Below are 59,092 nucleotides of genomic sequence, written 5' to 3' on the forward strand. Positions count from 1 at the left end.
TGAAACTTCACACTAACATCCGGGAGGAAGTGTTTCAAAGGGCTTTTAGGATTAATGATCTGTAGTCAGCTTAAATAAGGGAAGACGGCTGGTACGCTGTTAGGACACTAGCTTGCTCTCCTCTAACATTTCGCTGGGTTGCAGAATCAAGATCCATATTCCACCAGTGGAAAAACCGAGCCCTGGGAAGCGACTTCCCATTGTCTAAGTACCAGTTTTATTTTTATATATATAATAACTGAGTTATCAGTTATCTAAATCATATTTGAAATTTGGGCCATGGGATCCAGACTCCCCCACTGTTCCTTAGGCTGCTTGTTGCCTCGTGTGATGCAGGGTTGGGTTTAATTCAGGTACTTGCCCTTTGTGAAATTTCAGATGCAGACAACCCAGTGCCTGTCCTGGCTGCCAGAAGATCCCCGAGTGACCACTGTGCGCGTGGCTCAGGATTCTGCACCTACACGGGACTATTTTAACTTTTCTCCTTTACAAAACTTACGGAAACGTAGCGACAGTTCAGGAAGCGTCATTTAGATGGATGGATGAAAAGACAGGAACGTGTGTGCATTTCATGATGTATTTATAAACTCCTCCAGATACTGGAGGCCTGGTTCTGGACCTTCAGATACACGCAAAGCAAACTGTTTTCTCTGCTGCACAGCTCCATCAGCTCCCCAAGGCTTTCCCCTGGCCGCCAGGGGCACCCAGCAGGGCTCTGCTGGCAGGAGCCCCCCTGCACCCTGATCCTCCCTGCTCTGCTGCGCCTTCCAAACGAGCGAGGGGGGGTTTCTTGCAAGCAGACTGGGCAGTGGCCCTCGTAGCCCCCCACTGACTCCGTCACCGGATGACAGGTTCTTTTCCCTTTCTGGTGGCACTGTCTCCGTGCCTCCCTGAAGGATTAAAATTAGCAATTCATCCAACAGGCAGCAGGGGTTCATTTGCAGAGTCAGCCAAGTATTCGGTTCTGTAAACGTCCCTAGCAGATGCCAGGTGCCTCATTATCTGATCTTTCTACATTCCAACTGTTTTGCTGAACTTCATCCTGAAAGGAAATAAAATCGTGGAAGAACAGAAGAGACCCAGGTTTTAAAGATCATTTATGGAGCTGGGTCTGGACTCAGAGGAGCTATTTCTTCACAAGATTAATTTTTTTTTAATTACTACTTTTTGCAGATACCAAGCCTGCATGTACGAGACAGGCCAAACGCTGATTATTGAACAAGAAAACCAGGCATTGACAGGCAGGGTTCCTAAATTGTTGCTTACACCACCTAGTGTCGAACTCGGCTGACCCCGCTGGTGGTGCTCCTGCTCCTCTCCGAGCACGCAGCTTCGTGCGGCAACGTTTGCGTGGCAAACACCTCCCACACCACTCTGCCACAGACATGGCAGTCGCGCTGTAGAGAAACTTCTTGCAGCACCTCAATGATGTGTCATTTCTAAATACGTCTGGAATTACTGGGCCCGTGGTAGTGCCAGCAGGGCTGTAACAAATGAGGCAGCTCTGTTATACAAGTAACGCATTAAAACACGATGGAAAAATTACGAGGATACTTCATTTTAAAGAGAATTCCAGATAGGACTTTATTCAGAATTTTACAAACAACAAGCATTTTTCTATATAAAAAAAAGTAAGAATCAATTTAGTTACAGCTAGGAATATTTACATTCTTAGAAGAAATTTCCATGTGTTTCTATATACAAGGCTGTGGCCATCACTAGGAGGTTGAAGTACTCCCAAAGGCACGTGTAACCAATGCATTATGCTGCCTAGGCTGATTCTATGTTCTAAGAAAATGGTTTGCAAGTTAAGGCCCTATTCTACGAATAGTGAAATACAAGTTTATTCGCAGAGACAGTCCCAACAACTTCTGCAGGTGCCTACTGTGCTCAAGTGCACAGGCCTCTGGAGAGCACAACCAAGAACAGCCCCCATGGGTGAGACCAAGAAACGTGAGTAGCTGTAAACAGAGACGGGTGTCACTCACGTGCATCTCGGATTCCATGAGCTCAGCAATTCAGTATTGGTATCGCCGTATCTCAAAATGGAAGTCTCCCGGACAAAAACGATTTTTACAGTGTAGTTAGGTACACAGAGAAAGTTGTTTGTAAATATTGCTCCTCCTCACAGGCAGCAGGCTGAAGGCAGTTTTGTATAAAACCAAGAAAAGGTTGTGCAATTAAAATAACATGAATAAGCATTTAAACCCCAACCCTTGGCATGACTTACTGCAGTCCCATTCCCTGGTCTACGCACCACCTCCCTGTGCTTTCTTCTTTCAAACAGTAATTTGGAAGCACAGGAGCAGGTGTTCACACCTCTTAAAGTGCAGTGTCAGAAGTGACCCAAACCTGCCTGCTTCTGAATGATAAAATACCAGATAATTCTGTTGTGAGGATTGCATTCAAAGTCTGGAGAGTCGAATCAGAAAATTCTGTGAAATAAGACTGTTTTGCGTGAACAAGTGACTGAAGAAGTTATGGTACCTTTTGAGCTAACGGTATTTCCACTTGCATGCAAGGAAACCAAAGTCACAGGATTGTGCAACTTGCCCAAGGTGATGAAAAGAGTCAAAGAGCTGTAAATGAAGACACCCTCGTTCCCAGGTCAAGGCCTTAATACTGTTTTCCTTGGTGAAGATCCTGTAACGTGCACGGTTCTCTAGCAGCAGATAATTTTACCTAACCAGAAGTCTCTACTGTTGTAACGCAAGTTATGGGCATCATAACCATTTAGTCTGAAGTTATAAGAGCAGTGCATTTACAGAAGGGTCTCAGAAAACAGGTCCCAGTCCTGCTTCACATCCCTGTAACGCAAAGTGACACGCCAAGAACACGTCTATAGAGAAACACCGCCCCAGACAATACTGTTTGGAAGTAAGCCATGTCTGACAAGGTTGCGGTCAGCAAGCACCATCCAAAACTACGGTACTGTGCAGCACCAGTGCTTTATTCCACAGCTACCCACAGCCACCGTTAGCGTTGTAGATCTGACTCTTTGCCAGTACTGATGTCACTCTAACACCTGCTAATTACTGGTTTGGTTCATTTAATCTACGTCTTGCACAGATCACATCACCTGCCTGTTGATGCTATTAAAATAGTCCCTTAAGTTCTTTTGGAAATACTTAGTAGCTGGATTCTGACTACACACTAAAACAAGTTCCTTGTTTTAAAACAAGTTCCTTGTTTTAGAGATAAGCCTGAGGATCAGTGCAGGACAGCAAAGTAAACAGAAAACAACCCAGGATGCTATATTAATTATATTACATTGCTTCTGACTCACACTTTTTACTTTCAAGATTAGCAAGGAAGAAAGTGTATTTTGTGACACAGAGCTTGCCATTGTGTTTTGCAGTGTTAGTCATAACCAGAAAATTCCCCAATTAGGTTGCACCAAAAATAAACAAAAAAAAACCCAGCCCTCATTTAGTAAACATTAGAATACTTAAATATTCAAGAACAAAAGACTTGCTGTCAGGCACATACCTGGTTGAAACAGTGGATTAAAAATAACGGCTAAATCAGATGTTAGATGGACTTTAACAGGAATTTCTATAATAGATCATGTGTCAGGCAAGCACGTATCTTGTATCTTACATCTCAGGATATTTTCTGAAACAGTTTACAGGAAGAGGCTTATGGGACACAGTTGTTTACATTGGCAAACTCATCACAAGGAAGTTGCAGCTAACTGTGCTTTGCCTCAAATTCCTGTGGTGATCACATTTCTTCTACGACACAAAAAAGCAGCTGCTTCTGGATGCTCCAGTTCCTATCAGTTTAAAAGAGATAAGGTTTACAAAAATATATTTGCACTGAGTTTGTTGCATATGTAAGAATACGGTCTAAAATTTTCCAGAAAAGGTGCAAGGTGCGAAACCTGACAAATTCTATCATGACTTTTGGATGAGGGATGTTGACACCACCAGGAAGCCCCGCTGATTCATGCATTCTCCTGACATTTGTTTGCTCACTTCAAGGCCATTAAGTGATGTGCACTGAAGCTTGCAAAATTCAGACTCTCAACTTATGCACCATTTTCAAATTATGCACTCCATTTTAAACTCATCTGCCAAGTGCCTCTTCATCTGTCAAACAGGAATGAAACTGAACCTGCCGGAACTTTGGGATTTCTCTTCTCGAAAGAGCTGACACTATGACAAAAGTAAGCTTCTCTATATCATTCTGTGGCCTGGTGACATCGGCCAGCTTCCTGCTGCATCCAGAAGTTAAAACACCGAACAATTAGGGGAGAAGATGCAGGGAAAGCAGAGCAAGCCCTGTAGGCTTAAGACATTGGTAGGAAGAGTGTAACACACAAACCCAAAGACTGCAGTCTGTGCAGAGTTTCTGCCTTCTTGCTTCCCAAATGAGCAGTCTGGAGGGCACAGAACTGCACCAAGCCAGTTGCTGCAGCCCGGTTAGCAAGGACAGGATACAGAGTACTGGTAATTCAGCTGTTCAACTGCATGAACCGCTGCTGCACCTAGAAAGTAAGGCCCCTAACAGCTTTGACTATACAGGTTCAGGTTCTGTTTATTCAGTCATTATAAGACAGGACAAAACACAAACAAGTGCCACAAGATAAATGCTTTCACCATACACATCTGTCACAGTATAAAGTAATGCAAGTTCAGGATGGCACAAACGAGACTCCGTGTACGTGTATATTGTACGTATTTAAAGAAACACAGGTAGTGCCAAGGGTGCTTCTACGACCCAAGGAATAATTTCTTGGCAGATTTTCAACATGATTTTTTTTTTCTTTAAGAAACTCTCATACGCAATTAACACAAGTTAAGTGAAGTAACAGACCTCACAGAAATCAAACCGTTGGCACTTGAGAATCAAGAACCAGTGGTCTCAAACATATTGTAAATGTTGATCCTGGTAAATTTTACCATGAGGTCAATGGAGTGGCGTGGATTATTGATAGTATGTGTATGTGCGTGTACGTGGAAAGGACAGAACAAGGACAGGAGAATCACTTCCATCATCCAAAATTGCACAGAACATTTAAAAAACAAACAATTTGGACAGAAAATTTCCAACACTCATCAAAAAGGAAGAACTCCAAACTAACAACACCCTCTACACACACAGATGAAACCTTTTGCATCATTTAAAATAAATACAGCCTCGAATCAGGCCACATTCCAGTGTCAGATGTAAACAACTTCATCAGACATATGTAGTTAAAAACCGGCATTGGATTCCAGTGGATTTTGTGAGCAAAGCTTCAATGCTACAAGTATTTTGTGCAAGACTATCCTTTCACTATGCTGAGTTAAAACATTTCAAGTTAGAATTCCTTCTCAAAAATCTTTCTTTGCATCTTTCTGAATCTGTTAACAAATTCAGCACATGTAAAGTCACTTAAGATCACAAAGAGGCACGTTTTCATAACCTTTACTATAATAAATAAGTTTTCTGTCCAGAGACAGAAGTCAAGGAATCAAAACCAATTAGCAGCTTTTTCTAGCTATTTTAAATCCTTGATGGGCATCAGCTCTGGAGAAGGCTCACTGATGAATCCAGGTGCTCTGGTAGCCCTTGAACTCATTTTCAAGTATTGTTCAGCTGAACTACACACTTACTTACAAAGGGTTGACCAGATATTATTGTTCCATGGTACTAATGCATTAATGCGGCTGAAAATCTCATTGAAGGCTACACAGTATTTATGGCCATATAAAATGAGAATGTATGGAACACAGTGCTTAAATTTATAAATAAGGTTAAAATTGCAGGAGGAAGTGTTGCCACTAGCCTGTTCTAGAAGGAATATTAGAAGAAAAGTCCATTTAACTTTCAATCCACCAGGAAGCAGAGAGTTTCATTAAAAAGCTGTGCTCTTAAAAATCTCTGGATTTTCTTCTTCATCCTTTGAATTCCTTGTAGATGCAGGCCTGTATTCTAATCTGGAAAAAAATAAATTAATGAGAGAACAGAAAAAAAGTCTCTGATATCCTGAAACATACTTGACATTACCGACTCCTGATTTTAATATTCCGTTGACTTAGTTGGACAGGTCCCTTTCTAACAAAGGGTGTGTGCTTATGTATCATCTTTGACTGGAGCCGTGGCAGAAGGCCAAACTCCCAATGCTTTTTTTAGGTTAGCTGAACCAAATTGGAAGAATTCAGCCCTTCGCCAGTACTTAAATGACTTTAAGAACCTAGAAAAGTAAATTATTTTGTAACAGTTTGATATTGCAGAATTACTGAAAACATACAGACTAAAAATAAAGCTCATTTAACTAAAAAAAGGCAAGTCTATAAAGCAAAGCATTCCTCTTGTACTTTTATTCCGCCCTCATAGCAGAATAAAAGATTTGGAGCTTAACGGGGTACATTTTACAATACACACTTGGGAAGAGGGACTAGGCTTGTAGTCAAGCTTTTGCATCTTCAGCAGAACTATTAACTAAATTACCAAAGCCAACTGGGTACCTGACAAAACCTAGGCAAGTCCTTCTCTCTTCTCAGAACCACAGGCTGGTGGAGGCTGGAGGAAGCTCTGGGTCCTTCTGGTCCAACTGCAGCTCAAGCAGGGGCACCTGGTGCTGCTCGCCCAGGAGCATGCATCCAGGCAGCTTCTGAGTATCTCCAGGAACGGAGACTCTTTGGGCAACCTGTGGCAATGGTTTGCCACCCACACAGCACAGGTGTTTCCTGGTGTTCCTGTGTTCCAGTTTAGGACAAGAGGCACTGGGCGTATCACTGGGCACCACTGGAAACAGCCCGGCTCCATCCTCTTTCACCCTCCCTTCAGGTATTTATATACCTTGGTAAAACTCCCCTGAGCCTTCTCTTCTCCAGGCTGAACAGTCCCAGCTCTCTCAGCCTTTCCTCACAGGAGTGATGCTTCAGTCCATCTTGGTGGCCCTTCACTGCACTCTCCCCAGTCTGTCTCTCTCTTGTACAGGGGAGCCCCAGACTGGGCACAGAACTCCACGTGGGGCCTACAGAGGGGAAGGATCATCTAATTGCATCTTTGTATGGTTGGACGGTGTCTCTAGATTCCGCCCAGATTACTTGTCCCGGTTTCCACCATCTGTATACATGTTTTTTGTATTTGTTTTGCCAGGAGCTTTTTGTTCATGCATGCAGACTCTTGGCATTTTTACCTGTCTACCCTTGCATTGGGATGGACCAGTCTTGAGCTTGGAGGGGGTGATTCTTGAATATTAAACATCTTCCTTATGCTTCTCTCCAGGGCTTTATCCTCTGAGACTCTTCCAAGTAGATCCCTGAAGAGGCCCTGCTCTCCTGAAGCCCAGGGTTGCAATCTTGCTTTTTGCCCTGCTCCCTCCTCTCAGGATCCTGAGCTTTACCACTTCATGGCCATTGTATCCATGGCTGCCTTCGACCTTTGACTTTCACATCTCCAACGAGTACTTCCTTGTTTGTGAGTACAAGGTCTAACAGATCACCCTTCATTTTTCACTCTACCACTTGGGTCAGAGAGCTGTCATCAATGTCCTCCAGGAGCTTCCTAGATCGCTGACACCCTGCTGTGTCGGTCCTCCAGCAGATGTTGGCACGGCTGATGTCCCTCACGATAAGCAGGGTCTGTGAACATGAGGCTACTTCCAGCTGTCTGTAGAGAATCTCATCCACTTATTCCTTCTTGTTGGGTGGCCTACAGCAGATGCCCGATCCATCACCCATACTGCTCTGCTCTGTAACGCTTACCCTTAATCTTTATGGCTCATCCATCCTGAGGCAGAGCTCCGTTCCTTCCAGCTGCTCTCACACAGAGGGTGACTCGACCTCCATGTCGTCCCAGTCTGTCCTTCCTAAAGAGCCTGCATCCCTCCACTGCAACACTCCAGTCATGGGAGCCGTCTCACCATGTCTCCGTGACTCCAACAAGACTGTGGCCCTGCAACTGCACACACAACTCTAACTCTTCATGTTTATTCCCCATGCTGTGTGCACTAGTGTACAGGTACCTCAGAGAGGCAGCCCAGCAAGCTGTCTTTTTTTTCTCCCCCCCCTCCCTTCCCCATAACAATACCCTGTAGGCATTTCCTTGCTTACATGCAAATGCTGGGGGTTATCCCATTTAAAAGCCTTCTTTTGTTGATTTTTCATTCCCTTTCCTTCATATAATGTCAACTCTGTCCACAAGTCCCTCACAAGGCTGCTGGTAACTGTCTCTCCCATGCTGCTCCTAGTTTAAAGCCCTCTTATCAGGCCAGCCATCCTGCTGGCAAAGACACCTTTGCTCCTCTTAGTGTGGTGGATCCCATCTCTCCCCAGAACACTATTTTGTAGACAATTCTTTGCAACTCTTCAGTCACTGTTATAACTCTTAGAATTCTTTTAAATGCACAGCCAACTTTTAACCAGCAGCTTCTGTGGCATACAGGTACCCTGGTCCTCAATTACTTGTGCTGTGACTCCATTAGTCTCTACAGAACTAGTCTTTCCTACTGCTAGTATGCTTTTTATACAGCAAACCAAGTACATTAGCAAGGCTCTATACAAGGGAACATATGCATAGGCATGCACATAAATTTATAGATAAAACAGATGTATTAAAATCAGAAGGATTAAAATCAGAAGGCAACACTTACCCTTTCACCAACAGCATTTGCTCAATTGTGTCAGGAAGAGGCATACCGTAACTTTCTGGCAGAAACAGAGTAAGGATTCCTGATAGCACGGTCAGGCTCCCCATCAGGATGTAAGGCAGGAACCTATCATAGGCACCTAGCAGAACGCAAGAAAAGCAAGCATCAGTTCTAAGTCACTGATACCATTTGTACCTAGGTACAGCTTTCAGTAAACAAAACAAAAACCTCTTGGCCTAGCACTCAAAGCACGTTGTTTTAAACATGCTTGAGGAATTCAAAGACTGGGAAACAGTAGTTATGAGAGCTGTCCCAACAGAATCAATAAGATTGTGAGCATCTCTTCAACAGGCATAAAACACAGATTTCTCTATGTTATGACTGTGTGTTGTTCAGATACGTCCTGAGATCCCATTTTTTAGTTGCAGCTTCACAAGCCACACGGATCTGGAAACAAAGAGAAGTCAGAAAATCCCAGTGACCCACAGAGGTGGGAGGCTGAACTGAGTCAAAAGCACATCTAAAACTAGCACGTGGTTGCCAGCTTAAGAAGAACCCAGGAGATACAAATAAGACTTGGTAGTTGGCGTCCCATTACAATGACGTGGAGAACAAGGGTCCCGGACCTACGGTTTGGACACAAGCACTGGAGTGCTGGGCTGCTGGACAGACTTCTTTGACACACGTGGTGGTGCCTGTGAAGCTGGGGCTGTTCAAGAGTGAGTGCAAGTGAGCAAAACTGATTTGGTTTCAGTTTCTTTTTTAAACCCTCCTACTAGATCTTCCATTGAGATGCAATTCTGTCGTACGCCTTGCATGCAGCACTAGAACAATGATTTCCACCATCACCATCTCCCCAGCACAACCGCAGACTAGTTAACTTACCAAGGTAAACGAAGTAAGGTGAGAGGATGCTGCCAAGTCTGGAGGCCATGGAACTTGCTCCAACTCCCATGTTTCTCACCACCGTTGGGTAAAGCTCAGCCGTGTAAACATAAACCATTGAAAAGGCAGATGTGATCCCAAATTTCCCCAACATCACGAGGAGAATAGATATGGCACGAAACTCTGAAATCAAAATGCAGTAAGAGCTTCTATAAAACTCTGACAATTTATGATATCTATTAATTCTACTGTGTTTGCATAACTTCTGTCTAATGCCATTATCCAGTGTCATTTTTTCCTGTACATGTCTACAAGCAACTTTTTTTTTTTTTTTAAAAGCTAGGACAAACATGTTGATTTTCCTCTTGAGCATGGGGCTTTCTGCCAGGTTAAAAATAAGTACAACAGAACAAGAGCTGAAACGGTTCTTTCAGATTTCAGAGGCCAGATTGTTGCTATTGCAAACAATGCCATGTATTCCTTTTTAATACAATGAGCAAAGTTAATAATTTGAAACAAGTTATTTTTATTTTGCTGCTCTGGTTTCTCATTAACATTCCCAGCTACCAGTCAGTAATTTAATTCTACAATGCTGGGTTGACTTTAACTAGGACAGTTAGATTTGAAGATCAAAATAGATCTTATCAGTGTCCAATTAACTGAAAAGGATTAGGAAAAAAAAAGAATGCAATTCATGTATTGCCTGTATAAAATAAGCAAGGCAGTTCTTGTTCAATTTTTGTTTATTCTTTGATTTGTAAACAAGTGCTAAGCAACAAGCCCTCTCCCCAATTATATTTAACATCATTACCAGAAAGAGTCCAGAACCCTCAGTCTAACTGGCCTGAAAATGTACATTGTTTAGTATCCAATAAATGTTATTTTGCCCTCCTTGCAGTTGCCAGACATTATTTTACCTATCAACTCTAATTTAGTAAAAGCATCTTTGCTTATCAAAAATGCTTCCACAATGACTGTCTTGAACAATGACTGTTCAAACGAGCCCTAAAGAAAGAGTGATTGACAGTTGTTTAGGAAGCAAGTTCTGTAGCCTCCTGTTAACCTCCAGTTAGTCTAGCCCCGGTTTTACACTTGGACTTTACCAGAACACCTTGCCAGGGATGTATGGTAAGGCAAAACTGGACTATGGTGCTGATCTGAACAGATCACAAAGCAGAAGACCCACCTATAAAAATGTATCTGAATTGCTATGTTGTGTCAGCTCCCAGTGCAGCAGCACTGAGAACCAAGCAAGAAGGGCATAGATAGGAACTGAATGTCTATATTTAGTCCCCTCGGGATGCTTTCCCTCCACATCTGCCCAATGCACGGCACTGGACTTCACCTAGCATACATGTTTGAGATCAACCAATGGTTCCATACGTGAAGGCACCAGCTGAATGAAGAGAAGAACGCAGCCTCCCAAGAACAACGCAGCAGCCATTGAATACCGTCGGGGGAGATTTCGAAGCAGCAGCCAGGAAATAATGTAGGCTGGAACTTCAGTCACTGCTGAGAGGAAGCAGTTTAAATAGACGTCTCCATGCAAGTTGGGTGTGTCAAGAGAAAGTCCAAAATAACCAACAGAGATTATCATCCTGAAAGAAGCAGAAGAACATGATCAGACAGATTGGTCTTCCTCCTGAGGTTGCCGTGAACCTCTTCCCATCTGCCAATTGTAGAAATCATGCTGGTGGAGAGGGGGTGAGGTTCACGTATGCCTCCTTATTTCAGGTCACCCCTGAGAGATAAGTGATGTTAATTCGCGATCTAACAATATTATTTAGTTCGTATTACGGGTGGTTGTAGCTTTACCACGACAGTCTGAACTACTGAATTCTACAGCTTCTGAGGCCTCGAGTAGCTTCTCATTATGTTTAGAAGGAGACAGGAAGCTCTGGGAGGAGAGAATTGTTTCTGGATCATTACCCTCCCTGCTTTGTGTATTAAGTCAGAGAGGAGGAGTATGGCATTCTGGCAGACCTAAACAATCAGGGATTTTCTCTGCCATGCCCCACACTGGCTGGACAGCACCCAAGTCGTGTTCGCATGGCTCTGTGCCTGGGTTGGTCAGGATAACAGGACAGAGCTTGGCGGCTGGGCACGCAGCCATCTTAACTGTGTCTCTGCCAAGCTGCAGCTGGCTTCCCTGTGACCAGGGGAACGCACAACTGTCCTCACTGACAAGATCTCCGGTGCCGTGGGAGATGCTGGGAAGGTGGTTATGCTTCAACAACAAGCAACAAGGTAAACGAGGTCATTGGATCAGGATGAGTCCAGGTGCGGGTTAGGCACAGAACACTCAGCACTGCCTTTCCTTCAGCATTCATGTGATAGCAGAACACAGAGAAACCTGACTGCACAGCACGAAGTGGATCACTGACCAAAGATTAGGTCTTTTTCCTCCTCACTTCACAATGGAAGAACATTCACGGTCCAGTTACTTAAAATAAGTTGCCTAGTGTACCTGAGGGTAAACCCCTCATTGCTGTGTACAATATGCCAGCTAAAACTATTCTCTTCGAAAGTAGTTATTACATGGTATTTTTCATGATTCTGCACAACACTGGGCTGCTAAGAGTTATTTTTATATCAAATAAACTGCCTATGCTTGCTGGAACTCACTTCCAGTAGCAGTTTGACTTAGCTTATCACACCGGCAAACCTTGACAGAGTTATAACTTTTCTAGCAAACTTTTAGGGGGTATTTACATGTTCCAGGGTGATGAGAAGTTAAACTTTCTCCTCCCTGATGCAAAACCAGCAAAGGGATTAATTTAAAAGCTCTCTAATCCCTCAAAACTAACAAAACCCTCAGCCATTTGCTGTTATCTATTACCCTCTTTTATCAAACTTCTTTTATGAGATCTTACAATTCTTAAATCTGAATATACCACGCGTATACTGTGCATTATAAAACACTGTTGTGAGGCAGCATAGGATGCTTTATATTTAATGAAATTACTTAAAAATACGTTAGGTAACTGACATTCAAGGTAAAAAGAGTTTTAAAATGGTACAAACCAACTAAATAGTTTTCTACAAGATTTGCAAGAGCACGTAGGCTATGCAATTGACTTGGACAATATCTGACTCTTTTGTGCAATCATAAAACTTCGTTCAGTACCTGGTAAAACAGCCCTTCCTCATGTAAAACGAAGAACCTATGTAACCAGAATTTTGTTGCTTCTGCCAGCAGGTCATTGTTTCTTGAGCTAACGAGTTTTGCCCATTCCTCCTCAGAACACCTCAGTGTTCAAAGAGCAGTTTCTTACTGTTTTGCTGCCTTTGTGCTTACGTACTCCCAGACCACATTCTTGCTTACCACAGAATCACTGACATAATTGTGATAGTCAGAATATTTCGGGTTTTCATTAGATCCAAAATGGTGTATGTCTGTTGACTCTGGGAATCCACATCCTGCAGCTGGAAACAAACAAACAAAAGCATGGAACGTTAACATCACGCAAGCAGAATTATTGTGAGAACAGGTCCACTGCCTGACTTATACACCACTATTTGAGAGCATGTGGGTCCATTTCAGTAAGCTGCAGAGCTGAAACAGGTGCCTCACTTCTAACCAAATGGGTATATAGCCACAAGAGCCAAGTATCTGTGAAAGCAGTTGCTCCTTCCTAATTTAAAATCATTTAAAATTTAGGCTGAAATGAGTCATCATTTTCTCTGCCTGAGGCTCCATAAAGCAGCTGCTTGTTGTTACTTTAATACTTGAATTATAAAGCAACAACATTTATAATTTATATGCCACTGCTGGCATCACTCTTGCATCCAGTTTTGAGCTCAACACCTTCAGCATCATGCAAGTCAACTGCACCCAGACAAGAGGAGAGAAACAAGGATGAGACATTTGAAAAACATGATCAAGTCTGAAAGAACAGAGCTTATTTAGCCTAAGGGCCAGAAGACTGAGGGAGTCTTAAAAGAGCAAGAATGGTTTTCAAAGACCAGCAAAAAAGTGATAAACTGTCTACCCCTACCACAGAGGAGGCAAGAAATAAGATTAAACTGCAGCAGGATAAATTTAGTAAATGACTCCTCATGCTGGACCTAACAGTAATGTATTTAAAGTGAGACAAACTGCTGAGGAGCTGAAGAGTCCCATCATTATTTATCCTGGTTTTGAAATCTCCTTGTAAGAATACAAGCAAAAAGACAACGCATCACTTCTCCCTTCCCCATGAAATTTTTCAGCTCTTCAAGATAAAACCATTTCCATGTAAACAGTGCAAAGACATTCTTCCATGATGCACGCTAACAAGTTTTGTGCTTGATACAATTACACAAGAGGAAAGATTTTTTTTTTAATTTAGAACTTTAATTTAGACGTCTAAACAATGAGTAACAAGGGAGAGATATTTTAAAATATGTAAAAGGTGATATGAGAGCACAACTTGCATTGATTAAAACAACAAATTCTGATAAAGCAACACTATACGGCTGAAGAAAAACTGTTTTTTCTACATGTGATAATTTGTCATCACAAAAGATGGTATATTTTCAGGGTTTGTCAAAGTACTTGCTTAATTTTATTTTATTTTTTTTAAATGGTCTCACAGCAAGAATGTGAGCAAGATTTTGGTCTGACAATCTTCTAGATTCTTATGTTAGGTGATTTTATATCTATCTGAATCTGTAAGTCTACTAACTATTAGAAACCTACCCAAGAAAGAAACAAGCATCCACCTTAGCAGCTCAAAATTATAAAATGAAAAAAAAAAAACTATCGCTGAAATATTTTTAATTCTGACACTTGTTGAAATGCAAGCTGTCAAGACAGCTCACAACATTTAAGCAACAACTTCTCTCTTCACAACTAGAAGAATCACTCTTACCTGATAGACCGCTACTACGTGCAAGCACAAAACATTATATACAAAGATTACTTCCTCCTGTGATTTTCCAAGACTCGAGAAAGTCAAATTACACTTAAAAATGTTTAAAGACTGAATGTCTTTGGTTAGCACGGCATACTCCATAGTGTGTGCAAATGATTACAGATAAAAGGAAGTAAGATTGTAGCCTCAAAATAGTGCACTCGCTACTTCAAGCTTTTCTCAACTCTCTCTCTGCCTGGTCTAATTTAACACCCAGTACTCTGTATTAGTTCAGCTTGCAACATTTTTTCCCCTAAATCATCAGGCCTTCCAGTAGAAGAGCTGGATACATTCCAGGACACAACACACAATGAGGAGACAAAAGCAACCACTAGTTCAACTTAATTCCTCATCAGCATCTCCTCCATATTCAGGTAGGTGATCTTTCGGCAAGTTAATTGCTGGAGACTGATTTGGAGCCCTTAAGGTCTTGTCCCTCGACACAAAATATAAATTATTTCCTCCGTATCTTGTAAACCATCTTGTATCTGAGCTAATGCCAACAAGAAGTTTATGCAACTTCTGCATCAGGTCAAAATTATTTCCGAGCGCTATTCTGCTCTGAAGATCTGGAGGATAAAACAGTAGCCTGCTGCTCGTGCACTCCAAACGTCAGTGTATTTGCCTTTGGAAATCTTCGTTTTTTTATTCTATTAAAAGCACGAAGTTCTATTAAAGGCTTAACGTTTGACCGTTTCCCTTCTTCCTGAGCACAAGGCTCCCACCACAGAGGCTGCGGGCAGCTTTACAGCTCGGCCCTTTCTCATCCACCACATGACCCTCCTGAAGTGCTCTCCAGTTTTGCCACTCTTGGTTGCCAAGAAACCAACAAACAGGAAACAAAAAAAAGGGAGGAAAAAACAAACAAACCACAAAACAAAACCAGGAACACTGCAAAATTTAAACAGTCGATGAGAAACAGGGCCCAGCCTTTTAGCAGCTGTGTAAGCAGACAATACAATCCCCTAACGCAACAGCACAAGAAGCTACGGCAAGGGCAGGGAGAGCAAAGTGATGGGCTGTAAGTAAAACTATCACCCAAACATTTTCATTCCCCTCGTATTGGATAATGCAACCAACCGGGCTCTATTTATGCTCTGCAGACTGTTTGGGGATAGTCCCCTCCTGGACCCTAACTGTTTTGAAACCTCGGAGCCCGAACGCTGCGGGTGCTGCACCGGATTGAGGAACACTTCAGACAGGAGCCCCGGGCGCTGCTCCATCCAGACTGCTCATTCCAACTGTATGGGGCCTCACGGCGAGCCCAGATTTCTGAGAATCGTGCTGCAATGTAAACACGTTTCCTAAAAACTGAGGGGAAGATGCCAGCCTTCTGCTCTACAGCTCTTCAGCAAGCAAATGAGAGAACAGGGTAAACAGGCCACTGAGGAAGAAGGGCTTTGCACAGATTATTTTGTCACAGCATTACTTTTACTTTAAAAAAAAACGGACAGAAGTTCTGCAGTTAAACTATTACCTGTTAATCTAGCTCATTTGCCTTTTAAACAGCATTTGAACAGCATTTCTGAAAGTTGACGTGCTTTGGTTTAATCTCTTTGGCCATAAATAAGCACTGCGTAAATACGCAGTGCAGCCCTCCCTGCTGCGGCAGCCAGCAGCTCCCCCTTCTCCAGTGTTCCCCAGGATCACCATTTCCTGGTCTTGCCCCTGCCTTCTGCTGCTCCTTCATCCAGCCCCATTCAGAGATAGGGAACAGATTAATTTTTCTTCCTACGAATGGGAGATGGAGGCATTCCAGACGCAGTGACCTTAAGCCAGTGTTGGAGTCAGAGCTCGTTTTCTGTTCTCTTGCCACAGTGCTGGCAGGGGGTAAGTTTTTATCCCTACAGCATGAGAAAGAATGTGGGCGGGAGGAAAAAAAAAATCCAGTGAAAGAGCCATCATCAGAGGTCCACGCTTTCCTGGCATTCTCAGTCTGTTCCAGGGAGACCAGGATGGCTCTCCTACTATCTACAAATCAGTCTAGATAAACAGGTTTGCCTGTACCTCAGCCACCTTCCAGCCAAATTAAGCTTTTTCAATCTCAATAGCAAGACGTTTGAGTTTAATGGCTAACCATTTTGCTCAGCCTGGTTGAGAGGCCTTGTAAATCAAGTGAATATACAAAGGTAGTGACAATCAAATTTCCTATCAACAGCTACACGATGTCTAGTGTCAATGAGAACACAATTGAGCAACCATGCCCAGACAGACTCTAGAGATCTACACATTCCCCTGGATTATGCAAACGATTTGTCTGTCTGATGTGTGAATGAACGCGGAGCTGATTATACAGCTTAAGGTCACCAACTGCTCAGACAAAGGGGAGATACCTAGAGGAAACAAGAACACCTTTGCAGAAATGGAGTAGTTAGCAGTATATCTTTTCTTCCTCATCCACTCTAAAGAGGTTCAACTTTTGATCTCCCCAATATGGAGTGAAAATTGAACTAGAGGAACAGTAATTCCAGTACCACTGGCCAGGATCAGTTTTATATTAGACTCTAAGCAAGCATAAAATCTGTTCAGAGCATAACTACTATCTACAGCCAATCACTAGGAAACAGATATTTCTGTCCAAAGAGGTCTGTGTCTAGAGGAAAACAAAGGCTAAGAGACTAGGAGATTAAGTGTTCTCTGTTGGGTCCCAAGACATACTCCTCAACATGGCCAGGTCCCAGAGGCTTGAAAGATCAGAATCAAGTCATTTGTCAGCTGTGTGGGCTAAGAAAGCCCACCAAACTCCGAGTCACTGGGATAAACTAGACTCCCTGCTAATTTGCTGACTTCATATGGGATATAGTCAGATAACAAAACAATAGGTAAATCAAATGCATTACCTCCCCTCAAAACTATGGCTTAAATCGAAAAGACAGCTGTTAACTGGATCAAAAAAATGTTTGCATTAGAATGTTGCATGGGATTGGGACAGCAAGGGCTTTGCAAATCTTAAAGAAGCACGGAAAGGGTATTATGCTTTAAGGCGTTTCAAGAAAAGGATGAACTTCTACCCATTTGAGAAATACATAATACACTGCAGGCATAACTCAATTCATGTGTTTGGAAATTAACTGCTTTCCGTAATCATTAATAGGTCTAGCAAACAACTTGACTGCTAAATGAATCTTACCTCACTAGGATCAAGTATTACATCTGGGGGTGTAATACCATTAATTTTTGCAGCCTTTCGGAGTATGTCTTCTGCCTCTTGAAATCGTCCCTGAGAGATTAGCCACCGTGGAGATTCTGGAATGACCCTGTAAGAAATGTTCATAATAATGTGTCAGCATTTCCACAGAATGCACTGCTGCAGAGACCAACACATATTGTTCCAGGCACAAAGAGCTCAAAACTTTCCACACCTTGCAGAACTTAGAGCAAAGACAATAGAAATCAGATTTACAAGAGCAGACTAGCAGGCTGAACAAGAACAGATTAAAATGAGTTCATGGATTTTAAAAAAATACTAAGGAGCTGAAGCATGATTCAGAAAAGAAAGGAAGAGCAACTAAAACCTTCCAAGTATGGGGAAAATGGTTTAATTAAAGAAATTCAGAAATGCGAACACATAAGCAGCATTCTGTACATTAAGAGGTATATGCTTAGTGACTAACGCCTATAAAATCAGTTCTTGACTTGCCCGTTTGTGACACTGTTTACAGAAAGTGGAATCTGCATGAGTCATTCAGCTTCATAAGAGAAGCTAGATGGAATCAGACACACTGTGTAAGTGAAGAAACACCACCACCATGTGGACTACTTAAACCTTACATGTCACATCACAAAGGTAGTATTTCACCAACCGTGGATGAAAATATTGAAGTCTCACAGGTTTTACAGCTCGTCATATCTGTATCACCATACCATTGCCCAGCTTCCCAAAATAACTGTTTTTCTTGCTGCTCTTAGCCCAGGCCTACTCCTAAAGTTCACTGATTTTGGCTGATGCAGGAGGACGAGTTTTTGCCCTTTTTTCCCCTCCCTCCTTTCAGTATGGAATCACTTCATTTTCTAGAAGCCTACAGAAAATGAAGACTATTTTTTTCAGACATGAGTCAGAGATCAATGCTGCAGACTTGTGGCTAATAGACTGGGTACAGTAAAAGGCTACAGCCACTTTTCACCTGCCCACTCCTGAATTTCATTGGTAAAGGCTGGCTGGCATCAGGATCTTAAAAATCTGCTGGCAAAGCCTTCTACAGACTAATGTCTTGTAGCTTCTTTCTACTCACCACCAGAGTGGGATGCAGAGCAGCCCAGGTAAAGTAAGCGCCAGCAGCAGCATCCGCCAGTCTCTGATGAAGTAAGCAAACAGTGGCAGCAACATGTAGCCAAACGCGTAAAATATGCAAACACCTAGCGTGCAGAATAGCACACGGATTGATTTGCCAAGAATTTCTGTGCCTGTTCAAAACAAAAGAATGAAGATTAGTGTTTTAACTTAGTGGCAACAAGATATCTTACAAAAATACCTTAATAACTGGCTTTGAAATATACTACACTGGGTAGTTACAGCATATACAACGTTGCCTTCCAATATTTGAGGCACTCCAGATCTGTTTCATGTCATGATCCTGCATAAACCCAAGTAGTTACAAGTACAAAAGGAAGAGAATCAGGCTATAACTGTATTTCTTTATGTAGAAAGAAATACAGAAGTGTTAGCTACATGTTCTTAGAATCTCCCATTTTACCTGAGGAGCTAAAACCACCAGATATACTACAAAACAATTTTCTACATTTTTCCTAAATTAGGTTCTGACCTGTATTACCTTCTGAAATTCTCTTTTCTCTTGCAGCTGAAAAACTGAAATCTTTAGGAGTACACGTATGATACATAAAAAGGGCCAGGCTACTGGCAGTAGAACTAAATGCACAAACAGAGCGTCAATGCTTTCCTTTAGGAACACCTTGGGACCTGCAAATCAAGAGACTTCTAAAGAGATCATCTTTGCCATTTCTGCAGAAATCAAAGAAGATTACATGAACTGCAGCAGAGTGCACGCGTTGATGTTAGCTAAACACTGTTTTCACAGCTGTGCTGACCTTTTCTAGCCCAAAAGGAATTTCTTGCCAACATCTGGTACTCTGGACAGTGATTAGTATTACTTCCAGTGACTTCATTTTATTTTTTTTGAAATCTCAGATTCATAAGGTAATTCACATTCCCATCTGATCAAATATGACCTTAGTTAAACTGAAAGCAAATGAAGTATGAGTCATTATGCCTTTTAATTTTTACCACAGGATGTTTTAGGGAAACAGCGCTTTCTTTTACAAATTTGTACATCAAATACACATTTAGGTCCCATAAAGGACAACACAAATCCCTGAAAAATGACATCTTACACATCTTATCTCTCCAACTAGAAGACAGATTTTGTTTCAAATAACCAATTTCTGGTTTTTGCCTTTTTAGTAAGGTAAGCCACAGAATTAATTTAGATTGCACTTCTATCAACTGGAAACTTCCAAAGAGAGCATGAGTTATCCATGCGTGGTGAGAACACAATCTTAATAACAGTGTTGCCTGGCAAACCAAGCCAACACTAAGCCAGTATAAAAAGGAGCAGGGAAGTGCGTAGGACTAAAGACTGCATACTGTGCCCAGCAGGGCTTTCATACCGAGAACAAACGCTGCCACGTAGTTAGATATCTGTCCCATGCCGACCAGCAAAAAGAGCACTGAAAACATCTCCCAGCTGGTAGAGAAGACCTGTATGAAGCTGAAGCCAGTCTGCATTGCCATAGTTGCAAACAGCACATTCTTCCTGCCAAACCTTCCATGGATTTAAAGGAAAACAAAAAACAAAAACATCATTATACAACAGCATGAAATACACCTTCAGAAAGAGAAAGATACTATTACTCATTTGTATATCTGGGGAGATATAACATAAGCTTGGGAAATATAACACATGCATAACTATCCTAAATACATTAAGAAATCCACTGGCCAAGAAAAAAATAATATTCCTATGGCCACAAGAGAAGTCATCTTGAGGTATGTGCTGGAACGTTATTCCTTCCTTTGGGACAGGATGAGTAGGAAGACAAATCACCAGGAGCAAAATTATTTAAAATGCAAGAGCAGTAATAGATGCTCCTCCTCTGAGCAGCACAGATCAGCATGTTACAAAAAGAAAAAAGAAAATGTCTGAAAGAGGTAAAACTCAGGTTTGTTAGATGCTACTATCAGTAAGTGGTAAAAAAAAAAAAAAGCAACCTAATTTAAGGGATCTTAGCAGTTCTCTTGATGGACTGAGGCACTATGTACGAGGGAAAAGAAAACGGAAGGGATGCTACAAAACTGGGAGCATGGGGATTACGTTTCCAACAAACAGAAACTCTACAAGTAAATTGACAAATCAGAGGACCACGTATTGTTCCCTGGGAATCAGTACAACTGATGTACTGCACAGCAGATCTCAGGGTCGTAACCAGGAAAAAAAAAAAAACACACAAAAAACCCACCATCTGCACCACAGAAATTTACGGCAGCTCCCATTCTTTAAAGTTTGCTGGAGCACAGCCGAGCAGCAGTCGTGCTTTCCAGCTTCCACATACACAGCTCACTGGACTCAGACGTTGCGTCTGAAGAAGTGAAGCTCTAAGTGTTGATAAACAGAATTTTAAATTTGACCTCAGAACGAGGAAAACAAGCCTCAGAAATCTCCCTGAACACAGTCCAAAGTAATTAGAAGAGAACATTATGGATTTTTCCGTATGAAACTTTTCTCCTGCATCTGTTTTCTGGCATAAAAACAGTTTGCTGCAGAAGTGATGTCTCTGAAAAAAATAATCAGGTAAAGGTAACACCCGCTAACAATCCTTGTAGTGTTCTGGTCTAAGGTAAGACATTTACTCCACACACCGAGTGCACTCGGATGGGACAGTCACAGAATTAAGACGTGTTAGTAGTCGCAGAGAGACACTCAGAGCAAACTTCACATACAAGAACTGCTTGCAAAACAGTATCAAGGAGCCAGCGATTTTGGTGTATATACTTTACTTGTCTGAGAGTTGTCCCGATATGAAAGATCCGAGCAGGACACCCACAAAAAACAAGGAGGTACTCAGGGGTCCCTTCCAGTCGTTGTCACACACGAGATTCCACTGCAAGGAGAGAGAACATGAAAGTCTTCCAGTGAACAGGAATCCCCCCCTCTCCTTCCACGTACGGCTAAGCCCAGATGAAAACGCGCCCTTTGAAAAGAAAGCCTCCACAAAAGAAACGAGCAGCCAACCTACGGAACAGATCTAACTCTATAAAAACGTGAGTTTTGGGCATGATCACTCATACACATATATGCGACTAACAGTTTCCTCGTGCACTCGACTCAGCTTGCCTTCAAAGGCCCTGCAGCCCCTCAAGCAGCTTTTTGAGAACAGACTCGAAGCTTTAGTTTCCTGCTTACGGTAAAGCCTTCTGTTAAAAATTTATGTTTCTAATTTACGAGGAATTGAACTATACAAACAGAAGCATAGGAAAAAATGCCTCCTCCTTTATTATATTTTAATACGGTTTTGAGAAAGACTGGAGATTCACTGCTCGCTGGGGACCTAATTGCAGATTGCGGCTCGTTAGGCAGAACGGGTCTGCAGCAGACACCTGCAAAATCCACCATGGTCGGGTTCTTCGGGAAAGCGTCAACTGCAATCTTTAGAATACGAATTGAAATATACACCAAGCAAACTGAGATTTCCAAAATGAAAACAAATCTTGGCAAAAAGAGGAAGAAATAAAAAGATACCTATTAAATGAAGCCTGCAATAGCTTGCAATCGCTTCCCACTTGTCTCATGTTTCTGAAACAGCATTCGTGTTATTTTTGTATCACTGTCAACAGCTATTACTGAAAGAGTCTATAATTTTGTTTGGGTTATTGGTGAAAAAAAAGTGTGTAAATATTAAAAGAAAGGACGAAAACAGCAGGGCTGCCTCCTCGCCCCTTACCTCACTGCTGTGCTATGGCCGGAGCAGCTCAGCGGGAGGCTGAGCGCAGGCATGGGATCTGGAGGCACCCAGCACTCCTGATGTGCGGCCAAGCCCTGCCAGCCTCTGTTATTCAAACACCTCCCCCAGGGGCCCTCTTTCAGCGTTTTAGCGATGGAAATTTTTAGTTTCCAATTCGCACTAAAGACGAAAATATTTACAGGTCAGTTTGCAGGTCAAGACGAAAATATTTACGCTGAGCACAAAACTAACCCCCCTCAGCCCCAGCTTACAAACAATCCAGTACCGGGCGTTTCACTCGTGGGGTTTTTTGTTTCTTTGTTTTTAAAATCTGTACTGGAGCAGCGCTCAAAGCTTTGATCTGCCCCATAGGAAACCCAGGCTGCCGGGCTCCCAGACCAGCAAGCTGTCTGCAAAGGGCCTGCCACACACCAGACACCGCCAGCGCCTGTGTTTGCTTGCCAGCCATATGTTGAATGCCCACAGGAAACAGCTTTTTCCTTCCCTCTTTTGGAGGGATATCTTTCATGCCTCCTTGTCTCCTTACCATTAAGCCTCTGACTGCAGGAATCTCACAAACCCTCAGTTTTTCATAGCTCACCAGACCATAGGGTACGTTTTAGGGCTGGGTGATCACTGCAAATCACTGAATGGACAAGGCAGTCTGTCCCTTCGAGATCCCCAGGGCAAAACCCAACCGAACCACCCCTTGTTTCATGGAATAGCATCTAGTTTTGAATTACAACAGGAAGTTTTCCTAGAGAATTATCCTCCTTCATAAAGACTTACTCTCACCTGTGTTTGTGCAACTTAAGCTGCCAACCATTAGACCGTCTTAATTATAATCTGTAGAGATGAAGTCTTATTTGTTTAAGGTCACGGGAGCAAACACAACACACCTTTTCCCAATTTGTAACTGTATTCAAGGCATTTCTTAACCTCTCCTTTGATAGATCTGACCGTGGTTTTCTTTGTCTTCTATCAGACCTCATAGTCCTCAACCTCACTCTTGCACTTATTCCCAAAGCCCTTCCAGTTTCACAATGCCTTCTGAAGCACAGGCTCTAGCACTCAAAACAGAGGTCCAAGAAGCCCTACCACCATCATCAGCTAGGCATCATTACTGAATTTCCTTTCAGCATCAGCTTCAGCATCAGCATCATATATTTTCTAATATGCCACCAAATTTACACCATCCTTGTAAGGGATTTCACTTACTGGGACCGAAGGGAGCAGCATGAAGCCATGATGGGGGCAGCCCAGGCTGGCTGGTACTAGAAGGTTCCTCACCAACGAAGTGGTCGGGCACTGGGACAGGCTCCCAGGGCAGTGGTCACGGCACCGACGTGCTGGAGTTCCAGAGCGTTTGGGCAAAGCTCTCAGACACACGGTCTGATTTTGGGGTGGTCCTGTGCGGAGCCAGGAGGTGGACTTGATGACCTGTGTGGGCCCCTTCCAACTCAGATGTTCTGTGATTCTATAGTTACCAATGTCATGTAGACTAAAACCCATAATTAACGTATTTATGATTAAATCTGTATTTATTCACCAAATGCTTCATTCCTTGTAGACTAAAGAAAGTTTGAGCGACTCTCTGATGACTGTTCGCAGAGCCTAATCCAGCCAAGAAGCTTTGGCAGAGCAAATCTAGGCCATTGGAAATATGCAGCAAATGATCATTATCAAATTTATACAGAAGAGAGGTTCCCGTGGTTACTGTGTCTTCACATGACATTTATTAGGAAATCAAACACCGCTCCCAGCAGGCATCCTGCAGTAGCAGACTCGCCTACCCACAAAGAATCCCCTTTCCACCAGCCACAGCAACCAGACATCCTTTTCAGGAACAGAACTGAAGTTGAACTAGCCAAACAGTCAGCCCGGTGATTTATAGCATATCATTACTAAATAAGTCATTATTTCCCTGCTGATCACTCCGTGCCTGTGAATTAGCTGCCTCCTTTCACCCGTCCTCCGCTCCGTACTTTGGCACCCAGGTTGCACAACACTTGGCTTTCCAGACACTGGCATGTTTGTGCCCGGTAACAAACATTTTCTTATGACCGCTGAGGCAGAGACATTGCTTGGAAAAGTTCATGGTTATAAAATGCCACGCTGCCCTGCCAGAAGCTTCTTGCGTCGGCAGGTGGAAACATACCGGTCCTTAGAACGCTGCTCTGATTACCAGCTTGTTTTTCTGTGTCTCTATTAACACAATTTTAGGAGCTGTTACGCCAAAGAGCACTTGAACCAGGCACCAAAGCAAACTTCAATATTAAGTTTCCAAGGGAAAACTACCTTGGTTGTGCAATACCGCTTATTTATAGCCATGAACTCCACGTGCACAACCACTGAAAGAGATGCTAAGGCCTGTTACCTCTCGCCCCTGCTGGTAAAGGTAGGCTGAAGAGCTTGGCTTTTCAACGCCTCACCAAACAGATCTGTTTGTCTGTGATGGTGGCACCGATCTCCCAGAGCCACTCTGCAAGCACGCCCTCCCCTGAGCTGCACATTGCCCAGGAAGTCACTGAAGCATCACTGCTAGGAGGCCAGCACCGCTCGGAGCAAGCATCCCGAGTAGTTACTGATTGAATCCTGCTGCTGGCAGAGCTGCGTGAGCACAGTACGCTGTGACCCAGTGCTCTAAAATCATGTGCTAGTTTCATTTCTCTGTCTTCGAGTGAGCCTGCTAGATAGCACGGCCTTTGTCCCAGTAAATAAGATAAGGTTAACCTCAGCAAGGTATTGTGGCTCCAAACAGGAGAAAACCCCATTTCAGCCCTGCTTCAAACAGCACCTACTGACACCGCAAAGCACCAAGCTCCTGAACACTGGTACCCAACGCTCGTGCCGTGACACAGAACTTTCTCACTGCCTTTTTTTTTTTTAAATAACTTTGGAAGAGGTCATCCTCTGGTGCAGTTTAAGCCTATCTCCTTACCCAAGCAGCCTGCAGGTCCTTTGGCTGGGGTGTAACTTCTTCCTGAAATGTTTGTCAGGTCAGGGCCATCCTTCATCTGCAGCCTCACGCCCAGCAGCAGTAACTGCTTGCACGTTGCGATCTACAGCAATCACAATGAAATTCAGACTACTCCAAGATGAAATTTAATCTTTTTAAAGCTGAATATTGTTTTACAGTCTTCTGCAAAGTGAAAAATAAAGGTACCAAACTAAAATTGCCAGGCAAGTTTAGGCAGATGCCACAAGTCCAGCTGATGATGTTGCCACATCCCAAGCAAAAAGCGTACTTCTAAATTCTCTCGGCACTGCAAAACCTCCAGGAGGCAGACTACTATTTTTATTTATTTTTTTCCTGCACGCAGGCTCTGCATCCATTGTGCTAGCAGAATACCACGTGCCCTGAAAGGAGAGCTGGCCTTTGATGAATTACGAGCACTGAATCCCGCACTGGCTCTTATCCACACACTGATGCAGACCCCTTATCCCACATAACTTTCACTGCAATTTTCTTTTCCAACCTGGTCTAACAGGAACTAACAAAACTCTAACTGCTAATGACAAGGTGCCAATCATATTTAAGCATAAAATTTGCCCAGTATTGTAACGCACTAGAACGTGGAAACTGCAAGCCTAATTATAGGGAAGCTCTACAAAGCATCAGAAGTTCTTGCGATGCAGCATCACAGCAAGCAAATGCGTACTGCCACCAAATGCATGCTGCTTCCAAACACATTTGGAAAGTTACAGAAGTAATTGAGGTCAACAGTATAATTTGGGACCACAGTGGAAAAAAAAAGCATGTTTCTCGATGTAAAGAGAACTGTTCCACTGCAGGAGCACCTGTACTTTCCTGATACCAGTCCTAGAACCCTACACAAAGAAGGACTACAGCAAATACTAAAAACTTCGAAAGCCTTACACAGATACACCTGTTATATACGGAAAAGCCTTACAGGAAGAGGAATTTTCACAGCTACAGCGCATCGTGTCCTCTTAATCCTCTCTCTGCCTTTTAATTTAAAAAAAGAAAAGAAAAACAACACTTCTGTTGCTGAGAAGAGCATGCGTGATTGAAAAAAGAAGTGGGACAGTCTCGTGTGCTAATATTTGCTTTTTAAAAATCAACATGTTAGCAAGAATTCTTGAAGCTAATCCAACATAGCATGCTCTCTCCTACCAGTTGCTTCTCTCTGTAAATCAAGGCAGGTTCTTAAAAAAATAAAAATAGACAAATCCCAGTCTCACAACCGAGCACTTACAACCACTGATGCAGAATCTGGTCTTGTTTATACTCATATAAATATTCTCCACTTAGTTGAGAGCTATGGGCATTATTAAACACCCTTTCCTCTGAAAATGCATTTGTATATTCCAAATACTTAGAGGTTCTAGATATTCTATCACAGATTTTAATCTCTAAGCAGAAGTTTGCATCTACAAAATATTCCTTATGCTCAATTTCTCCCCTTGTAATTCTTTTTGAGTTTTATAGAGGTAAACTGAGAAACAAGCTGATTTTTAATCCAAAATTAAAGACAAAATAGGAACATTACCCCATAATTAATTCCCTATGGTACCTCTACATTAGCTTTGTTTCAATTTTAATTATATGAACTACAAGTCTATCATACTGTAAAAACACTAACCCTGTAAAAACATTCTAAGGCTAGAAATGTTTATGAGTGCAATTCTGAAGAGTCCTGCGTTACGTGCTTCTTAAATTATACCATGAAAACCTCAGCATTTTTAAAGTACATTTATCAGCCATTCATTTTCACTTCTGAGCTGAAAACTATACATTTTTCTTTCTTCCGATGACTATTAATACTAAGATTTTGCACCTACTAATCAGTTAGTCTCAGCTTTTTAGTTAGTGCTTAGCTCTGACACTCACAGCTGTGCCAGCTCACAGCTATCAATAGTAACTTCAGCCAGAAGAATATTCAGATGTTACCCTACAGCAAAAAAAGGGTCCTTCTACTGCTTTTAGCAGATGAAAAATAACGGAAGTCCTGATGTGACTTCTTGTCTCTGAGGCCACTGCACTAACACGATTGAAGACGTCAGCCAGAGCCGAACCTGGACGACATGGGCTTGATTTATGCTTCAGCTGCTGGCTCCCCTATTAGAAAAGCTTGTGGAAATCAAAGTTTCTATCACAAGCCTGTGCTTCTATTTTGGGTAACACAGCCCTCCTTGTCTCCCAGCAAAAAGGGAACATCAGAACCTCGTCACACAGCTGTACTACAGGGCCCATTTGTGTCACTCCAGCTGGCACCACCGCAGCCTCCCCTTGTTTCCTGCAGGTCTGGAGCAGCTTCAGGGCACGGGTCTGACGGCCACCTCGGTGTAAAGGTAACGGAACACTCAGGGCCCTAAGATCTGCATGGGAACTTTCTCTATATGTTCTCACAGGACCCAGAGCTCCAGCAGTACACCAGGCCTCAGGGTGCTTTAGTAATTCCCAGAGTAAGCATCCTTCCTCTGAAAAAAAAATGAAACGTGTTAAGACCGCAAGAGGCATAAAACATGCAACTCTGGAGTACAAAAGGATGCTTGCATTGACCTGATTTCAATTTGATAAACAATCATGCTTCTATAATTAAAAAAATGAAGATGTGTACACAAAACTCTGCATCTTTTTAAGTTTCAGTCTGTAGGAATCACTCCCATACTTCAGTATGTAAGAATACGCCCAAACTATAATGTTTTACTTGCTGTGTCATCTAACATATCCTCATGATATCATTTCATTCTAGTCTACTAGTGCTCAAATTCACTGCTCAGTTCTGTTCCCAGTTATTCAATATAGACCCCAACCAGACACTAAGCTTTCATAGACATGACTGGAAGTTAGCCTTTTCCCTTAATTACCCCAGTTTATATATCTTTCAGTCCCATATGTAAACTTTTATTGTGACTACATTCTTTTTTTTAATGGGACTTAGGGAGGAATAAGAATGACACAGATGGTCACTCTGACTAAAGAAAAACTTCTCATATCCCTCAAGCCACAGTATCTCAAGAAGTAAAAGATGAATAGGGATTTTGTTCCTGGTTGAATACTCCAGACTAGCTAATGGCATTCTGCTGTTAGTCTGCTTGAAAGAAAGAAAGTTCCCCCTCAACCGAAGAGGGGACTGAACGTGTTAAGTCTTCCTTCAAAAGCAGAAATGTAACTGAGGGCTTTCTCTAGAGTCACGAGAGATTTGTGCAAAAACCTATTGTAAAAAAAATTCCCCCTTCCCCCTCCCACTGTCAGCTACAGAAATCTGGGACAAAGGTCCTCATGATTATTCAACAAGTTAGAGATATGCAACTAAAGGCAGGATTAGTGAATCATAAAAGCAGCAGCACCAAGCCAACAAATTAAACAAGTTTAACGCTGAAAACCTGCAAGTATGTGAAAGGCCACGGCTCTTGCAAAACTGGCTCAGAAGCATTAATATTAAAGAGAAAAAATACTGCCTCGGTGCACGATGCCTGGGCAGCCAAACATCACCTCCCCCAGACGCAGAACATCTGCCAAACTGTACAGCCACCGGGCGAGAGCTGCTGCAGAGCCTCACCGAAATGTTAGCAGCTTCTGTTCCCTGCAGATCGTGAAGCTGCTGGAGGGTACTCTGAGAGTTCGGATGTTGTAACTCGCACCCAGTCAAAGCTCAGTGAAGAAGCTGGAGGGACACAAAGTGCTGGCAAAATACGCCTCAGCCAGGCCAACCCCTCTATTAGGGCACTCAGGACAAAGCCAGTATGTTCGCCTGTAAATTGCCTAACTCTAGAAAACGCCACCTGCCTCATGCTGTCTTAAGAGTGCCTCAGCTTTTCACAACCGTACATTTCACTAATGACCAGGATCTACAAATCCAGAGCAGTTTTCCTCTTCATGAAAAAAGCAATTCTTCAGTAATAGGTGAGGCGATGCCTTGTGCCAGCTGTCAAACGCCACCCAAGCCCCCAGGACCGTGCATGCTCAAGGGAAGTTTTCAACAATTCAAGTTTTGCCCTGTCCTTGCTTCCCCGTGCTAATGTGGTCTCTCTTCCCTGTGCTCCCTTCCTCACCCAGCTTCTCCTCCTGAGGCAGGCTTCTGCGCTCAGATCAGCTCGTGGTCATTAAGCACTCGAACATCCATCATCACCGTCCTCGCAAAGCAAGGAATATAGGCCTCTGAGCAGAAAATACAGCTACGGTTCTGTAAAACTTGTTCCCAGCTACAAAGAGGAAATTGGACCGTACAAACAGTTTACAAGCCTTCTGAAAAAAAAACTATCTACATTTTGAAATTCAAGTATTTCCTTGCATCCTAAGTCAGCCAGTGCCTGTGGGTCTCAGTACAGCTTTCCTCTGAAACAAGGACAATCAGCACAGCCTCACCTAGCTCTGTGCCCTGCCTGGGGACGCGGCTGGCGGGACACACCTGGGCCGGTCAGGATCCGGCCCGTTCCCGGCAGGTGAGCGGGGACGCGAGGGCAGCGGGCAGGTGCGGCGCTGGCACACGGCAAAGTTCAGGTCCTCTCGGACACAGCATCAAAACAGCACCTTGCTGCATCCCACTGTTGTGCCCTGCACAACTCAGGATGACTTGTACTGCCTTATTTTTTTTAAAAAGGAGGAAAAAAAAAAAAAAAAAGGTTGATGTCATGAGCTCGAAGAAACATCTTTGAACCACCAAGCCCATTGTTGCTGGGTTGACCTGTCCTCCCCACGGTATACATGCTGATATCAGATGAAAATAACCAAGCAGTCGATGCACACACACTACACCGGTTAAGACACGGCATCCGGAGGCTACTTGTGCAACTGGCAGCTGACAGAACAGACCAGCTTAGGCGTCCCACCGCGCCGGGAGCCCCCGGAGGAGCCGTCCCCTTGCCCCCGGCCCCCCCGGCGGCGCACCTCGGTGACGATGGTGGAGCGGTAGACGTCTCGGCTGTACTCCCAGCCGTCCAGGCACGGCTCCTGCTCCAGCTCCCCCAGCTCCACGTCGGAGCCGGGCCGCAGCCCCAGCGCCGAGAAGTTGGCGAGCGCGGCCAGGCGGTAGCGGCGGCAGCGGCTCGGCTCCTCCCGGCCGCCGCGCAGCTCCAGCGGGATGCTGGCGTTCAGCCACTCGCCGCTCAGGTTGGCGCCGCGGGGCACGGCGCACCGGTGCGCGGGGGTGCCGGCCAAGAAGACGATGGAGAGGCCGTTGAAGCCGTTGGGGACGATGCTGGCGCTGAGCAGGAAGAAGACGAGGCGCTGGAAGCGGCCCCACTCGCCCAGGAAGGCGGACACCTCCTCGTAGTCCCGCATGGCGCCGCCGAGCTGCGGCCGCCGCTGCCACCCGCGGCCCCGTCTGGCGCGGGCAGGAAGCGGCCGGCCCCGGCCCCCGCCGAACGCCGAGCCATGGGCCGGGCCTCGCCGCTGGGGGTGGGGTTTGCAGGCGGAGGGCCCGCAGGTGGGGCCGGGCCGGGTCGGGCCTCGGCGGCAGCGCCCGGCCTCCCTCAGCCCGGCCCAGCCCGGTGCGGCCCGGCGGAGGCCGGCCGGCAGCCCCCGGCACGCCGAGCGTGCGGCCGGCAGGGAGGCACGGCGGGGGCTTGGCCGCTGAGGCGGAAGGACGCGCGCCCGGCTCGTCGCCGCCGCCTCAGAGGCGTAGGGCCGCCCGTTCCAACCCACACGTGTATCAGAGAGTATAATAAAACACACATATAATACAAGAGCATCCATTAAATGCAAAATCCTCACTCCTGTTTTGGTTTCACACTGATGGGCAGCCGCCACACGGCTCCCTCGCTCCCCCTCCTCAAAGGGAGATGGGGAGAAAACACAACGGAAAAGGGTTCAAGGGTCGAGGTTGCTCAACCGATTACTGTTATGGGTAAAACAGACACAGGGCAGGGAGAGAAGTGTAATTTATTGCCTATTGCTAACAGACTAGAGCAGTGAGAACTAAAGACAAACTAAAAGCACCTTCCCCTGTCCATCTTCTTCTACCTCTTCCCTTCGAGCAGCCCAGGGGAACAGGGAACGGTGGCTGTGGTCAGTCCGTAACACTTCCTGACTCCTCACACAGAGGCCACCCTCTTGCACTGTGCTTGGCCTCTGGTCTGCGCCTGGCATCTGGGCCTGCATGTTTTGGGCAAGCCGAAATGTTGCCATGATCAAGGTCAGGTTCCTTGCAGGAAGCTGGAAAGGAGCTTTTACAGGTCTCCACGAGGAGCCTGGCCCAGGCCCATGTCGGTGGCATGTACCAAACAGAACCAGCCCCATGTTTCCTTGCTAAGGCCTTGCTTTGGGTCCTTCCCCACATGCGAGCCTTCACTGATTTTGTTCTTTGTACAATCAAAGGAAAAAAAAAAGTTAATAAGTAATATCTATTCCCAGGCCAAAAAATCATAGCTCATTACCTATTGGCATTGTCAGGATGACAGGAAGATTCTGTCTGCTATAGAGTTCTGTTAGGAAGCCACACGATTCACACTTCTAACTGGCATTTTTTTTTGGTTGACATTTTCTCAGTTGGAGGTTGACACCTCCAACTGATAAAAGCCAAATGTATACCACATACAGCATTCTTGCGTGTATTGAAAAAGAGCTTTCTTTCCATTTTGGAATCAGTCGTGAAAAATCTCAAGTGTGGGAAAATGTGGCAAATGAAAGGGACTAAACAGAAGCTAAACCTCAAAATCATCTTTGAGGATTTAATTAAGGGGTTTGTACTTGACCCTACAAACGTCTATAGTGGATTGCTGTACTGACCTGTCAACACAGCCTGAAAGCATTCTGCTTCTGTGGCTTTGCAGGAAGCCAGGGTTGAGCCATCTTAAAGCCAGAGAAACTGTACTAACAGTCATCTTCTGGGGAAGAGCTTATTTTAGGGCTTTATTTTCATACCTTATTCATGCTAAATACATTTTAAATTACTTCTTTAAACAGCTTTGCACGAAGTGTTACATTTAGGAGACATTATTCCTCAATGACAAACCACAGAGAAAGTAGGCTACACAATGCCAGTGCACATTTTTATTACAATAAAGACAGCAGTTACCAAGCAACAACTACGACATTTGTATACATGTTTTAACAGATCCAATAAGCCTGCGTCAGATCTTACTGAAGATAAGAGGTTACACAGACAGAACCAGGTAAATGTGACAGAGGAGAGAGCTGAGCATAGTGCAATCAATGGCAGAGATCCGATTGTGCTTCCCTCCCGTCTCCGGGTCAGAGCCGTACATACATCTCCCAACTGCACGTGAGCATGCAGGTCCCATCGTGAGCCCCACTGCGTGTCTGACACAGAAAACTCGCAGAAAAGATTGCAGTGAAAGTCTTAAATTGCTCACCAGCAACACATTTATTTCCTACCAACAGCTATTAAACCGATGTTGTTTTCTTCAGCTGCACAATTAAAAATTTAGTAACTACATCAGCTGAAGCAATCTCCTTTTCTCCTTTTGACTGTGATCCGACACAGTAAGTCCTTATAACAACAACACATTCTTGTAGAGGTGCATTCCACTCACACAGGATTTTTTTTTTTAAATCTGCCAATATTAAACTGTGACACTAGCTTTGGATGAATGGCATAAGCAGGAAAAATAAAACTGATTAAAACAAGGTATTTTAAAAAATCACAATCTTTTTTCTTATTTAAAAAATGAAGATTAGGTTTTAAGATACTACAAAGTTTAAGAATATAAAAATATTTACCTTTAGAAATACCTAAGCCTACAATCACATAAAATAAGTATGAACTTAATATAAAAATCTTCATAAAAATACAGCCACCTATATTTAACTAAGTCCTCAAAGCTGTCATACGCTGATATAAAGGTTTTGTTCAAAAATCTACTTATGTCTAAACAGCTATTCTAGAGATTAACTTTGTAATAAGTAAAGACAAGATTAAATACTGTTGTCATTAGAGAAATTCCAGTTTGAGAAGGGATGAGAACATCTGAGGTCAACAGCCTTATGCCACGTTACATTTGTGGCAAAAGCACGACTACAGAAAATTAGTATTAAAGGAAGTAGAATTTCCACATCCCAAAGAGCAGCCTGAAATGATTGCACAAGTTCCTTGCATTTAAATGTTATAAAGCTTTATATATGTGCTTGAACTTACAGGGAGGTCCTCACTTCTGCGCCAAATGCCAGCACAAGACAAATTGCCATGAATTTTCACAATAAGAGATGAGATGGTACTTTTCTTGGCCCTTACAGAATGTGAATCATGGCTGATAGTTATTTATAAATGATAAAAATCAGTCTACCTGTTCTAGGTAGTCTGGATAGGCTGACAGACTTTATGTGGCCAACAAGTCCATGCACAACCAATAAATAAGATTTTTTTCAAACTATGTAGTGTTCATGAAACAGTAGTAGCACAAATCTAAGCTCTACTACATGTGACTTTTCATCTCACCTAGCTTTGCTGAACTTTAAAAAAAATGCACATATAACATGTAGGATTTGAAAAATAAGATACTGGCTTTGTTGGCATTCTTAGTTTTGAAAAAAAATCTGTGGTCCCAAATCGGCTCTTTTGAGTTCTCAATAGCTGCAGGTAAACAACTCCTGTGCAGAACGTCGGATTTTTGCAAGTATCAAATCCCCTTTAAATTTGTAAATGGTACAAAGGTTTTTGCAGAGGCTTTAAAAACTGAGATGAGCTTTCTCTGAAGGTAAAGCACAGTGTAGTGCATATTCAAAAGAGAAATGAAATGCTTTGAAAAAAAGACAAAAAGATTCAGAAAGCTGCTTGTGTCAACATACCATGAAAACTCCCAAAGCTAAAACTGCAGTGCATATTTGAATAGGATCACTTACTTGCTAAAGTCTTTGTTTCATTGGAAAGTGGGCACGGCCCATCAGAAGTGGGTCAGCAAGCTAGAGTCCTTACACGGAACATTCATGAAGCCCAGTGATTTCAGCAGGCTTAGGCTTTATGAAAAAACATCAGCTTTTACAGGGACGAGTGGATCAAAAGTGGATTCCAGGTCCTGGGAAACACACATCAAAAGCTACTCTGTCTCATTTAAAAAATGTTACTGTTTGTTAAACAATAATGTTATTTATATTATGCTTTTTAAACAAAAATGTTATTTCAGTGACGTCTACGTGTGCTTTGCTACAGCTAAACTCAGATTCCACCTAGACTATCAGGCTTTGGTTACAGGTTTCAAATGAGGCTGGGATCTTTCCTTTAGATACGTGTGCTGAGATGTTCGGTGACAGACACCCAGCTCCCCTTCATCCAGTCAATGCACACAGCAAGAAAAACCACCAGCATTACATTTGCTACCTTCTTTTTTCTTTTAGCAGCTTTCATTGAGTACATGACTGAGTAGAGTCATAGCTGTATTCCTGCCAGGAATCAGGACACAATCACAAACTAAGAGTCCTACGTGAGCAGACAGCGTCTGATCAGTAAACTAGGTATTTAGCTACAGCAGCACAGGGGATAACAACTATGGTGTGGCAGCACTGACTGTCGGGTTTTGTTTCCCTCTGGCAGGAAATGCATTTTGAGGATCCTGTTCTTCTTTCAGCCCCACTGACAGCATGCATCCGTCTTCACATCGGTGTTACCAGAATTTTAGGACTCTTCTTGGAATTCCTAGCTCCAGTGGCTTGTTGCCCATTTCTGAAACTGAAAGCAAGTACGAGACTGAGAAGCTAGAGAATATTTTACAGACACTTACCCCTCCTAATCAGCACTGCTAAAATAACCAGGTTATGGTACTTATATAAACATTGGAAAAAAACAATGTTTCCTCTCTGAAGTATGCCCTTCTGCATGGAAGAAGCAATGCAGCAGACAACATTTAGAACTTGAATTTAATTCAGTGACTGTAATTCAGTTACTTCATTCTGTTTGTGCAGGACGTCTCCAAAGGGAATGTGGTTGGACTCCAGGATTTCCAGCTACAATTCATCAACTGCAGAGCTAAAAAGCTATGGATCAGATATATGAGAAGTCCCTAATTGTCATAAATAGCAGCGTGCCTGTATCAAGGAACCTGGCCTGAGAATTCTTCTTATTCTGAAAGCATAATGACAGCTCTGTCACTGACCCCGGGTTAGATACAGGCAATTCCAAGTTTTTTTTGTTTTGTTTTGTTTTTTTTTTTGGTTACGGGCAAATTCCATTCACAATACACATTCTCTCTAAGGCAGACAGTATTTATGCATTTGCATTTCAGCTAATTCAGTTTCTCTCTACATGAGTTTTCCAGCCCACAAGAGCAGCTAGAAAACACCATCTCTCTCCACTGCACTTGCACTATAATGTACGACACAGATTTCAGGGGGCATATTTGCTCAGAGCACCCTAAATAGAATCTGGTGGGGCAGGAGGACTGTTGCTGTTTACAGCTATACCAGCCAAACAATCAACCAGGAGAAAGAGCTGTCCTGGTGTCTCTAACCTCCCAAGGAAAAGAGGCTAGAATATCAAAAGCCTGTGCTTAATTTAGAGTAGCACCTAACAAATTTATACTGAAAGAGAAAAGTGTTTTGTAACTTAAATTGTCCTACTAAATGGCTAATTTAAATGCAGAGTTAAGGAGAGGGACTTATATCCATGTTGCTAAGTTACTTACTCCTGAAAGGGAAAAACAATACAACAAAAAACGCTTGATGTAAAAGGATGGAAAGCATTGGGAGGCATGAAGCAACAGCCCCAAAGCGATGTGAAGGTCAGCCTTGGTTTGCACGTGTCCGCTTTCAAGCACATCAACCCTCAGGTTCAGAGATTCTGGGGAAACTGTACAATGTCAAAGTCCGTAAAATTAACAACAAATCTAAAGGGCGCTTTGAAAGCTTTGATGTTTTGCAATGGATCTGATGAAATGTTTGCTCATTGTGAAAAGGGAATAGGTACAAAGAAGTCCTCAATCCCTGTGAAGTATGGGATAAATGAAAGCTGACTTACCATTTCACCTTCAGCATTTGTTCAAAGCTCTCAGGCAGAGAATTTCCATAGCTCTCTGGGAGGAACAGGGTAAGGATCCCTATCAGCACAGTCAGGCTTCCCATGAGGATATATGGTAGGACTCTGTCGTAGGCACCTGGCAGAACACAGGACGTAACAACATTAGTTTATATTCCAGACATCGCTGCAATGCAGAATTAATTTGGAATAATCAGCTGAAACCTTTATAAAATATCAAAGGTGAATCCAAACTGGGTTACATCTAGTATCTGCCAGCAAAGACGGAGACTTTTCGATTAGAACTATAATGTATGCTCTAGGACGATCACCACCTATCACTGTCCCATGCTACACCCACGTTTTTCTGGCAGCCGATAGCTTTTTGTACATTTTCAACTGGGATAGCCAACATCTTTGCAAGGTAACAGCTCTGCGGGGATCACTGCTGAAAGAAGCAAGTCCTCAGTACTGGGTTGCCATCTGGAACCAAATCCTCAGTGAAATAATTCAACGTGAGAGACGAAAGTGCTCAGAAGCAACCAAGCACTCATTAGCTGTCCGGGACTGAGCATCCTGCTGGTTCCCTGCAAAGGGAGGGAACGGACTAATGGCAGCCGAACCATTAAATGTGTGCGTGATCCTTAAGTACCCTCCTTTTTGGAAGTGGAGAAGACATCAGCCTGCAGCGACACAAGAGGCTCTGACCTTGCTCTGCTCAGTTTCTGGTTCTGGACGAGAAAGCAGCGGCCCCTACCAGCAGCCTGCAGCCAGTGCACAAGTGCTCAGGCAGGACGTGGGACTTTCAAATCACAATAGCACAAAAATTAAAAGGTCTCTCAGTGAAGGGATTAGCTAGGAATTAAAGTATTTAAGGTAGAGAAAGTACCAAACTGAACTTGACAGCTTTATTTTTTAGTTGGGATACAGCAGCATGCTTTATAACGTGTGGAGTAAATTAGGAGTAAAATGAAGACCCCTGGGTATTTCACACATATAGCCAGAGTTTGTCATTTCATCTCCTTCTGTGGTCATAAACTGGATGAACTGCAAGCCCGAAGTTAGCCATAGCAGATATCAGCAACTCCCAAGTTTATTCTAAAACCGCCTAAAGTTTCAGAAACTGTTCTGATGACTGGAACAAGATTTTTTAAAGACTGAGCCTATGGAAACCTGAGAGAAAACAGAAACAATAAAAACTTCATCCTGTCTACACCTATCCATTACTGCTACCTAAGCTGCAACAGAGACTGAAGACCCTAAGGAGCATCACAGTCATTCCATATTTGTGCAGCGCTCAGATGCTAATGAGTGTCCAAAACCAAAAAAAAAAGCCTAGAGGTAATTAATACTTCTGCTTACAGACCTGCTTACAAGACATGAACAATGTCTTTTTCTTTTGTGAAACTCAAAGAGCTCTGCTTCACTTCTATAGTGTACAACGTGAAACCCAAAGGGAGAGAAGGGACTTCAAAGACAGCAAATGAAGGGGCTAGCAGCTGAACCTGCGCCTCAGAAGCTCAGATAATAACTCTTCTGGGCAGTTACGTAGCTCAAGGCAAGAAATGCAAGATGTCTCACCCAGGTAAACAAAGTAAGGAGCAATGATGCTGCCCAGCCTGGAAGCCGTGGATGTAGCTCCGACTGCCATGTTTCTGACCAATGTTGGGTAGAGCTCCACATTGTAGACATAAAGCATTGAAAACGCAGATGTGATGCCAAATTTTCCGAGCATCACCAGGCCAACAGACAGGGCACTGTAATCTGGAGGAGAAAAAATTAAATCAAGATAAATAAACAGGGCCCTTTGCTTATTACTTGTATTTCTTTTACCTTTCAAAGCCTCTATCAGTGTTTTTTTTTTTTCATTTAAAGTTGTGTTGTTTTTCTTGCGTTTGTTTTGAATTCTACAGCATATTAGCCCCATCCCCAGATCGCTTGGCTGTGGACTTCCTGCTGAGCACACTGTAGAAGGCACAAGCAGGTTTTTCACTTTTCAGGTTTTATATTTCAATCAGCGAAAGGATGTTCTTGAAATGGAACAAAATTCTGGATTATACAGTAAGGAAGCACAAGCTTAAATCCACCCTGGTTTTGCAAAATTCTATGAAGATTTGCACACAGTGAGTTCTGGGAGGCTTGCAGGGTGTTTTTGGCCTTTACACATAACCAGATAAATCACCGTGCACTTTTGGCTCTCACTTTACAAGCTGGTTCCCCTGGACTATAAAAAGCTCAGTAATCTGACACAATAAGCGAGAGCCATGTGTGACTCAGCATATGCGTATATATATAAAAAAATAAAACTAAATCACAGCCACGAGTGATCAGCATAAATTTGACCTCAGATTCCAAATTTGATCACAGCTTCCAGGAATTCCACAGACCCATTAGACAGTAGCATCAAATACCATAACACTGTATTTAATTAAGTGACGTATCAGATCTTGTACCTGTAGGAACAAGCTGGATGAAGAGGACGACGCCACCCCCTAAAAACAAGGTGCCAGCTATTGAGTAGCGCCGAGGCAGGAAGCGCAGGAGAAGCCAGGCGATCACGTAGGATGGGACTTCAACAACCGCCAGGAGGAAGCAGTTGATGTAGACATTGCCATGCAGGTTTGGAGTGTTAAGGGAGAGGCCAAAGTAACCAACTGATGTGAAAAACCTGAGAAAAGCAATAAGAACAAATTATTCCAGAAACACCATTCTCTGAACACCTCCGGTGCTGCCTCAGAGGTTGTTACAAAACTGGGATGCTGCAAAACATTGCCACCGACATCGTGGCTTAAAAACCTCAGTGGCAACCCCAACTTTCTAATTCTGGCATCCCTTGCAGCGCTCATATCCACAGCAGCGTGCAGAGCCCTCTGATCTCTGTCCTTCCTCCATATACTGAACCAAGCACTAGGCTTTGTGGAAGTCAGTCACAAAGGCTTTTTCACTGCAACGGGCTCATTAACGGCACCTTGAAACAAGTCTGGAAAGCTTCCCACGCCAGCTACGTTCCTACTCGCAGCAAACTCCAGGGACAGGCTCTCCCACCCTCGGCAGTTTGGTTACGTCTTACTGGACTCTTCTCAACAGAGCTGGACCTTCAGGATTCAAATCTCAAGAGTGCCTTACTACGGCACGCCAAGCGTGCTAGCCAGTTCCTTTCTGCTGGGGGAAATATGTACAGAAAAGGGCCGCAGTTTGTCTACACGGCACTATTTGGTCGTCATTCCTTGTGGTTGCCCAGGCAGGGACCAGCATCCCAGTGAGACAGGCACTGCACAGAAACGCAACGAAAACGCTGGCCATGGGTCTGGTTCTGGTTCTGTCTCTGCTTCGAGACATTTCCCTTCAAATAGAGATTATAGAGATGGGAGCTTCTTAAAAAGCCAACAACAACAACAAAAAACCAACACAAGTTGCTAGATATATATTTTCTTAATTATTTCCCATCTGAGTTGAGGCTACCATCCCCACACTCGTACACATTAATGCAGTGCGGGTGCAAGGGCCGCTGAGGGGCACGAACCAGCCAAGGACCACGTGTGGGTAGGCTCCGAGGCTGAAACTTATCTAAACCTGTGCCACGTGCCCTCAAATCAGAAATCGTTCTATTGCCTGGGTACTTTAGGAATACACATTTCCTTACCACAAAAGTAATGACATAATAGTAATAGTTGCAATGTTTCGGGTTCGAAATAGGTCCAGAAGGATAGCCTTCTGCTGCTGCTGAGGCTTCGAATCCTGCATCTGAAGGAAAAAGGAAGACAAAACCAAAAAAATTCCCACACCTCAGAGCACAACAACCTTTGCACACCCACACGTCTGGGCAGTTACGAGGTTACGGCTATCCCAGGGCCCCACCAGGCAGCCCAAGCTCCGCAGCGGGGTGCGGTCCTTAGGTAGAGCTCGTCTCTGCACCCAGCTGTACTCCACGGCACCTTCCAGGCTGTGTTAAACGGGTAGCACTGGGACCTCTGCACCATGCTGACTACTTAACAAGGAGTATTACTGGCAAGAAAGATGCACGAACACTTCCTTAAGGATCTAACGCAGTCCTTCCAGGAGTAACCTCGTGACTGAAGGCATTTTTCCGTGCACTGCACTCAGCTCTCTTCCATTCAACCTTTGCAAACGGTGTGAGATAAATGCAAGTTATCGCCCACTTTTGCTGCCTGCTGCTTGGTCTCAAAAACACGTGAGTGATCGACAGCAGACCCACCCGCCGGGGCCTGAAAGAGCCAGGTCCAAAATGAAGGACAACTGAGCTCTGACTGTGAAGGAAAGTGCTTCCAGAGCTCCCATAGCTGGAACGTGTGCTAGAATTTACAGCGTAACCTATGCTTGGAAAAGAAATCTTCAGCCCAGCCAAAGTTTGAGCAGGACGTTCGATAAATCGATACCGCCAGCAACGGTGCAGCATTTCTCTCCTGCAGATATCACAAGGGGGTGCGCGGTGCTTTGCTCTCTTCCGTATCAGCAGACACAAAACGCAGGTGCTGATAAGACGCAGAAAGGTGGGATCTGACACACAGACCCACGGTCATCCTCGGCGCAAGGCTGGAGGCGTTGCGGATTTCTCTGTGCAGGAGCCGTGCCTGTGCCTCTTCAGCAGGAGCTCTGGGGGAGGACGAGCTGCCAGATGGGGAGGTGAGCACGAAACCCAGCCGTGCTGCTGCGGCCGTGAGCCTGCTTGGTGCTAGGCTTCCTCCTCTTAACCAATAAACATGAAATGCAAGAAAAAAATCTGCCTGCAGAAGAATTTCACGTGATCCGGTGCCTTCTCTCTAGTCACACGTTTCAAGGGCACTCGTAGCATTTGGTGCTTTGTGCGACTGGAGCATCCCGTGGGGCTCCGGCACACGTGGACCTGGACTTGGTGCCCCCGTGAAGAGCCCCTGTTAAAGTGCAAACCGCTGACACCGCGCTGGGACGGGGCCGAACGCGTCCTCCTCGGGTCTCCTCCGTGCCCGAAGGGTGAAGCCAGCTGGGTCACCCTTGCCCTGAAAACCACAACCAACCACTGCTGCGGAACAGAGCTTTACTGTAAAAAGCAAACAAATAAGTAAGCCCTCTGGCTTCTCATCTTGAGTTTGCTAACCCAACACTTACCTCACGCCAACGGCCAGCACCAGCCCCTAAGAGCTGCTGTTGGAAGCCATTCCTGCCCTGGCATTTCACAACAAGTCAACTGGCCAAAGGGGAAAGCTGCTGACGAGGTAAAGTGACAGGGCACGTGAAACATACCTCCGCGGTGTCGAAAATCACAGCCGGGGCTGGAATGCCATTTATTTTTGCAGCCTTTCGGATAATGGCTTCTGCCTCTTTATATCTTCCCTGGGACATCAGCCACCGAGGGGATTCAGGAATGATCCTGCAATAAGTTTCAGAATAAATGACTCAACGTTTTCACAGAAGTAAGGCATTATTAAAACCACATGTACAGTTTTTTTTGAACTACACTCTCATCTCACAAAATTACTTGTGGTTGAACATGGTCAGCGCAGAAGCATGCAGGCAATGTAATTCATGAACGCGTCCCACTGGGACCAGCGAAAGAGCTCAAGTGCACGGGATGTGCTTATCCTCCTGCTGAAGGAGATGCATGAGCCTCTCTCCCGGGGGGCTGCCTTTTTTCTTCTTTTATTTTTTTTCTTTTTTAAAGAATAACTGATGTCCACCAGAAAAGACTGATGTAACTGGACAAACAGAAAAATGGGGGTAGCTTCACCATTGTTAAGCAAAATTATTCTTAGGAAACTGCATAGAGAGTGGAAATGCTTTAAATGCACAGAGGGTATATTTAAAGGTTCTGTGTCACAGGAATCTATATACAAACCTCACAATTCTGCCACAAATCTGATGCAGGCTCTCCTAGGCAAAGGACAGAGGCACTGTCCCCATGCAGAGCTGATGACATTTTTAAATCAATTCCAAAGGTGCTGAGTGAATTAACGCCGACCACGGGACAGAAAAATCTCACCTTTCCTTAACTAAATCCTTTGACCTTAACAAATGCTTCCTCACTCCCTTTAGCCAGCAGTAATTTCAGGGCGCCTGTCAAGCTGAGAACAGCGGTAACTTTTCCTAATCTGTTTTTTCAGCCTTCTGGGGCAGAGCACCCACGGGCAAGTGAGGGCGCACCTACAGCAGAAGGTGGGTGAGAAGATGGTGGTGGGGATGAAAGAAAACATGGGCTCAGCCACTGAGACAAGAGCATGGGACGGCTCAGAGGAGCTGAGAGGTTATGAGGGACCTAGGGGGCCCTCACAAGGTCCCCACCTCTGCTGGGTTTCAGTGTGAGCTCTCTTCTTGGCTTTCAACGCCAGCAGGGCTGCGGGCACTCTTGCTTTGGCAGCCAAAGCAACGCCCGGGAGCGCACACCTCTGCCGGACGACATTTAGTGCAGTTACCTGCCAGCTTTCCGCTCAGATTATAGTACCCATCAGCAGCTGAATCCTCATTAAACATGGCTTAAAGAAAAGAGCAGGGAAGAAACGTTAGACGGAATCATCCAGCGCTACCACAGCTACGAGGTGGTTAACAGCGTCCAGAGCTAGGGGACGAACAAAGTTCCCAAGCTGCTCCGGAGAGCCGGTGGGAAAAGTGCCCCCAGGCACACGGTGAGCACCAGGGAGGATCAGCGGGCAGGTAACTGGGCCGAACACAGCCAAAACAAAAACGAAACACAAAGCAAAAAAAAAAAAAAACAAACCACTGGGCCCCAGAGATAATCGGGCACAAAGGGGAGAGCATCGGGCGCATTGCACTCACCACCAGAGCGGGATGCAGAACAGCCCCGGGACGGTGAGCGCCAGCAGCAGCATCCGCCAGTCTCTGATGAAGTAAGCAAACAGTGGCAGCAACATGTAGCCAATTGCAAAAAATATGCAAACTCCTAACGTAGAGAATATAATACGAACTGATTTGCCAAGAATTTCTGTGCCTGTTTAAAACAAGGGAGGTTGGATTAGCATTTCAACTCGTTCTTTGCAAACACGACTAAATACTTTACTGCATTTACAAAACAAAGCTAAACAATGTTAGAAAAGAGCAGTTTATCTTATATAACACTTTAATTGACACTGCCAAGGAGTAATGATCCAAAAGGTGATGATCATTACAGAGCTATTAGTATGGGGGGAGTTCCTCCAGATTTTCAGCGTTCAGACCTGCCCAGGAAATAAAAATGCCAGGGACTGTCGGGGGCTCCCGGGGCAAGGAGCAGCTTCTGCTTGCTGTGATTAACGCGCTGTCCGGCACAGGTGGGGGCAGGCCGGGGCCGGCAGACTGCCAGGAGCCTTCCTGATGTGCTTGAATAAGAAACAGGCTTTGCCCCCTTTCACCAGTTTGGGATTTAACGCTCAGAAGTGGGGTGACAGGGCACCAGTTCACAGCGAGGTGGGATCTGGTGCTGGGTGTATTTTCTGGAACCGGCTGTGACACCAGAGCGGCACGCGGGGGTTGCAGGATAAAAAGGGAAGATACCAATGTCTGACAACGCTCCTGCCCCAGCAACCAGGCATTGCCAAATGACAGCGTACGGCACCAGCTGCGCCATGCACAGCCCAGCGCCAACCTAACATCCACTGAGAAAAATTGGAGACGTTGTGAGCCTTCACAAGCACTTCATTTCCAGTGCAATACCCTGCTTAACAGGGGTAACGCTTTGTTAAGTCTCTGCTTAACACATCGCATGCACATCCAGAGGTCCTCCTCACTTCTCATCGAGTTCCCAGACCCAGGTCTACAGAAATTTCCTCTCTGTCTGGAGCACTGGAAGTGCCACAGCTCCCACAGTTGAGTCAATTAACAAACAAATTACGCCGAGCTAACAGGAGGGTCTCGGGAAGTCTGCGGGGCGTGATTTAGTTCTGTAGCATGTTAAAACCCTTAATATTGCAGAGCAATAGGAAAAAAAGACCAAAGACTTAAAAACCAACCAACCAAACCAAAAACCTGTTTAATAGCTACAAGAGTTTCCATTTCAGAAGCTTGGGGTAACTGAATAAATTCACAAGACGACGAAAACAAGGACTCGTAGGGACAGGAAGGGTGTGTTAAAAAATAAACTGTGCTGTCATCCTCTACTGATGGCTCTTGCTTGGGGGCATCTGGGGAGACGTCTGCTCCTTGAAGCATTGTTTTATACCTGTTAAGCAGTATGGTAAGATGTAGGATTTGTGGCATTACAAAGCCAATACGAGATAATATCTTTCAGCTATATTTCTCTTCTGTCTCTCCTCTTCCCTTATTCTCTTGGCAATAGCAATCCTGGGATGACAGCAGCATGCCTTCACAAACCTGTGTGTTGTTTTACAGTCTCAGAACTTGAACATGGAAAAAAACCACGACCTACAACTAAGGAAAAACTGGCAGAAAAAGCTGTTTTGAATGCAGAATGTGTAACAGGGACTGAGCCTGTGCACGGGGAGGTAAGACACGCTAACAGCGGGCTTCCAGCCGTTCGGATGTCGAGAGCTGGGATGGGAACCGAAAGGAGAAACCCGTGGGAAACCGGTCACTGGCAAAAACAAAAACCCCAAACCCAGCTGGTGCTGGGGAGTGCCAGCGCTGCAGCACAGCAGGGATTTACCCGTGCTGGTGACACTGCTCCCCCTGAGCTGGAGTCACAGCATCCTCCAACGCCAGACAGCACAAGGGCAGCGCCTCCAGGGCACAGGGAAAGGGAGCAAGCCTGGGAGCAGGAGCCCACCCGCTGGACGGGGTTTCTATAGGAGCCACTCTTCCTCCTGTGGGTGCATTCCCCCACCCAGCACCCTTGTCGTGTGCTGATTTTTGGGAGCTCCTGGCTGGGCTGGAGGAGCAGCGGGGGCGTGCAGGGCGCTCAGCTGCACGTTTTAGGGTGGGAAGCGCCGTGCTGCAGGAGTGCCTCTACTGAGGACAGACAGCTGATGACTAACCCCAATTAGGGAGATAACTCCTAAATTGCTTTAGCTTAATCCTGTCCTTAGCAAGAGCCCCAAGGCTCCCGGGGGAGTGGGAAGAAACACTGAGCACCCGAGGCACCTCCTGAGAGCTGGGAACGGCTCCGCCGAGCACCGGGTTGCAGAAGGAGCACCACGGCACACCAGGTGCCAGCTGGTTGCACCCAAACGTGCTCAGCACTGCGCTGGGAGCAGCTGCCCCACCTCCCAGCAGCGGGTGCTGCCAGGGTGCTCTGGGCCCCCCCAGCTCTGCCAAGTGCAGCACCCCAAAACCGCAGCCCCGCGTCCCTGCCTCCAGCACCGCCCCGCGCTCCCTGGGGAAACGCGGGGTGAGCTCGTGCCCGATGTCACCCGAAGAGGTGACATCAGGAGCTACAAATTCTGACACCACTGGGTTAAAAGCCCACACAGGAGGCCGCACGCTGTGCATGGAAACTGCTTTGCCCCGAGGGCTAACTGCCCAGAGCCCTCTGCAAACAGGGGGTGGCCAGGGAGGAACCCAAAACGGTGCTGCTGGCTCAGCCCTGCTCCTGCTGATAACAGCTCTCAGCCTCCCTCGAACTTTTCCTCCAAAGAGCACAGAAATAATGTTTGTGTTGATGTTTCCTGCACTCCTCTTTTTCTCTAAACCTGCAGAAAGCACAAGCTATAACTATTTGAAGAGATTCCTTACAGTAGCCAAGAGAAAAAAAAAAAAACACAAAACATGCTGGCCTAAATTAGGAATTTTACCAGTGAGGATTTGGTGCCATCTCTAATTAACTAATGCAAGTTCAGAGGAAAAAAAACAACAGTACGTTAAGCAAGCATTTAATCTAATAAAGGCATATCCATACCCAGTATGAAGGCCACGACGTAGTTAGAGATCTGCCCCATCCCCACTATGAGGAAGAGCACTGTGAACATCTCCCAGCTGGCGGAGAAGATCTGCAGGAAGCTGAAGCCCGTCTGCACGGCCATCGTGGAGAAGAGGATGCTCTTCCTGCCAAACCTGGCGCCAAGGACAAAGGAGACGATTATTTAATCCATTCATGGAGCAGGGCTATGCAAAAGAGTGCAAGGGAGCATAAATATCCAAATTCAGGTGACACTGCTTAGCTGAAGTTAAATTTTTTATGACTTTTATGTATTATTTCCATAAGACCTAAAAAAATTAAATTTCCAAGACCTAGGAAATAAATCAATAAAATAAATCAAGAGCAGAAACTTCAGGTTGTCACTAGACAGGAGCTAAGGAGCCCAGACAGTAGTATATAGGTGAGAAAAACTCTGAGATTGCAAGCCATGCAGCCCAAGGTTAGGAAATGATGGTGCTTAGGCTGCTGGCATCTACAGAGCATAACGCCACTGCAGTTTGGATGTGTTATCTACCTTTATCAGCTGGTTTCACCTCACCTGGGCTCAGAACACACACGGTTATTGACAAAACTTTTCCAAAAAGCAGCGAATGCTAGCAGGGCCCGCTGGCTCGCCAGCTGCTCGGGCGTGCACATCTTATCAGATGTTGCCAGGGGGCACCAGAGGGATTTAGCGATAATCTTCTCTCAAACAGTAACGCTGCCTGACTTTTGCACCAGGGGCAGGAGATTAAATTTGGATCACGTGGAATTTAATACTCATGGCTTTGGGATTAAGTCTCACGTTGAGTTTTGACCCCCCCCCCAAGATGTCCCACCCCAGCCGCAGCGGCACAGGGCGGGGATGGCCACGGGGGCTGCAGCAGGGATGGGGACACGCAGGAGGAACGGGTGTTAGGCACTGGACACCTGTAAGGCCAAAACTTGATTGCTGCTGAGACAATTGTTAAATGCCTGTTGTATTTTTTTGGCGTTTTACATCTACCTAGTTAGATGGCATCCCATCGTTGCTATTCATTTACAGGTTCTTAATTTCATTTCCAGCGAACCATCTCATCCAACAAGACACGTTGGAGCTCCCACTCAAAGGCCAACTTTTGCCTTACAGCTCCAACGACAGACTCCCAGTTAATGTGTGACAATGAACGAGACATTTATAGCTACCAGAAAGGGCGGACAAAGGAACGAGCTTGGGACTGAAGTGAAGACCAGCTCACCAAACTGCAAGGCTGCAGACGTGCAGAGACCAGTCGCTGGCTTCCTGACACGTCCAAATGGCAGCAGTTCCACGTGTGCTGAGGGTGAAGGTTGGGATTTTTACAGAAATTCAGCCAATTACCTGATTTTGATCAAAAGCCAGAGAACTGGACTTCAAAGTCCCTTATCCTTCCCTAAAGCACGCTCGCCAGCTGCGGCTGTTCCTGAGGTTTTGCCCTGCTCTGCTCCCGAGCGAAGCCAGCGGCGGTGGCGTTACCTGTCCGAGAGCTGCCCCGAGATGAAGGAGCCGATGAGGACGCCCACGAAGAACAGGGACGTCGTCAGCGGCACTTTCCAGTCGTCCTCGCACACCAGGTTCCACTGCAAGAGAAGGGCCCGCGCTCAGATCTGCCCCGAAGCAGCCCGGCACTGCCCAGGAGGGCGCCGATTTCCCCGTATTGTGGCCCAGTTCCCCCCCATCCTCTCCCCGTCCCTCCCAGTGGCTGGGGCTGTGAGGTCCCTGCTGCTGGCGTGCGCCCATCCTGCACCCACCGGGCTCCCCGCACCCTGAGCTGGGTCCCCATGGGGTGCTCCTGGGGACAGCTCGCCTGGCCTCCCTGGTGCAAAACCCGCTGCATTCCTCTGGCTTATGGGTTTGAGAGAAAGTACGCAAGAGCATGCACAGAGCGAAATCTCTTTTCTCCATCCCACCGAGATTTACTTCTTTTAAATCCCTCCTCCCCCTGGCATCCTCATGGGCGGCTCCGTGCTCGCTGCTCGTCCTCGCGGCCGGGACCGGAGGCTTGGGACAGGAGCCAGCGTGGAAACTTCCACCCGGCACCTCCCGGCACCCCACGCAAGACTTAAAAAAATGAAATCAGCGCAACGAGCCTCGGTGCACCCGAGGGAGAGCTGAGCACGCATCTGCCAGGGCTTGCTCACATCCCGGGGAGCGATCCCCCGGTCAGGGCACACCCGCCGGGGGTGCTGCTGGACACACTTCAAACAGGTCGGTCGCAGCTTAGATAATTGTACCACGAAGGTAGGCTAATCAGGCTCAGATCAAAGTACAGCATCATTTTAATAATTAGCCTTGCTATCAGGGAGCGGGGACGTCGCCTTTACCGGGACGCAGCCTCTGCCTGGGGGGCGGAGGGGCTGAGCGGGGCGCTGAGCAGCACCAGGGGGGGAACGCGGGCTGAGGCTGCCCCCAGCACAGAGGCACCCGGCCAAAAGGAGCGACACGGGCTTTGGAGAGGGATCCCGACACCGTCTGACAGCACTCCCTGTCCTGCCAAAGTGAAACCAAACAACTGGCATTTCAAACCCACAGCCCGTGCCCGCTCCTGAAAACGCACAGCGCATCCTCTGCAACACAGGGGTCCTGCGGCCTGGGGCTGAAATGCACCTCAGATGCTTAAATCTGATTTATTTCAAAAGGAAACAGTCTCGTCCCTGCTGGGAGGAATAGGTGGGTAGGTGTGGGCCAGGCCTGGGCGGTTATCTCTGTTTATCTTAATTGTATTTGATAAGATAGGAGGGAGGGCGTGGGCCAGCAGGGCTTGGATGCTTCCAGGGATCCTGGACTTGGGAAATATACACAGGGATCTGTTTCACTTTTCAAATGAAATGGAGATTAAAAAAAAAAAAAAAGAAAAAAGGTGAAGGTGCAAATCAAGCCCTGGATGTTCCTAGAAAAACTGAGAGGACAGGGAACAAGGCGGCAGGTTCCCAGATTGCCATCTCCAGACTCGCACCGCTTTGTACGCTCAGCACAGCCTTGGGGAAGCCGGTGAATAACGAGGTGGCAGACCTCGCAGCCCGTACAGAACATCACTCAGGATATGAAAATCCGAACCCTGCTCACTCCAACCAGCAGGGGAGGTCGGGCCGTTGTCCCCGGTGGTCTCCGACTCCGACCCATCCCGTCTGCACGCTCTGCTTGGACACCGAAGAGCTGCTTTGGGAAATGGGGAGGCTTCCTGACACACACGCAGCCCCACAGGCTGGAAACAAAGCCCCCGTGATTAACATTTGCTGTTATTTAATTACAGCACCGCTGCACGCCCTGCTCAGGGCAGCAGCCTGTGCCTGCTTCTGCTCTGCCAGGCTCGAGGCGTGGGGTCGGCATTTCCAAAACGACTTCTAAAAGGCACTTTGGCTACAGCCTAAAACCAGCTAACTAATAATTTGCCCACGAAACTGCATTGCTCCCTGCATTTCCCAGCTGCCTACCTTTTCCCATGGCATACTACAGAGACAGAAAAAAAAATAACAATACCGGGTCGAGCCCTTAAAATTTGCAGGATGTGGTAAGGGTGCGCAGAGGCCGGCTGGTGGGTTAGGCTTTCTTTCTATAGGAACTCACTGTATTTGACCAGAAAACACACAAACACAGTGAAATCCGTCTGACCCCAGGTATAGCTGAAGCTGCTGAGCAGAAAGGTGCCCCTTATATGAACTTAGGTGAAGTTCACCAAATCCTCCATCGAACACGACCCTTCCTGCCCCCGCCGCTCATGCCTCTGCAGCCCCGGCACCACGGCAGTCCCTGCAAGCAGCACTGGCTTCTTGGGAAAAAAAAAGGGACATTTAACTTATTTCAGTTCCTCCTCAAGGACGGTGCCCATCCCAGCCTCTGCCCAGCACACAGGAGCTGAACCACCTGCAGCCACGACGTCCAAACTCTCTGCTGGAGAAATTATTCATTAACCAGCAAATAAGTAATTCTCTAACATCTCGGGCTAAGCACGCTGCAGAACAAAGTTCGTGTAAGCGTCCACGCGAGTTCCTTTTACCACTAGGAATTAGAGCTGCTCCAGAATGCTGCTGGATCGCTTTTTGGCCATCGCATCCCCGGGACCCTTGTTCCCAAGCTCCCGGCTTCCAGAAGGGTGAACTCTGCCGGCGTGGCCAGCGGGGATGCTGCGGGTCGACGAGTTTTGCGAACCGACCGGTCGGTCAGTCTGCTCAACGCTGCTGGGAAAAAGCCGCAGGGGAAGAGACAAATCCTTCAGATGCCTTCGCATCGCAGCACCTCCCACCCAGCTTCGTACAGGGAAGCTGCTCAGCCCTGCTGATCCCCAGCCCCCTGCCTCCCCCGGGAATTCAGCCCCAGGCTGGGCGCAGGGGGCTGAGCAGCGCCCGCAGGTGAGCGGGGAGCAGCCTGCAGCACCGCCGTGGACGCTCGCAGGGCTCCTGCAGCAGGGGCACGCACCGTGCAGCGCCGTGGTGCTGCAGGACAGCCCAGAGCACCTCTCAGGGAGCTGACGGCCCAGCGCCGGGGCGTTACGTGCATGTAAGTGCCCTGCTCCAGAGAGCAAAACCGCTGCTTGCGCTTGAGCCTCTAGTGACAGCCAGATCTGAGCACCGCTCTCTGGAATTAGAGCAGAATTAGGTTAAGTTCCCGGCGAAAACCCACAGCATAGCAAAAATACGTATGTTAACACTTAAATTAATTTCAAAGCACAGATGGCGGAAACTGGGGGAACGGCCAGGGAGGAGCAGCCCCGCTCTGTGTCAGAGCCCGCCCGGCTGGCTCGAGCCCTCCCTGCAAGTGCCGGCAGCGCTGACCTGGTGCAGCGGCCACACCGGCCACCTGGTCAGAAAAAAAACCATCATTTTTATGTGGGACAACCTGACCGACACCCTCAGCCCCCTGACCTCGTTATGTCCTTTTTCTCCTGTGTTTTGGACACATGCACTTTGCTGACATCATCTCCACTTTAAGACCTACCATATGACTGAGCTTGGGACCCTTTGTTCCAGGGAATTCAGCACATCCCCAGATAACACCAGCGCCGGGCTGGCACCTCCCAGCCTGCTCCTTTCAAGCAGCAGTAACAGGATTTGATGCAGCTGCATGAATCAGATGCAACCTCCAGCGCCCAATCCCGTAGCCATCAGGTTTTGCCCCTCAGCTGAGTTCCTCAGCTGAGTTCCTCAGCTGAAGATGTTTTTTTCCATGGAGCTTTCCTGATGGCATGTCCAGGCTCGTCTTTGTTAATGCACAGAGAAACGTTGGGCACAAAAATTATCATCACAAGTTTAACCGAGCTGCTTCTTCTCATGGTTTCATCACTGCCTGCTTTCCTTGTTTTAAAACGGAATTCAGTATCTTTCCCAAACATTCGTGCCATTTTAAAGAAAACAAGTATCCTCTTCCATCTGGCCTACAGATGGGAACCTGACACTTGGTTTCCACCATCCGAGCGTGTTATTTCCCCTCGGGTGCGCTCCAGGTCCCGTGGCAAACCCCACTGCCAGCACAGGCTGGCTGGGGGTCACTGCCCTGAGCATCCCTTTCTGCTGCACGTGTCTGCCCGCAGCACGTGTCCTGCAGCTGGGACGTCGCCACGGTTCGCCCACGGCCAGGACCGGGGGAGCTTCCCGAGGGATGGGGACTGAGCACAGCTGCTGGCAGGGGAGACGCACGCATGGGCTACACGTGTCGATGGGCACGCGAGGGGCGTCCCTGCCCCGTGTCCTGCCCTCTCCGAGCCTTTCCCCGCTCACCTTCCTCTCCTGCACGCCTCAGTGCAGCTGAACCCACGTCTGCCCACCCCTGCCCGTGCCCCCACGCCCCCCTGGCACAGCCCCACAGCCGTGCCCGGCCAGCAGGATGGCTCCTGGTGGCGATGTCCCTGCTGAGTCACCGCGGCTGCAGACGAGGGGCAGGCACCCGCTCCCTGCCCACGCCGCGCACCCCGAGCGCGATCCATCGGGTGCACCAGCGGGGTTAATCCTTCCACCACTGAGCCCGATCGGGGCAGCACGCTGCTCCCCAAAGCTGTGCGGAACCCCAAGCCTGAGGTTTCCCTGAGAGCCCTCTCATGGCTGCAGTGACCTCGAGCTGCGTGGGATCTCCTGTCCCCTCCCAGGCCACTTGGAGCGACCCCGGGTGACGCTGCCTGTCCCGGGGCACGCTGCCCGGCCCACGGGGCCTGCCCGCTGCCAAACCCCAGCGCCACGGGCGTGGGTTGAGCCTGTTATTCCTTTAACCCTGTCACACAACGCCGAAGAGCGAGAGCGGCTCCGCAGCTTTAGGGTATCGCGTTTTCCTCCTTTATCGCAGCTCGCCACCAGACGTGCAGACAGCCTGTGCCTACTGGTGAACCGAAACCCCAAACAAGCGCTTCCATGACCGCCACCGCTGATGCTCCCACGACGCCTTGTGTGGATGTTGTATGGACTTAAAACCGGCAGCTTGGCCACAGCCTCAGGGCCAGGCTCACGCAGGAGCCGGCAGCAGCAGCCCCCAGCACCCAGCACCACCAAGTCACCCAACGTGGACCTGGTGGCCACCAAAGGCGGCGCTGGGGCTGGCAGCACTGGCACAGGGCGCTGGGGCTGGTGAGGACCCGCAGCCGGCACCGCGCTGCCCAGCCCCAGCAGGGCTCTGCCGGGGGTGCCTGGTGGTGTCCATGTCCCCGTCCAGTGTCCATGTCCCCGTCCGGTGTCCATGTCCCCGTCCGGTGTCCATGTCCCCGTCCGGTGTCCATGTCCCCGTCCGCAGCGGGGCTGGGAACCAGCGACCGGCGGGGGACCTGCCAGGAGGGTCAGCAGGCCGCAGCCAGCTGCCACCCGTCTATTTTCAGCCCTCACCTCCCCGCCACGGGAAAGCCCTCTGCAAACAAACCAGGCTGGGGTTTCCACCGGACGCTCGGCAGCGATAACCCGGACGGGCTGCACGGCTCCCCCCCCCCCCGTCCCCCCGAGCCCGGCAGCACCTCCCCTCCTCCCGGACCCTTCCCCTCGCCCCCCTGCCCCTTGGCGATGCCCCCACCCGCCTCCGACGGGCCCCCCCGGCGGCGCACCTCGGTGACGATGGTGGAGCGGTAGACGTCTCGGCTGTACTCCCAGCCGTCCAGGCACGGCTCCTGCTCCAGCTCCCCCAGCTCCACGTCGGAGCCGGGCCGCAGCCCCAGCGCCGAGAAGTTGGCGAGCGCGGCCAGGCGGTAGCGGCGGCAGCGGCTCGGCTCCTCCCGGCCGCCGCGCAGCTCCAGCGGGATGCTGGCGTTCAGCCACTCGCCGCTCAGGTTGGCGCCGCGGGGCACGGCGCACCGGTGCGCGGGGGTGCCGGCCAAGAAGACGGCCGACATCCCGTTGAAGCCGTTGGGGACGATGCTGGCGCTGAGCAGGAAGAAGACGAGGCGCTGGAAGCGGCCCCACTCGCCCAGGAAGGCGGACACCTCCTCGTAGTCCCGCATGGCTCTCCCCTCGCCTCTCCGCGGCTCTGCGCGCCCCCGGGACGCGGCTCCGCCCCGGCACGGCTCGGCACGGCCCGGCCCGGCCCCCGAAGAGGCGGCGCGTCCCGGAGGGCACCCGCGGCCCCGGCCCCGGGAGGGCGCTGCCGGTCCCGGGGCTCCCCGTGCAGCATCCCTGCTGTAAGGAGCCTGCTTTGGCAGGGGGGTTGGACCCGATGATCTTTCGAGGTCCCTTCCAACCCCTTTGTGCTTGTGTGATCCCCGGGGCGGGCAGCCCGGGGGCGCCCCCCGCAGCCGGGGCTCTCCCGGCCCTGCCTCCCGCGCCGCTTTCCGCCCAGCCCGGAGCGCGGCCGGCCCCACGGCAGCTCCCTCCCGGCAGAAGGGGGCCGGAGGGGGATGAGGAGCACCGAGCGTTTGTCATCCCCTGCGGCACAACGTCTGCTTGGCAGCGGCGTCAGCCGAGGTCGGCAGCGGCTGCTCCGGAGGGTCCTGGGGCAGCTCTGGCCCCGGGAGAGAAGCTCTGTGCGCCCCAGTTTCCTATCTGTCATCTGTCCCTGCCTTACACATGACTCCTAGCTTGCCTGCAGGGAGATACGTAGATAGCTGGCGAAGCCATTTCAGAAATCCGAGCAGCGCTGCCATGCCCGGCCGTAGCTCCGGGGGCACTTGGAGCCGCGGCGCTGTCTGAAGTGTGCGCAGCGCTTGGCGTGTTTCATAACGCCGCTTCGGGCCGGGCTCCCCCGATGCTCGTGACACTGCCGTGGGCTGCCAAAGCCTTCTCGGAGGAACACCAGGAATGTCACTGAGCCGCTGTGTGGCAGTCCTGCGAGTCCCGGGACGGGGCTGGTCCCTCTGCTGATGCTGGCACGGCACGGAGCGCATGTGGCAGCTCCTGCCCTGGCCGTAGCGATCAGACAGGAGGGAAAAGGGGGCATGACAGGAGGGGGAGAGAAGAGAACAAAAGCAAACAGCTCCCATTTCCAGTGTTCCTTCAAGGGAGCGTGGGCCCACCAGCCAGCACCACACTGCTGCACAGGAGGACACGGGGCACTGGGGGGACACACGGGTGTGTGGGCACTGCCTGTGCTCAGCTGGCTGGGCTTTTGTTGTCTTTTTTATTGAAAGGTGCACCCCAGGCACAGGAGAGCACTCTGGTGAGTCACTTGGAGGGGGACACGGCAGAGCTCTCTGCAGGGTGCTGGCTGGGGAGCGGCCGGTTTGGCCTCGCAGGGCCAAGCTCGCCTGTGCCGGCAGCAGGCAAGAGAAGACAGGGAAACATCTCCCCAGCAGTGATCGGAGCCTTACGTGGGCACTCGGGAAGGTGGAGGCACAGACAAAGCAGCAGGCGCTGTGCCACGGAGCCACCTCCGCAGCAGTGCCTGGGGAGGAGAAGCAGACGGCAGCATTTATCCGGGCCAGGCAGAGACCGCTGCTGAGCGGGATAAGCGACGCGCTGAGGTGGTGCAGCAGATGGAGAGGGCTCAGACACCGCCTGCCTGGAGAGGGGCAGGGGGGGGGAAACATCTCCACGCCAGGCCTGAGCCACCGCTCAGCCAAAGCTGGCCCCGGTGATAAGAGCAGAGAGGGGCTGGCAGGAGGACGGGGGGCTCACAGCCCGCAGTGAGGGGCTGCCCTGCCCTGCACGGGGGCTGCACAAAGACCACAGACAGACAGGCAACGCGTGAAGCCCCATGGGGAAATGAGGAGTCGGGAAAGCCTTGTCTTAATCCTTAGTGTTAGTGCAATTCAGTCGGCAGTAATTGTCTACAGAGGAATCCTTTGCAGTGCTCGTAAATAGCTGTGGATAGAGTGCAAATTTAGTGTATCAAAAGTGGTAATGTATAAGACACACATGTTTATCTGTTTTACAGATGAGTCCTTAACGTATTATAAATTTCATATGTTCAACATGAAAGCACCACTGGGTTTTCTCTTATATGGTGAAGACACACAAATTAGTAGCCAGAGAACCACCAGCTGTCCTAGCCAGCTCTGCCATGGCCCCACCAGGTCCTGCACAGCAGCACCGTAGCGCAGAGCGCTGCTGCTCTCCTGCCAGCCTTTGCTGGGTGCTCCCTGGATTGGAAAGCCTGCTTTGATCAAACATCGGGGATGGTTCTAGCCAGGCATGGAGATTATGTGAGCTCCTGCTCTGCTCGGGGTCGGAGTGGTCACTGCCCGTGCAGCTCCACTCTCCCCCTTCTGCTTGGGCAAAGCTCCTCTCGAGGACCCTCAGCCTCATGGGACCCTCGTGTCACGCTCCCAGCAGCCATTCCCAAGAGCTGGGAATTAAGAAAACACATGATAATTCAGAGTTGTGTAATTCCATATTGTTTGCATAACACTTGGATCATGCAAAAGCTTGCTTATCGACAGGGCAAAGCAAAATCCATTTTCTAAGGGTGTCGGCTGGCTCTGAGCTGTGCCGGCAGCGGGGCGACGTGCCCAGCGCTCTGCCCAAAGCCTGCCCCCTGTGCCTGCTGCTGCTGTCTGCACCGGGGCGGCTGGAGCCGCCGACCATCCCACTGGGCTGATGGCATCTGGGACAAAATGTTTTTGGGCTCCTTTGAGCTCCCGCCCCGTTGCAAACCGGCTGTTCTGCCAGCAGATGTGACCGTGCTCACTCCCGTGGAGCACTGCTGAGGATTGCCCGCTGCAATGCTCCCTCGCAACCGTACCCATTTACAGGATGTGGAGCTTTTACGGGCAGTTGCGGCCATCGCTTCTCGGTTCCTGGCAGTGACGCGTGAACTTTTCTCCTCCTGAGGAGCGCTGGGCAGGCAGGATTATTTTTCAGGGTAGCACACTTGTGGCAGGCATCACATACACAGACGGAGCCTGCGGTGCGGGTGTGAGGCTGGGAAAGCCCCCCAAAATGCACCTGCTCAAGGGGAGGCAGCTTTCCCCAAACCTCCTGCTAAGCAATGAAGCACTTTCACCCGGTGCACCACCACTCGACCAGGTGAAAGGCAGCGCTGCAGCCTCCAGCTGCTCCTCCGGGCGCGGCCCTCGCCCGGTTACCTCCCAGAAGAGCTGCCCTCCCGGCGCACTGTGCTGTGCTGACCCGGGAACCGCCGGCCCAAGGCTGTAAATCCTCCGAGCACAGCATTTTTTTCCTCCCATCCCGCCCGGAATTGCGGGACATCCCGCCTTGCGGCGCTAGGTGGTGCAGGAGGCAGGCGCAGCGCACGGCGGGGCTGCGCTGCACCGGGCTGCGCTGACCCCCCGGCACCCCCCTGCACCCCCCCTGCACCCCCCCGGCCGGGGAACACCCCAGGACTCCCTGCCGGGGGTCTCCATCCCCTCCACACCCGCAGGGGGGGGGGGGGGGGGACAGGGGCAGGGACCGGGTGGCCCCCCGGGGTCCCCCCCCCACCCCCCAGCCCGGTGCTCGGTGCCCCCCGGTGCGCCCCTGTGCCGGGGGGGGACAGGCACCCACCGCCAGCCTCCCTGCTCCCCTCGGCTCAGGGACCGAAGAGCTGGGGCGCTTCCTCGCAAAAAATAAATGTTCTCGTTAAAAATACGGAAAAGCCTGAAGTGCGCCCGAGCACCGCCTTTGCACAGCCGGAGCGACCCCGTGTAAAGGAAGAGCCCCAAGCAGCAGCGCTGGCACAGCCCAGGCCCTCCCCGTACGAAGAGCTGCTCCAGGACTGCATAAAAATCCAAAATATTTCAATGTCCTGCTGGGAGAAGCTGCTCCCGGGTTTGGGGAGCGCTGTGGGTGTCCCTGTGAGCCTGTGCTTTCCCTGGGAGAAACTGAGAGGCAAAACAAACTCGTAGATAAGTTCCTGTACAGTCAGGAGCAGTTTTGTCTGTTTTATTATATGTGTGAGGAAGATTTTTTTTTTCCCCAAAAGTAATTAAAATAGCCTCTTACACACATGAGAAAGGGAGGAGAGGGAACATTTTTTCCAGCAATCCTCTTTCTCATTACCTCCCCCCCTACAGCGCAAGGACTTTTATCCCAACACAAATGGAACAGCTGAGATATTTTTTTTTGAAGGTCCCTGGGGCAGCCATCCAGTAACAAAGGCAGAGTTAAACAACTCCAAACAAAAGCAGCAGAAAAAAAGGGGGGTGTGGTGGTGGAAATAATGCGGGCTAAGTAGGAAACTTCAATGATGAGACATGGAAAAAGTTAAACAATTAGAACTTGAACCAATTTGGCTCCCATCCCACCTCATTTAGTTAATAAATGGTGCCCTTCACCACGTTTGATCTTAGCAGTAAAAAGCTTTTTTACAAAGCACGGAGGAGCCTGGGGAGGCGCCCGGCACGGGCGCTGGGCTGGGAGCGGGGGTCCTGGTGCAAGCAGCGCAACAAGTCCGGCTCCGCACGTCTGCGTTCGGGGGGAACGGAGAACCACGGGCTGGAGAGAGAGTCGTCAGCATGTTAATTATTTGAATATGTGCACTAATTAGATCCGGGGTTGCACACCCAAACTATATGAAAATGGAGGCCTGGAGAGTTCGTAGCATACGCAGATCCTCAGAGGCTCTGTTTTTCAAAATATTTAAGGCACATTCAGACAACAATTTCCATACGTTAATACTTTCCAAATAAAACCTTTTAGATTAACTATCTGTTGGAGGCAAATAACTCGCATTGCTTCCGACTTTCCCACGTACCAGTGAATTGAATAATAATCAGCTATTCAAAGCAGGCCTATCAAGATTTAGCTATGTAAGCAAACATCCCTCTATTGTACAGTCGCTAAACCCCAGCGAGCCTATCCTCACCCTCTCAGTGTTCACCTGAAATGTTAGAGCAGCCCTGTTGAGTCCTTAATTCCTTAATTACACACGTGTGCAGGAAGCGCTAGATGAACTCACGATGTTTAATTCGCAATCGTTGGACGTTTTGTTCAGCTGCTTGGAAATGACAAGATGCTTTCCCCAACTCCCGTGAAAAAAAGTGTCTGGGAATGTCTCTTCCAAACAGTCTCTCCCACGGCCTTTGTTGCTGTTCTCCCTCCTGTCCGTGCCAAATTAACAGTGATTAGCGAGCCTGCCCCTCGAGCCAGTGCTCCCGGCATGGAAACGATCGCTGCGAGCCCGCTGGCAAACGCAGCACGGGGCGGCGCCAGCTCCTGCCCTGGCACCCGAGCACCACGGGGACCATCCGCCCCCCTTCCAGCTGGAAAGCCTCAGAAATAAAGACAAAGTGAATATTTTACGGATGGGGACCAGTCTTTTTGACATTTCTGGCCTTCTGGATGCAAACATGCAGAGACCTGGTGAGCTGCGTTACACCGGTGCCAAGGAGAGGGCACCCATGGGTGTTTGCAGGGCAGGGACATGATGGCCTTTCCCGGCTCTGCACCCTGTTGGGAGCAGAATGGTAGGAAAGGCTCATGATTTAAAAAAAACATAACAAAACAACAAAAAAAAAACCACCACAAAATCAGCATCCCTCCAAAACCACATGACAGACCTCAAGCAAGACTCCGAATGCACGATGAGTTACTGGAGAGGTGCAGCTCTCTGTCCAGGGCTTGTGTTTTATTAAGGCTTGTGGAGTGGAAACCCGTGGATTTGGGATAAGAAAATCCTTTGTGCCATGCTTGGCGGTAGGGGCTGGCATGCAACAGCTGCGTGGCCCACGTTACTGCCTGAAACAGAAACGGGCTGGAAGGTCTTCTTTTCATGAAGAATTAGAAAAAACACCCTGCCTTTAAATTCAGGTAAAATTCAAGT

General features: G+C 47.5%; 2 protein-coding genes across 4 annotated transcripts; both read right to left on the minus strand.

Moving 5' to 3' along the window:
• Positions 1-4,523: 4,523 nt before the first annotated feature.
• On the minus strand, positions 4,524-31,371 carry LOC310881163 (organic cation/carnitine transporter 2-like; the record flags this gene model as incomplete). 3 transcript variants are annotated; one of them, XR_014572147.1, is made up of 11 exons in its annotated part: positions 30,179-31,371; positions 21,377-21,480; positions 19,990-20,144; positions 18,597-18,768; positions 17,495-17,621; positions 12,795-12,895; positions 10,853-11,067; positions 9,470-9,652; positions 8,588-8,723; positions 7,701-7,896; positions 4,524-5,924 (listed from the first exon to the last, which is right to left on the minus strand). XR_014572147.1 is itself a non-coding variant. In XM_083798054.1 (10 exons), exons 1-10 carry the CDS (start codon positions 30,569-30,571, stop codon positions 5,843-5,845), a joined length of 1,668 nt encoding a protein of 555 aa, XP_083654180.1. In that variant the 5' UTR covers positions 30,572-30,845. The 3 variants fall into 3 exon arrangements, 2 of the variants coding, with proteins under 2 accessions (XP_083654180.1, XP_083654181.1); XM_083798054.1 differs by lacking the exon at positions 7,701-7,896 and having other exon boundaries at positions 30,179-30,845; XM_083798055.1 differs by lacking the exons at positions 4,524-5,924; positions 7,701-7,896 and having other exon boundaries at positions 8,584-8,723; positions 30,179-31,367.
• An 895-nt stretch (positions 31,372-32,266) lies between these two features.
• Positions 32,267-53,604, minus strand: SLC22A4 (solute carrier family 22 member 4). The gene is made up of 10 exons (XM_083799215.1): positions 53,007-53,604; positions 47,468-47,571; positions 45,973-46,127; positions 42,963-43,134; positions 41,436-41,562; positions 39,838-39,938; positions 38,648-38,862; positions 37,776-37,958; positions 36,198-36,333; positions 32,267-34,913 (listed from the first exon to the last, which is right to left on the minus strand). Exons 1-10 carry the CDS (start codon positions 53,397-53,399, stop codon positions 34,838-34,840), a joined length of 1,662 nt encoding a protein of 553 aa, XP_083655341.1. The 5' UTR covers positions 53,400-53,604; the 3' UTR covers positions 32,267-34,837.
• Between the last annotated feature and the right edge of the window lie 5,488 nt (positions 53,605-59,092).

Source organism: Anser anser (assembly GCF_964211835.1).
Source record: "Anser anser genome assembly, chromosome: 14".
NCBI classification, from domain to species: Eukaryota; Metazoa; Chordata; class Aves; order Anseriformes; family Anatidae; genus Anser; species Anser anser.

Bases quoted from the DNA above. Each gene is read 5' to 3' on its own strand.
- SLC22A4 (XM_083799215.1), bottom strand. From the start codon at position 53,399: ATGCGGGACTACGAGGAGGTGTCCGCCTTCCTGGGCGAGTGGGGCCGC. The intron at 43,135-45,972 runs GTATGGATATGC...TGTTTTAAACAG, and splicing joins CGTCGTGGCCTTCATACTGG to GCACAGAAATTCTTGGCAAA. The intron at 37,959-38,647 runs GTACAAGATCTG...TTTCTCCTCCAG, and splicing joins CATCCAGCTTGTTCCTACAG to ATTACAGTGCCCTGTCTGTT.